At 38.3% G+C, this 72,089-nt stretch overlaps 1 protein-coding gene across 2 annotated transcripts; it reads right to left on the minus strand.

Annotated features, from left to right (window-relative positions):
- Window positions 1–17,381: 17,381 nt before the first annotated feature.
- Window positions 17,382–48,793, minus strand: FRZB (frizzled-related protein). Of its 2 annotated transcripts, none has more exons than XM_012000061.1 (6): window positions 47,343–48,793; window positions 39,820–39,867; window positions 25,856–25,921; window positions 21,785–21,982; window positions 21,323–21,386; window positions 17,382–18,337 (listed from the first exon to the last, which is right to left on the minus strand). In XM_012000061.1, the coding sequence occupies exons 1-5, from the start codon at window positions 47,818–47,820 to the stop codon at window positions 21,361–21,363; spliced, it is 816 nt and encodes a 271-aa protein (XP_011855451.1). In that variant the 5' UTR covers window positions 47,821–48,793; the 3' UTR covers window positions 17,382–18,337; window positions 21,323–21,360. The 2 variants fall into 2 exon arrangements, with proteins under 2 accessions (XP_011855451.1, XP_011855450.1); XM_012000060.1 differs by having other exon boundaries at window positions 21,778–21,982.
- Between the last annotated feature and the right edge of the window lie 23,296 nt (window positions 48,794–72,089).

Genomic DNA, 72,089 nt, shown 5'->3' on the forward strand with positions numbered 1-72,089 from the left:
AGTTCTCCTTTATTCTACTGTAGGCATTTTTTACATCTTTAAACACTCTTCACAAAAATACTTGCTAGTTGATGCTATTTTATCAAGTGGCTAAATCACTTAACCAATCCTGTCATGTGATATGAAGCTAAATTTAACTATAAAAGTTAACCTTACTTTAGCCCTTGAGGTCTAGAAACTAATCAGCAGATACCACTCTCAGAGTTGGTACCTAAAAGGCTATTGCAATCAGTAAATTACATAGCATGTCACACTTGATCAATTTTTTACCATATTAACAGTGATTACACGTTTCTCAAGTTTCACAAGGAAATCAAATAATTGACCACAGCTGGCAGTATTTTATTTTACATGGAACACCGCAGCTGGAGGAATTCCAGCCTAACCTTGAACAGGGCTTTAACTGACTGCAAGCATTTAAGGGCGATGTCTTGTGCTGACTGATTTTCTCTTCTTTGCTAACCTTTCATTTTGTATCTGAATATTTTCAGGAGTACTCACAGGAGTTACATAGCTTTCATTGAGGCCCAGGGAAAACCCAGGAGCCCAGCAAGCTTTGTTCCAAGAATGAAAAAAAAAAAAAAAAATAATAACCTCCTAAACATGTAGGATCTAACATAGACATTTCTACTCAGCAATGTTTTGAAACTCACTTGATCCCCTCAATTTCACAGCTGTTTCAAATCGATAAGCAGTAACAGTAACTTTAGAGAACATGTTCTGAATACCAGTCATTCTTGCCACAGGATTTTTATAAGCGAGGATGAAATAAAGAGAAGAGCCAAAGAGAAATAAGAACTTTTCCTGCCACTTAGGTTTATAACCTCTGACTGACAATCACCACATTTTACCCGAATCAATTGATTAAACACAGAAGTGCTCTATGAGTATGTGATCACGTGATATGCAGCTTTATCAGTATCTTGTTTATCCATTCTGCAGGAATATCACTATGTAGTTGCAACAGTTTCGACATTTGAAAGAGATGTAAAATCCGTTCACAAAATTTGAATCAATATGTGTGATTTAGACTTTAATTTTCCTAAAGATGTTTCGTTTTCATTGAGTACTGTTAGAAAAAGGGGGAAAAAATGGCCAGAGAAGCATTTTCTAGGATTGTCCTTGACTAAAAATAGAAACACAGAAGCAAAGAATCAAATCTTATTACAGCTGCATTTTACTTGACAGGACAAAGAATGCTGCTGTCTACAGTGAAAGCACTTTAAGGTTGACACTTGAAATAACAAAAATAATCCTTAAAAATTTAAATAGCTACAATATGTCATATCCCAATCTTAAAAATACAATTAAGGATCAATTGGAATCACCTGGAAGAAAATGTTTTCCCTTCTAATAAATAGCTGTGTATATATAATGTACACTTCCTGTAAGCTCTGTGTTCTACAGTACAATGTTAATTTTAAAACTTTGGTCAACATTTTAAAGTTTGCATACATTTTAACAACATCATAAGAATGACTATAAATTATTTTGAATTTTAAGATGTAGACTTAAAAGGTCTTTTCTTGGGGAACAATTTTTTAAATTATTCTATTTTTAGTAACATTCAAGTTTTTACTTTCAGTATTTTCAAAATCTTACTTTTAAGAAAACATTGACCAGAAACTTTAAATACATCTCCAGTTTCTATGGGCCATTTTCCATGGCCTTTCCTGGGTTAACACAGCCATTACTGTTGCACACACTATGCCACCAGAGATCAGCTTTGGGGTATAAGATGTCCCATAGGTATATTATCCCACAAATTATTTCAATAACATCTAGAACCAAGATGTCATTTGGAGCTTAGAAGAGTTTATAAATTTTTTTAGTGGCAAAGCACATGTCAAAATCATAGGCTGTTAGTAACAAGAGAATAACTCTACACAATTTTAAAAGCAAGTGACTTAAGTTTATGTTAGCACGGCACATCTAACTGTCAACAAATGCAGCCTTTATTTTATTTTTTTTAACTTGGCCTAAATGCTTCCAGTCCTTTCCTTCCACGGGTGTCAAATGGAGCTGTTGTGTAGGCAAAGTGTCTTTTGTCCCATCACGTGTGGGAATTTAGTAACCTTTTCACCATGACAATTAGATATAACAAAGAGGTATCTATTCATTCTGTATAAATTCTTAGCATTAATAGTTGGCCCAGGACTGGTAAAATTATTAGACTGGTTCATATCTGGTTTATTGTGTTTCTGCCTTGGTAAAATAAGCATTCAGCTAGGGTTCTCATGCTTAAGGCTAGACACCAATTAATAGGGCAAAAGGTAACAGGGCAATTTAACTTTTAGTTAAGTGTTTTTCCATTAATTGGGCCACACATTCTTACAAGCACAAGTGCACACAGTTTGGTCCTGAGAAGATTTGCAAGCATTTTGTGTGTCTTTTGTTAGTTCCAATATACAGCTTATCCTTGATTTAGCAGACTACAGTTATACAAGAGTTTTCTTAATTGCTTTTCAAGCATAGTTGGGAGAAACAGCAGGCAGCCTTTAAGCAAAGGTTTTGTGGCCCAAAATGGTAGCTTCAAGTGCCTCCTTCCCAGTGTTTATTGTTGACAATTCAATTAGCATGCCAAAGCAGCTGTGTGCTGTAGCAGGCAGGGTCAACCAGACTGCACAGAAACTAATTTTACTAACAGAGGGGCAAAATTAGCTGTGCTGCATTTATCTTATGCATTTACTAAAGAGCACAACAGATAGGAGAAATCTAGCCAGTTCTCCCTAATTTAAATTAATCTTGTGGAAAGTCACACATGTAAGGCATTTTTGTTCCGTTAGTGGCCGATGAAAAGCTATTCGTTTTCTCACTCTTCAAGCTTTAATAAAAGCCACACTTGGCAACAGTGAGATAAAGACCTCATATTCATGAGAAGTTTTATTTTAGTGAAAAGTGACTTGTTTTTGACATGGAGTCTCACTCTGTCACCCAGGCTGAGTGCAGTGGCACAATCTCGGCTCACTGCAACCTCCGCCTCCCGGGTCAAGTAATTCTCCTGTCCTAGCCTTCCCAGTAGCTGGGACTACAGGTGCGTGCTACCAGGCCCAGTTAATTTGTGTATTTTTTGGTAGAGACAGGGTTTCATAATGTTGGCCAGGCTGGTTTCGAACTCCTGGCCTCAAGCCATCCGCCCGCCTTGGCCTCCCAAAATGCTGGGATTACAGGCGTGAACCACTGCGCCCAGCCTAAAAGTGTATTTCTTAACCAAAGAAAGCCAAACAGAATAAGGCTCATATAAGGGTATTTTATGGATAATGCAGTCAACAAAGATATTTTGGGGAACCACAAGCATACTGAATGATTTAGTCTCTCCTGGTAGTTCAGAGGTAATTGGTGAGAGACAACCCATGGTACAGTGACATGTAGGTAAGCTGAAGGGACTCAAGGGTCAGATGGGAGAAGCTCCTTAGGGTCAGATTTGACTCTGTGGGTGATTTGGGGGCAGCTCTCAAGCAGGCGCTCCATGTTCTGCTGGTGCAGCTGTGCTCACTCTGGAGTCACGTGCCACTGGTTCCTGGGGTACGTGTTAGAGCTCTGAGGTGACTACTGGTTCTCCAGGTGTTCAGCCATGAGACTGACCACAGCAGCGTGCATGACGACCGGACCCTTATGTGTCCCAGCCAGAAGTGGGGAGGGAAGTCACTCCTGATTCCCTTTTCAACACTGTTGACTTCTCAGGTGCTAACATTTAATATATATATATTTTTGAGACAGGGTCTCACTCTGTCACCCAGGCTGGAGTGCAATGATGCAATCAATAGTACACTGTAGCCCTGACCTCCCAGGTTCAAGCCATCCTTGCACCTCAGCCTCCTGAGTAGCTGGGACTACAGTTATGCACCATCATGCCTGTTTGTTTTGTTTTGTTTTGTTTTGATTTTTGTAGAAATGGGATCTCACTATGTTGCCCAGGCTGTTCTTGAACCCCTGGCCTCAAGTAATCCTCTCATCTCCGCCTCCAAAAATGCTGAGATTACAGGCATGAGCCACCATACCAGGTCTAACACTTACTTTTTAATAACTTAGGTTAGATTTTGGACATCATCTTTGGCTGATGGCTACAGAAATTCTGAGTTGGAGGCAGAGATGATAAAGGATGTAACCTCACAAGGAAATAGCTTGAGGTGGCTATCTACCTGACCTATTCAATTTTCATGCCTAAAATTCTATAAACAGGCAGAATTTGAAAATTGCTTTATTTTTCTATTGTAGCACTACTGGCAAGGTTTCCTGAATCATTTTAACAGGTTCACTTTGCCTGCTGCCTAGACAGAGCCAATTTATTAAAACAGGGGAATTGCAGCTGGGCACGGTGGCTCCCACCTATAATCCCAGCACTTTGGGAGGCCAAGGCGGGAGGATCACAAGGTCAAGAGATAGAGACCATCCTGGTCAACATAGTGAAACCCTATCTATACTAAAAATACAAAAATTATCTGGGCGTGGTGGTGTACGCCTGTAATCCCAGCTACTCAGGAGGCAGGAGAATCGCTTGAACCTGGAAGGCAGAGGTTGCAGTGAGCTGAGATCGTGCCACTGCACTCCAGCCTGCGGACAGAGCGAGACTGTCTCCAGAAAAAAAAAAAAACCCAGGGGAATTGCAATAGAGAAAGAGTTTAAATCATGCAGAGCTGGCTGTATGGGAGATGGAGTTTTATTATTACTCAAATCAATCTCCCCGAAATATTGGGGATTGGGGTTTTAAAGAATAATTTGGTGGGTAGGGGGTTGGAAAGTGCGAAGTGCTGATTGGTCAGGTCAGAGATGAAATCATAGGGAGTTGAAGCTGTCCTCTTGTGATGCGTCAATTCCTGGGTGGGGACCATAAGGTCAGATGAGCCAGTTTATCCCTCTAAGTGGTGTCAGTTGATCCATCAAGTACAGGGTCTCCAAAATATCTCAAGCACTGATCTTAATATTTACAATAGTGATATTATCCTCAGGAGCAATTTGGGGAAGTTTAGACGCTTGCAGCCTCTAGCTGCATGACTCCTAAACCATAATTTCTAATCTTGTGGCTAATTTGTTAGTCCTTCCAAGGCAATCTAGTCCCCAGGCAGAAAGGGGGGTTGTTTTGGAAAAGGGCTGTTATAATCTTTGTTTCAAAGTTAAACTATAAACTAAGTTCCTCCTAAAGTTAGTTTGGCCTAGGCCCAGGAGTGAACAAGGACAGCTTGGAGGTTAGAAGCAAAATGGAGTTGGTTAGGTCAGATCTCTTTCACTGTCATAATTTTCTCAGTTACAATTTTTGCAAAGGCAGTTTCATCATCATCCTTGCCCCTTTTCCAACCTTTCTTTAAAATGTTTTTATCTTACCATTAATTCGTACTTCTTTAGGGTTTAGCATTCTAGTGCTAAGCAACCCAAAATTGTTATTTTCACCCCTAAATTTCTTAAGTTGGCTTGCCTGTTGGGCTTATATTTTTATTATTTTCTGTACATTTCTCACTCCTACCTTTTTTTTCCTTTTTTTCTGGATTAGACTTCTAGTCAAATGCTACCAGACTTCAAAATAAACATTTCAGGAATTTTGCATGTGAGGGGGTAGAGGACAGAAGTCCCACGCAAAGACAAGATCCCCAAACTTTTAGATTAGCAGCTCTCATAAAGAAAAGAGAATTAGAAGAAATTAGTTCTGAAATAAGATGGAAACTCATTTATACAACATCCACTCATGGAAAACTTCATATAGAGTTGAATGTTGAGATGACTGGCCTTCTTCATGTTGCAAAGTGACAGATGACATCTCCTAAGAAGCTTTGCAGCCTCATGATCTCCTTCTTAATTCCAAATTATTTAAATACCATGTATTCTCTAAAAGCCTAATGAAAACTTTGTTTTACAATAATACAATTTTTACTGTGTTTTTCTCTACTTATTATGTATAGTGATCGGTATATTCCCTAGGAAAAGGCAAGAATTTTTTTGGAATATTAGCATAACAAATGACTTCTTTCTTATGGTATGTTATCTCTATTTCACAGCTTTTCAAAATGGTCTCTAATGCTTACACCATACACACATAAGCATTTGTCAGGTTCCCATATCCCCAGATCACGCTTAATTATAGCTGACACTTAGAAATTTGGTATACTTGAAAGAAATGAAAACACCAGATTAGCCAAGACTTCTCTTACTTGCTTATTTGCAAAAATATATTTTTAACTCTGGGAAAACATCTCCTAACTGAAACCTCTTAAAGTCAAGGTCTGAATCCACAGGCAAACATAATGTTGGCCATATTTCATATACGCTTTAAAAGTCTGGTGTCTTCATCAATTTGAATGATTCAGTGGTGGTCATTTAATTATTTCTCCCAGGCCACTGAGAAATGTAAACTAACTCAGATAACAAAGTTAAAGTCTGATTTATTAAGATGGTATACATATTTCACATACCTAACTCATTCCAGCACACTTGAGCAGGATTAAGTGATGCAGAATCATGGCTAAATCCATAATCTTGCTTTTATATCACCTTCAAGCAGAGGTCAACACTGACATATTTACACATATATAAAGCCATATCCATTATATTATTAAATGCCCTCCTAAATATTCCTAATAGAACTTTTATGGTGATTGCAACCCCCTGGAGACACTTCTACTCAGCCCTCAACATATTTTTACTAAGAATCCTATAGTTCCACATGGAAGTAACTTTTCAATTTAGCACTTCTACTTAATCCAATTTAAAGGCTTTGCCTTGTCTCAATTAACTTACGGAATGGGAGACCAGTAATAAGAACAGAAATAGGAACTTTATATCGTTTCAAAATATGTTACATTTACCAAATACATGTTGGTGACTCTCAAATTTTTGCATATAGCTCTCCCCTAAGTTACAGACTCATATCTACTCAGCATTTTCCTGCTGAGTAACTAACAAGTATCTCAAACGTATCACAACTGAACTGGAATTCCTTATCCACTCCTGACCCAACTTTTCCCTTTTTCTAGGCTTTCCTCCCCCTAGATGATAGTAGCACTACCATCAACCCAGTGGCTCAAGTCTGAAAAGTTGCTCAAGTCATCTTTGAATCTTTTCCCAGTTCCCTACATCCAACTCATCAGCTAGTCCAATGATTTCAAAGTCTAATAGGTATCTTCAATCTGTCCACTTTGCTCTATAACACGCTGCCACCAGCCTGATCCAAACCACCATCTTCTCTCACCTTTACTGCAAGAGCCTCCTTTCTCTAATCATGCCTTAACCCCAGATCAATTCTTCCTACGGAGCCTGAGTAATCTTTTAATAACATAAATCTGAGCATGTCATTCTCTTGCTTAGAACACTCCAATGGTTTTATATATCCCTTTGCTACAACCCAACTCCCTAATATGGCTACATGGCCCTCCACTTTTGTTCCCGCTAATTTCTACAACTTTACCTCCTCTCTCTCTCTCCATTCCCCAACTACTCCATGCTCAATCCTCTGATTGGCAAGGCAATTTCCAGCTTCAGAATTTTCAAATGGTCCTTCAACCCACCTGAACTGCTGCCCCCACATCAAGCATGGCAGGCTCCTTCTTATCCTGTGAAAATCCGCTGAAATCTCCCTCCTCCTGGAAGTCTTCCCCAGCTACTAAGTGTGAATCCAGATTTTGTGAACCCTGAAGCCTGTACAACTTGGTAGAAACATTTTTATAGAAAAATAATGTATAAAGGCCTTAAATGTGCACACTTTGCAAAAACACATGATCATGGAAATACTCAGGGCCTTACAAGAGACCGGTACAAGTGAAGGACCCTTAAGCTTTGCCTCATGAACTTTACAATGATTCTTACTCTGCAACTACCCTTATTAAGCAGGTTTTCTCCTCCTCCCACCTCTATCTCTGATATTCTTTATTGCATCTTATTAAAAATAATGTCAAAAACCACAATTGCTGTTGCACCAACCTAATATTTATCTTTCTTAGCACTTCTCACAGTTTGTCACCTGTGTGCCATCTGCCTCTTGCATTTGTCACCTGTGTGCTGTTTGGCTCTGCCTTTGTGTACATTGCAGCAGGGTAGATACTGCCAGTCCACCCACCACCATAGCTGGCATTTGACACAGTAGCATTCAGTTAAGACTTGTCATTGAATGAATAACAACGTGTCCTTTGAGATTAATTGTGCTAGATAAATGCAATTAACTAACATTTTAAAGTTGTCGTGTCATTCAAAGCAGCTTTTTGTCTTTCCCTTTCTATGTTAAGAAGCTGACAGGGTGACACAATTTCTGGTGCAGGGGAAACTATTGTTATACCTGACCTACTCCAAGCCTCAGGAAATTTTAAAGCCACAACCTAATTTCAGAGACAAATAAGCAGTTGTTCATGAGGGTTCAGCCTAGTTACCTGGTCAAAATCACCATGCGCGGTGTTTAGAGGAAGAGCTCTGCTTCAACCTGGCTTCTGGCCGTGGTGACGCTAGACTGGGGCTAGGGTGCCAGCATCCGCCCCCGGAGCCCAAGACGCTTCCTGGGCTCAGGCCTACCCTCTCCGGATACATTAGTGCACCTGTTCCCTCTTATCTGATTTTTTTTAGTCAGCCTTTTCTCATCACTGCAAGATGTTTCCCCACTTTCTGGGCTGTGGCTCTGAAAAGCGGATCAGGCAAGGGGTCTGTAGTTTGTCTAACCTCCCAAGGAGAGCTAACACCTGCACACAGACAGATAGAGGTGTCATTTGAAGCTAATTCCTTTCTTCCCGAACCTGAAGGAGAAAACCAGGATGATATTTTACTAAGGCTTGCTAGGATGACATTCAATCTAAATGTGAAGTACTTTCAAACTTGGCTTTTTAAGTTAAAGGGCTGAACAAATACTTGGGGAAAATTATAACATCTATAATTGTAGCTAAATATTTCACATAATTTGACATCTTGTGCTAAAATCTGCACTGTGAATGGCCAATAGTAGAAATTATTAAATTCTAGAACTATCTACAAATGGAGATTATTAAATATCTTCCAGTGCACTTTATAAAAATGGGATAGTTGGGGGGCCAAGGTGGGCGGACCACTTGAGGCCAGGAGTTCAAGATCAGTCTGGCAAACATAGCAGAACCCTGCCTCTACTAAAAATACAAAAATTAACCAGGTATGGTGGCACGCACCTGTAGTCCCAGCTACTCAGGAAGCTGAGGCAGGAGAATCACTTGAACCTGGGAGGTAGAGGTTGCAGTGAGCTGAGACCAGGCTACAGAACTCCAGCCTGGGCAACAGAGCAAGACTCTACCTCAAAAAAAAAAAAAAAAAAAAAAAGGAGGCGGAGTGGAATAAATAAGCCACTATCTTACATGGTTTGTATTTGTTTTTACTTGGACTAGATAAGACTTAGTCAGGTATCAGGTCGCGAATGCTGCAAAAATCCTGTTTGCCTTCCACTGAAAACCCCTTAAAATCCTCAAAAAAAAAAAAAAAAACAGAAAGAAAGCTTTAGAAATGAACAAATTTGTAAATGAACTCAAGTTTCTTTTGTATTTATATGAAAAATCGCATTTCATTTATTGAGTGGCTCAGGATCTATACTGTTCATTTATTTGGGACAGGTTAAACAGTCAGTCAGAGTGTATAGTTTATGGCTAAATGAACCTAAGCTAGGTTAATTATGGTAGCAACTGACTCTCGATCCTATTCTTTGCATATTGACCTTAGTATGGTAATATTTAACTCCAACCTACAGTATATCAAACACAAACTTCTGATTGGAAGCAGTTTCAGAATCAATTTGCATTCAAATAAAAAGCCACTTCAGTGAGAGGCACATTAAGATGTTTAAATTATGAGGCATGTGGGATTCATCAAGCAAAGAAAGCAGTTGTAAATCAAGCTTATGGTGACTAGGTTAAACATACAAGAGGGTTTTAGTGCTACAGCAACACTTCCTAAGACCTTTTTTAGTTTTAGCAACTAAAATGAAAATTTTTAAGAAAACAGCGAAGGGTAAATAGGTTTTCAAAAAATGACATCTACCAACCATATTTATAATTTTTCACTGTCTCTGGCACGCCAGGCTTAAAAATGCGATAATTAGCGCTAGGACTACATTTCAATACATCATACTAGAATGAATGGGAGGGTGGGCAAGACAGAAATGAGACCAGCAGTTTGAGGAATTTTTAAAAAAATAATGGCCCTTTGTTCTTCTTTCTTTTGTAGATTCCACCATCCTGTATTACAAGCGGATTTTTCCCTGCTGGATTATCTTGTTTTATTTCTTACTTTCAATTCCTAGCACTGAGTCTTGCAGCAAAATAGGTGTTTGTTGAATGGGTGTGCGAGAACCAAGTGGATACTCTCTGCCTGGATGTGAGCGCTCATTCACGCAGGACTTTATTCCTAAAGAATGAGCCTTTGCAGAAACAAAATAACATTACTGGGAGCCCATTGGGTCCTATGAATAATTGTTTCAGTTGGGAGGGTCAGGGGAAGGCTAAAGTCTCTCTCGTATGCGTCTTTCTCCCCTTTCAGTCCCCATTTCCCTGCTCTGGGCACTCTGTTCTCTCGGGCAGCTTCTAGAGCCCCTTTCAGCCCCAGTTACTTAATAAGCTAATTGTTACTAAGGAATAGGGACTGATATATTTCATATGCCCTTGCATTTTAAGTGGATTCATGAAGACAACAATGATTGATCCAAAAGACTGAATCTTTAATAGTAAGATTTCAGGTAACCTTTGTTAGTAGTTAAGTTTCTATTGCTACCAAACCACCAATTTCATTAAGTTCCAAGAATGATAAAATAATTCAAGCTAGTTAGGAAGCATTTTATCAGGCACACACAAGAGTAGGCAAACCACAACCCAACAGCCAAATTCAGCCCTCTGCCTGCTTTTATGAATAAAGTTTTATTGGAACATAGCCATGCCCATTCACATATATAATATGGTCTATGTCTGTTTTTGAGCCTCAGTGGCAGAGCTGAGTAGCTGCAACAGAAACTACATGGCCTGGAAAATCTTAAATATTTACTATGGGACCGTTTAGAGAAAAGTTGGTCAATCCCTGGATTAGTTTCTTCCTTTTGAAGCTGGGTTTTTGGTTATCGTCTGTTTTTCTAATATGGACTAGTCCAAGGCCTTTATGAGTTGTCCTTACTTTCCAGTTTCAGTAAAAGCTGCCTCTGTTTTGAGAACCCTCAGTGTGTAGCCTGGAATGCAGAGCCTGCACTTTTGAAACATAAACACTTTGTCTCGATATAATTTTAGTACTTCTGGAACTCCCTAGGAAATGAAAAACACCAAGAAGATCCTCTGACAAAAATTCAGCTTTTATTGAGAACACATATCTTTCCAAGGGGTCTCTCCTTGCTGACCTAAACTATGAATAATAACCTTTTTGGGGAGCCAAACTTTTATAAATAACATTCAGAGAAAATTTTTTTCTTTACTTTGCTCTTTTATATAAAGTAACCTATTACTTACAATGAATAGTAAAGTATAAAAACGTGATTCCACTTGAAAGTTCAAGGAATAAATGAATTAATCTGGAAGTTAACATCTCCATAGAAATAACCAGCATGAAGACATTAAAATTCCTATAGGCTGACCATTCTCTATATTTAAAAATGGTTGGAGGCTGGTCCTAGTGCCTTGGTGTTTTCAGATCATTGATCACAACCAGTTACAGACTTTTTTCTTCCTTCTTCACCCCCATTGCTTGACTAGCCTTAAAAAATAATTATTATTAAAAAAACATGGTTGCAGAAGTCTTTTGGCTCTTTGATTGCCAAAATAAATCATAATATTTGGAATGAAACATAAATTTGTATTGGTGATATATTTGTAGATTTGAGTACTTATATGGTTTTTCCAGAATCTTTTGTCCAGTCTCTTGATCATGCTGCATTTTAAGCAAACCTGCCTCACTGGAGGGAAAGGAAAAGAACTTGAATCTTCAATCTGAGGAAAACTTGAGAATTTTTGAGTCCGGCATCTTAAAGATGGAGAAGAGAGAACAGGCAGGAAGTGTGATCTCTTGAAAGCCATTTTTCTTCTGGGCTTAGTGAGCACTCACTAGAACCCTGCTAGAGAAGTGTGTACTTCATAGAGAGGATCCGGGAGTAAAAGGTGGAATGACTCTGATTCCTGTTAAGCACCTATCATGCTCCAGGCACTGCCCAAGAGAATCAGTCCAGCTCGTCTCTCCTAATCTTGAGGAAGTAAGGCTAAACAGCCAATGAATTGCAAAGTGAGAATTTGAATCCAAGTGCCCTAACTCCAAAGCTCTTTTCGAGGTAAGGTGAGGGGGCCATTTTGAATGATTGAATGTCTCCAAATGTTGTCCCTAAGGAAGAAGGAGGGTGGGCAGCTGTGGTTCCAGGTATCATGTAGGCAAGAAAACCTCAGGACAAGACGGCCTGAGCTGATGACCTGAAAGAAATCGAAATGAGCTTCATGGATATTGATCAATGAATTTAAAGAATATCAGATAGTTCTATTTGCATCATGCCTGATCTTCTAGCAATTCTGAAAATATTCCTGTGGGTATGTGTTTGATTTAATTAGCCAAGCAATATGAGGAAAAGCAGAATAGGTGAGAATGGCCAGGAGGGAAAGAGATGAATGTAAGCAGACAGGACAATTCAGTATTTGTGGGTATAATATTTTCATGGTTATTTTTTGTTTTCGTTTTTTTGTTTTTGGTTTGTTTTGTTTTTCTTCTCTTAGGCCACATTTTATTAGAAAGAGCTGGCTGGTTAGATCACTTACAAAACACCATATCTTGACTTTTCAAAGAAAGAGAAACCTTCACAGAGCAAAGGACTCATGGCAATTCCAGTAATTAATGAGAAGGAAAGAAAAAGGCAAATTTAAACATGTTTGTTGTTTTTTTAGCAGAAGACTTCACCTGGAGCGTCATGCATCTTTTAAAGCTTTGACTTATTACTTGAGTTTTAGGTCCTAGAGAAAGTTTTCCAACGGGAATTCCGTTCATACTGATCTTTCCTTTTGCCAAGTTTTCCCAGAGTTCAACTCAAATTCTGCTTTTCAGTGCTAGGACAGGGATACCATCTCTGGGAAGCCATGATTCCCTCAGAATCACCAAAACAATGTAGAAATAAAGACATTAGAGTGAACCGGATTTGCTTTATTTATTGGATTTACCACCCAGTATAAACAAGAAATCCTTTGTTCCCTGTTTCGTTGACTTCTTAACATCTCAGAGCTAATCTATATTTCAGACATCACCCGACCCACCCTTGCTGAGGTCCCAGACTATCCTAAGTCCAACCCTGCAATCATAACATTAATCCCACATCATGATGCTAAGGGTGTGGGGAGGGAGGTGGTGGCTGTTTGCCAGAGTGGCCGCAGTACCACTGTGTAATGAGTGGAATCATTCCCCTCCACATCCCTGTGGTTAGTAGGAAATTCTTTTCTGCATTTTCTTTCATTTCTGTGTCAGTTTCCTCAACAGTCCAGAAATCCTTTTTTTTGGACAAACTTCCCTGAGCACAACCTTTCCTTCTTCATGGGACAACTCCTCAAGTTCTCAACAACCACCTAAGTAAAAACATGACAAATGTTTGCATTTCATCCAAAGAAAAACATGTTTAGTTGTCTTGCGTTAACATGTTGAATTCCTGTCATAGTGAAAATACTTATGAATGAAAAGCAGGGGGAATTAGTCAGGTAGAATAGTTTTTCTAGATTATGGAGGACTCTGGTGGTGGGAAAAATAGGGGGCATAATCTAAAAAGGAGAAATGAGAGTTCCCAATGGAAGTAGTCATTCTGGTTTTATTTGTAATAATTATCAACTTTTAATTTCAACTTTCTTCCAGGTGTTGTTAAATAAGATTAACTGTTTACTTTTTTCCAAATTCAAGGGAAAATAGAAACTTTGAAGAATGCTTTTTAAACTGAGAGTCACATATTTTTAAACAATTAATGCCCCCAAAATTACTTAATTCACCTACCCATCCTGTATGGAAATAATTCTACTGAAATTGTGATTTAATAGGGAGGAAACCTGAAGAGGTGAAGTGACAGTATCTTGCATTAGAGTTGGGACTCTTATAAAGGTTTTCTGACATAGTTGGTAGACCTCAGTTTAAGAAATATTAGCTACCACTATATGCCTGACACTATGCTTTTTCTTTTTTTTACAATGCTAGGATGCATTTACCTTTTTATCAGAAATTGCAATGGTGGAAAACACATAATTTGGGAAATAAGATTATGAGGATCTAAAGCCCAGCTCTGCTACTTACAGAACTCTGAAGTTCTAAATCCTCATTTTAAAAAAAAATCTCTTATATGGGAATAAAACATCTACTTCAACAACTTTCAAGGATTAAGTGAGGTAACATATGCACAAGTGTTTCGTATAGAGTTATCGCCACTGTTAGATGTTATTACCCCAAACAGATAATTATGAAAGGTTTGGCTATACTGTTTTTGTTAATATTAATACATCTGGGAACCATACTTTTAAATTTTATAGGCTAGATTTCAGTAACACCATATTAGAAGTCTCTGCTTTATTTTTACCACCTTCTTGAATTTTTGTGTATTAAAATATGTTAAAACTCCATGCTAAATATCAATCTTGAAATACTTTTAGTCATTTTACTTGTTGAAATGTAATAGCAAATAATTTTTTGCAGAAGGTAATAGGGAGTGCGATTTGCACACAGTGATTATAACTTTTGTATTTGCCTTCTTAATGTATGACAGATGTGGAAAGACAGTTTGTCTCACCCCACCCCTGAACACTGGGTGCAACATATGGCACTGAATCAGATTACATTGTATGTGACACAGTAAAATACGTATCCATGAAAAGAGAATCCATGTTTGCTGCTATTTAAATATTTGCTACTTTATTCAGCATGCATCTGACTTTTATTTGGCTAAGAAAATTAAAATCCCAAAGGTGAATACAATTTTCTAAAGAAATATAAATTTTATCAATCTCAAGATTCCTGACAAGGATGCATGTATATTAAATTTTTACTGGCTTTAAAAGTTAGTATCTGCACGAAAACCCTGTAGAGAGGCATTAACAAGATGTCTTTGTACTATGGCAACTAGAGTAGAAATGGTTTTGCAGTCTGATGAGAAACATGACCATCATGATAAATCATGCCATCCTCCCAAAAGAGGTCTGCACAGTTTATTAATGAAGATATTGTAGCTATCAAACTGAAAAACCAAATGTACTTTATTCATGGACTTTATACCATTAGAAATGTTTAAACAGCTGACAGAAGCCTCATACAGATGAGCAAAATCAAACATTACCACTATAGATGGTAGTGGTAAAACAGTAGGTTGTAAAATGGCACCAAATGGAAGGTGGTTTAAAAAAAAAACAAAACTGCTAAATCTAAGAATCTGGCCATCTTTTGTTTATATTAAGCATAAAGTGTGTCAAATTCCTACACAGAAACTGATCATACCCCCTCTACCCAACCCTCACCCCCACAAAAAAACTGCAGACGCTGGAAACATCTGCAGCTTTTATACATCAAAAGAGTTCCTTACTTAACATTGCTTACTGTGCTTTGAGAGAGTTGACGTTATGGATTTGAGATAACAGTTTCTTTAAACCTCTCCTGTAGTCAATTCTTGTCCTTCTTTTCAGAGTTAACGTGAGAAGGCCTGAGGAAAACAGGTTGAGGCACCAGCACTGCTTTCTACCCCTCTGTCCTCAGGCTCAAGTTGAGGTTTACATACCAGGAAGAGAGATTCTCAGGGGCAGTCCCTCCACGGTGGTGCTTCATTACGCCCCAGTGACACCCAACTCACCTTTTAAGGCTATGACATCAGCACCTCAAAAGAGATGTCCTTGCCATCTGAGAATACAGCAACAACGAGCAGATGGCAAGCCCTTTGGAACTGGTCTTTTGGAAGCTCAAAAAACTATGCAGTCCTATAGGCAAAGGTGGGAATGTTTTCTTCTGGGGCTGGGGAAATTGTTGGCGTAAGAGAGTCAATCAGAAGGGAGGAATGTTCCCTTATTCTGTCACCTTTAAATGTAGAGAGATCAATCTCCAAGTAAAGGGTTTATTTGGGAATATAAGAATTACAATTGTAATTCTGGGCACACAAACCAGTGTAGCCTCTAGGTGTGTTCAAAGAACGAAGAGAAAGGCTGGGGTTTTATTGGGGAAGAGAGGAAGGTGATCTAAATGGTTTTGAATGAAAGTTCACTGGAGCCAGGAGTGTCTTGTAGGATTTAGCAAGTTCTGATTGGTGAGTGGCAGCAGCTACTAGGTAACTTTATCTTAAGGTTCGAGTGAAGTCTTCGTGGATTTTCTGTTGTACTGAAAAATCAGTTTTCTGAACAGGACCTGGGTGCCTTTCCCCACGGCCTCCCGACTCCATTTTAGTTGGGTATGACACGAATGACTTATTTGTAGAATGAACTTTCACATTTTTGTTGTTACAGAGACAGGGTCGTGCTCTATCACCTACGCTGGAGTGCAGTGGCCACAATTGTTGCTTACTGCAGCTTCAACTTCATGGGCTCTCTCCATCTTCCTTCCTCAGCCTCCCAAGTGGGGGGATTACAGGTCCACCCACCACACCCAGCTCACACTTTTAAAAGAGAACATTTGGAGAGATGATTATTTACCATTTTAGGAAACTTTTGTTCACTAATGAATTTCATCCTTGCTCGATTATCCTTGTCGAAGGAAACATAGCACTATTTTTGCCTCATAAGCATTTTAATTTCAGCACACCACAGCTTAGAAATTTGGTTCTACTAATAACACACATGTAAATGGCAGAGAATGAGACTTTCAAGTAATTGGCCCAGGCTCTAAGGAACTCTGCTGGAGGGAGGAAGTACAGATGCTCCTCCATTTACGATGGGGTTACATCTGGATAAACCCATTCTAAATTGAAAATATCGTAAGTTGAAATTGGGTTACATCCTGATAAACCCACTGTAAGTCAAAAAATTGTTAAATTGAAGCATTGTAAATTGAATCATTGTAAGCTAGGGACCATGTATAAAAGCATCATTTGGTCACCACGGCCCCTGGGATCTCACTGCAGCTTGGGTAATGGGAAATGTGCAATTGGTTCAAAAGTCAAATAACCTCTCTCCTGACAACCATAATTCATTTTACTAGACATTCTTCACTGAGCATTAAGCAGCATAAATCCAAATGATAACGTGCAGGCCAGTTTGCAGGCCTGTATTTTAATCCACCTTGGGTGTGAGTGCACGGACACACATGTACACAAATACAGATACACACACACCAGAAAAAAACAAAACCAAACCCTGCACATTTCATCATCTAAATCTACAGCATTTTATAGAGCTATGTACTTTTAAAAACTAACACCCTGGTGCATATGCGTATGTAATCTTTTCCCGGTCAATACGGCAATTCTGATTTCTTTTAAAAGACGAGAAAAAATTAAAGACTTTCACCAATGGGTTTATTTAAAAGGAAGCAAATTAAACAAAACTATGGTGATAACAGCAGATGTCTAGTTATAATTCGTTTCCCTAATGCTGATTAATATATTCATGAACAAGTCAAATGTATTGCCAAAAGAAGAATGCTACCATTAACACCCCAGCGGCTACTGGTTTCAGTTGTGCTTCTCAATCAGGCAAAATGTTCTTTCTTAAGCTCCTATTTATTTTGCTTCCTGCCAATCTCAAAAATAATTCATCTTGTGTGTTGTTTCCTCATAAACGCTTCCTGGTGCTTGATTGCTTTGCCTGTGTCACATTTGATTTCAAACTGCCATTTTACCTTTATAAACATTTGGAAGTCTAAGCAGGAGGAGAATGGCCAAAAGGCATACAAAAATAAGGCTGTAATTAGATCGGCAGAGTATGTTTTACGGCATATCTAGCTTTCTGGGTATACCAGAAACCTCTCTTTGCATCCAATATTGCATTCCCAAGTGGGGTGCAGAAAGTAAATGTAACATCTGGGGACTCCAGCAAAGAGCCTCTGGTATCAGCATGTTTAATTTATTATTATTGCAAAAGAACAGGTTTTCTTATGATTAGTGAAATAGAAAACTCACAATATATTTAAGAGTCTGCCCCCAAACCATTACAAAGGGGTTGGGGGAAGGGAAAAGCAGAAACCAAAAGAGAAATAGAAGTAATAATCAGTTATCACATGATTTTTGTAGTAAACAATAGAATATGATGTGCAATAGTGCAATTTTCCTTTGCTAGTCCAGCAATGCAAGTAAGTCTTAATAGGAAGTCCACTGATGTTACTTTTTGTATTTCGGGATTTAGTTGCGTGCTTGCCGGGGGTTCGAGTTCCTGCCAGACTTCTGACTCTGAGTGGAATCACTATTGCTAGAATCACTTTTACTGAGTCCAAGATGACGAAGCTTCATATCCCAGCGCTGTGAAATGTAAAATAGAAAATAGTCACCAGCACATATCACCAGGGTCATCATTGCCACGATTCTAACAACTGGGTCAGACTGAAGGTCAGATCTCTGAAACATTTTGCTACTTTTCCAAAAGTATAAATCTATCTCCCAGGGTAACAAGAAAACTGATGCAATATGAACATTATTCTCTTATTTTAACGAGCGCAAAGTTGCCCATCTATAATATATTTAGTAATGCTTTCTTATCAAACCTTAAACTTAAAATGTCCATGTCTGTAAATGATGACAGAAATATCTCCCTATATCTCTGGGTATTTCCTGAGGTAACAGCCAGGAGGCTGATGCTTCACAGGTACTCAACAAATGGAAGATTTACACATAGAATTTGAAGGGAAGGCTATTTTTCAACATCCTCTCTTAATACATGTAAGAACATAGCCTTTTAAAATCTATGTGATTTGAGCACTGAAAAACAATGGAAATTTTTTTGAGGGATGGGGAGGTCTCAAAAATATTTTTCTAAGTAATATCCACCAAGTACAACGAATAAAACAGACAAGGTCTTGCCCTCATTCTAAGTGTTACAAAGCAGGCATTAACAATGGTTTTAATAAACGCAATCAAGTTTAGTAACATTTCATATTAATGTCAATAATGTTTTTATGTAATTTAAGTAAAATGGAAGTTATATTACATGAGGATAGGTAGGGAATACAAACTATAGCTGTACTTCCCAAACTTCAGACACAGATATCATATGGGGAATTTGTTAAAATTGCAATTTCATTCAGTAGGTCTGAGACAGGGCCCAAGATTTTCATTGCTAACAAGCTCCCAGGTGATACCTACGTTGCTGGTCCTGGGACTACACTTTAAACAGCAAGGACCATCAGATCCTTGGGTCAGATGGCCCAAGTTCAAATTCTAACTCCACCACTTACTGTGTGAAGTTCTTGAACTTACTAGACCTTATTTTCATCATGTATATATTGGAACTGATAATAGAATCTACTTATAAGTAGAAGATACATCTGAAGATTGATAAAAATATAAAGTTCTTAGCACATAGTAAATTTGTTATTGTTTTTTCATTATTGAAAGTAATTCTTCATTTTAGTATACTTTACTCCACAATCTTGTCTTCATTTTTTAAAAACAGCCTGATTCTCACCTTCCTAAGGAAGTCCAAACATCTTGAATAGTCTGCTATAAGAGACTTAGGTAAACAACCATTTGCATGAAAAAAACATAATAATAAGGTTTCTCATAAACCTTCTTGATTTATCCACTGAGAGCAAAACTCAGCAAAGAGCAGATTTGATTGAAAAAATAACACCCTCCATAAAGCTCTTTTTACACATCTTCAAATCGACTGGAAAACTAAAATAGGAATCTCAATAATTCTGGCCAAAGGAGATTTTCTACCCAAACTCTTTAGCCCTCAATATCTGCATATGAATTTAAAATTGTTCAAATCATTGGTTTCTTTCCTTTAGAATATTTAAATCCAGACTAAGAATATAAATGACTTTACAATAATAACTCTGCAAGTCCCCTGCAGAAAACAATGGGAAATATTGCAGAAAGCAATGGGAAACAGGACAAACAAGCCATGTATCCTGTCAACAACCCAATGATATTGTTTTGGTACCAAAAGAGGAGCAGTAAGCCTTGTTACATGCTTTGCAGCAGGGATATTGAAAGCTCTTCCAACTGGTACAGGAATTTAGGACAAATTCCTGTTCTGCATTAGCAAGCAGAAAACCAAATTAAAAAGACAGTAAGAGATTCCAACATACTGAACAAGAGCCACTTTTTTCTTTAATAAACACCAAACTAATTGAAGAGAGATGCAGAGAGAATGCCCACAAGTCTGAACTTGAAATGCATCTCACTTTTGACAAATCTACTGAAGGGGGGAAGAACTTACTGGAGGGTAGCTTCTCCTTACAGAATAATGCCCTCTGCATTTTCGTAGGTCACTTAAACCCAAACGTGTCTGCCGTGTCAAGTGCCAGATGTAGAAGATAAACCGCCCAGGGGTGTTTAACTTACCATGTAAATGTTTCCCAAGCCTTCAGACTTGCAGAAGGAAGAGGATGTATTACGTGTGCTACAGTTCCCACTCCCCCCACCCACCCACACAGCCTTTGAGATTTTTTTGTCCCCCTATGCATTCCCCCACCCTATTCTTTTCTTTAAAACAGATTTGCTTAGTGCAGTAAGAAGAAACAAAACCTTCTATAATACAGTAATGTACTATGTGATTTTTAAAAATGTATCAACTCCACAATCTAAGAGTTATTGGCTTAAAAATAAGGCTACATTACTGCTCTAAGGACCTAACTTGTTCAGATCTTTTATACAGAGATGAATGTAGCTACACTTTGTACATAGGAATTGGTGTTTATTCATTGGACATCATTGTTTATTTTCCTTCCCATCATTTATTCTCCCCTTCTCACAAACTGCAGTGTGTTCAAAGAAGCAATATCCCCAGGTTTAAAAAGGACTACATTTCCTAGCCTGTTTTGCAGCTAAGTAAAAGTTGCTTGATGAGGCTCTTGGAAATCCCTTTTACCTCCTCTTTTTCCTGCCTGAAATGTAGACATGAGATTAGAGGCAGAGCAGCCATCTTGTGACCTCCGGGTGAACATGAGTATGAAAGCGATGCCTTTAAAAATGGTAGAGCTATAAGCTGAAAGGAGCCAGACACCATGGAACCACCTGACCAGGACTGGACTACAGCTAGACTCCTTGTGAAGAGACATTAGGGCAACTGTAGCTAGATCTCTGATACACATACAGGGAATTCATTCCTTAAATAAAATAGACATGAAAGACAAATTCAGCTCTTGGAGTATATAAATATATGCATACTAAATTTTAATATTTCTCCTATGGTTGAAGGCAGCTATTTCACTTCAATGACAGATGGCTGGTTTTCTACTTTTGTTTTCTGTGTATTACTTCAAATATAAAATACAGGCTTACCTTAACTTTTTTACCAAGTCGATCCTTCCATTTCTCAGCTATAGAGCCTTCCACCAAGAGTAATCTGATTTTTAAAAGAAGCAACCATTTTTGAAAAATTAAAACCTGTTACTGAAAAGTACAAGAAAACAGTGCCAAGAAAGACTTATATGTTTATTCTTGAATAGGACAGCTAAGATTTAGAACAGTAATTATTAACCATTTGTGAGTCACAGACCCCTTTAAGAAACAAAGGAAGTCATGGTCCCTCTCCCAAGAAAAATGTAAACCTATAAACTACACACATACACCCATTCCATATATGAAATCAAGAAACCCAAGTAAAACTTATCTGTAATCCCCAAGAAGGTAGACAGATCCCAGTGTAAAAATGCGAGGGTAAGATCTCTAGAGAGAAATGCAATGAGGGTGGGATGAGCAAAGTAGTTATTCTGTATCCTTAAAGAGTGAATTACCTGGAACGTTCCTCATCTTCATAGCCCATGATGATATATTCCTCATTAACATTAAGTGGAGGGCAGAGGCAGCCAGAGCTGGTATAGAGGTTAACAGTATCCCGTGGAATGTTTACCAGAGAAGACTTCAGAATCTCCTTCACTTCCACTACTGCAGTCACATCATGGCACTTAGTCTTTATCTCTTTAACTTTAGCCCGAATGACTGGGATAAAAGACAAGAAAAACTGATAATAATATGACACATAATAGGTGCCCCATTCAAAAAAAGCCAAAGTAGACTTCTCTTTGGTTAATTCTTATCCACTTGATATTCAATGAATGGAACAGAAAAGTCAGCCAGATATTTTTGCCTTAGATTGTAGTGTGTGACATAAAACAACACACCTGACCTCCTAATGCCCAGCCCTTCTCCCTTTCCAATTTGTGGCTATGTATATATTCACATGTATTTATGCATGTGTGTGCATGTGCTTTTGAGAAATTCATTTAGAGAATCAAAAATTGAGTCAATGATCTGATATAATTTTTCTCTAAAATTCCATTTTGGATGTGTATATATGCATGTGCTGTTCCAATTCCTGCCAACAGGAATTTAAACTATGTTAATTTTACTGTATGAAAAGACCTAGTACTTAAATACGCTTTATTCCTTGTTGACATTCTTTTATCAGGTTTATTAACAGGTTTTCTCAAGTGGTGGCCTCTTTAGTGTTATAAAATTGTCCTGCTCAATAGTGTTCCCAAACTGGTTCTCCAATCTTTTCACCTTCCTCATCTCGGCTCGCTGCTCAGATATTAGCTCCTTTCTTTCTTTGTGGTCAGTACAGATTATCTTTTATATTCTCCTCTAAGCGGGCTATATTTACTTCTTGAATGAAAATTGTCACCACTAGATCTTATTTCCTCCATCTGCTTTGAAGTCAGACACTCCAACGTTCCTTTCCCTCACGTGCTATGGAATATATTCTCAAATGTCAATAGCACTATTCTACCTCTCCTGATGGATATATTGGCACCCAATTTATCTCACAAGAGTTGTTTTACTTATCAATAGCACTATTCTACCTCTCTTGATGGATATATTGGCACCCAATTTATCTCACAAGAGTTGTTTTACTTATCAATGTAACAACAAATTGCCTTCAGTTGCAAAGTTAAAGTATATGACTCAGAATCTAGAAAGTACAGATCTGCTTCTTTTCTGTATCTCTCCCTTTTAAAAGAGTCAAGTTGTTGAGATTCCTGCTTCTAGTAAATGAGCTTTTAAAAAGAGAAGTTTTAAAACACGAAGAAAGAAGTAAAAATGTCAATTAGTGAAAAGCCAATGGCATTTCTCCCAGTGCCCTTATTGCTCCAGTTCACTATCCATGGACATTATATAGAGGAAAACACGGTTTATCCAAATGAGTCAATGTTTCAAAAACTTCTTAGGCACATAATTGCAAACCACTTTAATCTGAGTACCTTCCCACATATTTTAGAGGTTTTGGACTATAAAGGATTAGAAGAAAGTAATCTGTGAAAAATATAAAACCAGCTGATCAACCATTCCCCCCATTAATGCTTCAATTTCATCACACAAACTTATTCTACCAGTACAACACACACTACAGAAATTAAATTACTAATGAATTCTAAAAGCTGCACATTTCAGTCTTCAGAGAATTGGTTGCCTCAAATATGAGAACGTGTAGCAAACAAACTGTAACTACCCAACTGTCCTCACTTGGTTTGACTGGCAAGTGGAGCCCCTTTCTATTCATGTTCTCCCTATTCTGTATTTAACAAAAGATAAGACTGCCCTTTTTGAAATGCCATTTGGGAGAATCAGATGAGACATTCTCAACCCCAGCTAGCAGGCATTTTTGTGTGTCCTGGCTTAAGTGAACGTGCTTCATAGCATCCATCAGCTATTAGAGATTAGTGAACTGTGCAAATGTTCTCAAACTAATGATTTATTTACCCAGTGTCTACTATTTTCATTAGAAATTTTTAGTACATGTACCCATTCCAAAATAAATATCTTTCTACAAGACCTACTTTTTCACTCAAGTAATTTTGTTAACACTTAAGGAGTTTTTCCCAGAATTAATCTAAATGAAATAGAGGTTTTGTCTGAATTTCCAACTGCTCCCACCTTGACTTGTTTTCTCAATGGACGCATGCAGAAGACAAAAATATTTTGGAAGTAAAATACACTTCCTTTTCAGAATTCTTCCTTCTATTTAATCATTTGAGTACCTCCCTTTCCCAAAGAAACTGTAAGTAAAGCCCAGACAAATGACAATCCTGAAACTATGATCAACTTAGCTATTACTTGGCTACAAAAAAGAAATTATCTGCTCCTTTCCATTAATTATAATCCATATCCCATTTTATTTTATGATATTCATTCAGCTACCTTCTCTACGATCTTCATTTTCCATGACTTGTCATTCCACTTTTAACAAAAATAACAGCAACAACCATTGCAGCACTAAAGAAGCTAGATAAAATAAAACTTGATAATAGGATACACAAAATAAATATAAATAATTACATTTCCCTGATATAAAATGTATATGTTTTTATTCTTAGTGTTACAGTATATAAAAGTTCATATAGCATTTTTCAATTTTAACAAGCTAATCTCCTAGAAATTAAGGCCTCCCTTTTCCCTAGGGTTCTTCACATCAATCTGTAAAGAAGCAGGTTCTTAGATAAGCAGCCAGGCATTTGACTTCTTACATAAACATAACCTTACAAACTTAGAAAGAGCATCCATCATTGACTAAGAAAAGCTACATTCCTCTTAAGAGTAGTAGCAAACAAAACATAAAAATTAATTCCATTGAAGAAAAACTTGGGAAACAAGGTGGATTTGTTTTAAAGAGATTTAACTAAACCAAAAATTTTCAACTTTATATTTTTTAATACACTGCATTTTGAAAGATATTGAAGGGAACTCTTACAGTGTTATTCATTTCTCTCCTTTCAATTCCCAAAAGTATAGAAAAAATAAATCTGCTCTATATATCCTATATACTTAAAAATAGTGTACATAAATGCAATAATAAAACCCTTATTTTAATAAGATTCATTGTAAAATTCTGTTTAATCTCCATGTTTACTCATTGATTCAACATCAATAGTCTTATGCAGAGATAGTAACATACCTTTTATTAATACCATAGATATTAGAAAAAATCAAAATGCCTATGGAATACAGTAAATATCAGTCCCTTATGTATCAACCGGAAAGCTCTGTTAATAGCTCTTTCTAAATATAATGACTGTATAAATGGATTTATGACTCTAAAATATACACCAGCATCCAAAAGTACATTGTGAACAATCAAAGAAGGGACAACTTAGGTTCAATAATCATTGATAAAATCGGGACGGTAATATAGCTCATGGGGCAGCTGAGAAAATTAAAGATAATGTATGGAAATCACTTAGCACAGTCCCTGGCACAAAAATGGCAGGCTTTTTAATCCTTCAGTTACGTTTGTCAGCTACATTTGGATTGGTGGCTCTTCAATTAATATTTAGTTTATTAGAATGTCGGATTTTAAGTCAAGCTAGATAACAACACATTTCCTTAGCTGAATACCAACAACTTCTACAAGTGTTACTTTCCAAATTTGTCAGTGTTTTTCATGGGATAGGCTGACTGAAGAAATCAAGTTTGAGTCTTTTAACAGTTCCTTATACATCAAAGTGCTCTGCTGTTCACCCAGTGAAGCACAACTGATGGCCTATGCAACCCAACTTGAGCTCAAATCCTCCTTCAGCCTCCAGGTAGGGAAGAGTCCGGTCTATCTTGATCTCTGTGTACTTAAGTGTATGGCTGTAGGATGACAATACTGCCTGATATGCTTCAGCATCAACCAAGTGTTAAGCATTTTGCCCATGTGAGACATTTTAATTGGTTGGGGCAGAGGGAGGGACTATGCTCCTAAAAGTTGTCCTTCTGTTTTTAAGCCTTACTCTTAAATGGCTCCACTCATTTACGTGTGCACATACTCATGGATGCACCCACACACCTTTCTTAACACAGCAGTTTATACATTAACCATGAAGTTTTCCTTACCATAGTTGTAATTGTTCCGGAAATAAGTCTTCTGTGTAGCTCTAATAGGCTTACATTTACAGCGCTCTGAAAAACACATTTTAGTTATAAGCACATTTCCAATATTAGCTTTCTTTTGTTTACTCACATTTTTTGCTGAGACTAGATCTCAATTTGGTGGTGAGAAAGTTCTTGTCAGTTCTGTGTGTCTGGCCTTTTTCTCCTGAAACTACATTCATGTTTATTCTATCTACACGTCCTCTTATTCAATGTCAGTATGCTCATGAGAATGAGTTTCCATTCTCAACAAACCACCCAAATCCTGAGGAAATGCTATTCACCCCCATGCATGAGAAGAGCATGACCCCTTAATCCTGAAAGAGGTATGCTTCGTGCTTATGGAAATGTTAATATTATGAATGCCAACTGGCAGGCAATTTTCTGCCTATGCTCAGGTAGCTGGTTTACCCTGTGGACTACCACCTAATGTTCGTATATTTTTAACAGGCAACACAGCACTCCTCCTACTATTAGTTCCTAGATCTGAAAGCAATTCAAAGAGATAAGTAAGTGTTATTACAACCCAGTGAACTTGGTGAAGTTCTTAAGAGGGTCAGTGAGCCTCTTCTATAGGTAAAATAGCTACCATTCAACTCAATGGTGTTTTGGGGCTTGTTGGAGGAAACTATGCATGTATTTTGAGAAGAGAAATTTCATGTTTTAAAAATATTTGGTGAGTAGTGACCAGAATGCATATTTTATGTATATATTAGGTTGGTACAAAAGTAGTTGTGGTTTTGGCCATCATAATAATAACAATTCTAATTATCTCAAAATGTTTCATCTATAGGGGGGATTCATTTGACATCTTGGAGAGTAGATTGTTACGCCTTTTATAGAAGAGCAACACAGTTAAGATTACTTAGCTAAGAAATATACGTCATAACCATGGCAAATTGTCAGGAATTAATGTCAATATAAAAGTAGAAAATAATACACAATTATCTTAAAATATTTAATTAAATATGAAGATTTCTTTAAATAATGCCCCTGAGAAAGCTTTATTAAAAATTAAATGGTATGTGCTTCTCTTTTGACACAGAAAGGAAATAAGAACACATAAATTTGAGAAAGGACATCAACAAAAAAAAGTTTCGCTTAAAAGGCATTTTATGGCTGGGCACGAGGGCTCACTCCTGTAATCCCAGCACTCACTTTGGGAGACCAGCAGGGTGGGGCGGTAGCTGGGGGAAAGAAAAATCGCTTGAGCCCAGGAGTTCAAGACCAGTCTGGACAATGTGGCAAAACCCCATCTCTACAAAAAAAAATGCAAAAATCAGTGGGTGTGGTGGTGCGTGCCTGTAGTTTCAGCTATTCAGGAGACTGAGCTGGGAGGATCACTTGAGCCCTGGAAGTCAAAGCTGCAGTGAGCCAAGATCACGCCATTGCACTCCAGACTGGATGACAGAGTGAGACCCTGTCTCAAAAAAAAAAAGTTGTTTTATGTTAACATGGGGAACAATAAAAGGTAGGAGCTTCTGTTGACCACTGGTATTTTCTAAAGAAAATTAATTTTATTTCCAGTTGAACTTGTTGATAATACACTTTAAAGTAGCAGTCCCGAAAAGAGTATCACCTTTCCTGCCAGAGAAATAAGTATCTTTACTGGGGAGAGGTAGCAGCAGCAACTGTTGCTCTTGCCCATGACAGAAATGAGAATTCCTCAATACCGCACACAGCTCCTTCCCTTGTTCTCCTGATAATTTTTAGCACACAATTTCTGTGAACATCTCAGCCAATAAACAATGAGTAACATTAGTGCTTGTTGCTATTCTGACAAAAACTATTCCAAAAATAACTTTATTAGCAAAATCGTTGTATTCTCATTTAGAAGAGAACAAAAAGTTACCCAGTTTTTAACTTTCTGTACAGTATTTTATTCTGTACTAAAATGTTATATGTATTTTTAAAGAGATATTCTTTAGATGAGAATATTTCTGAAGACATAAATTCTATGGTATTAGTTTATAAATTATCTTCATCCATATTATATATAGACTTGTGATGTTTCTATTAAAAATAAATATCCACCAAAAATAATGCATGTCAATAAATTACACATTTGTAATTCTTCAGAAATTTGCATAGGTTAAAATAAAAATTATTGGCAAAAACTATAGCAACTGTGACTGAATTGAGTCTAATTTGATGCTGTTACTTACATATCTTTGCTTGGAGCATAAACAAATGGATTCCATAAAACTTTCCAGGCAGGGATTTTTAAAAATTGTATTATAAAATGATTTAGTAATATTTCAAGTAGGCATTTACAAAGCTATGCATACAACTACATATACATAGTTAGACTATTACCTAATAGCTAATGAGCTAAGCAAATATTCTCAGGACTAAATTTTGCTCATCTGCAATATGCTTCTTATTTCTGCTGGTCTCCAAGGTGACAATGCCATACTAAATATATATTTTAAGTATTTAGATGGGATAATATGTCCCAATCCCTAGGTCTTGACATAGGCAAATTATCTGTCTAGTTCAAGTAGCTTGAAAAAATAACAGTAATAAGGAGAAGCTGAGTTTCTATCCACAAAGCTCAAATATGAAAGAACCTCCTCTCATTTATGCTTGTTCAACCCAAACATTCATATCTTAGGTTATTCATGAAAAGTGTACCTTAGATCAATAGACCTGAAACATAATCCTCATCTAAATTATGTTTACACACATCAACATATACATCCCCATAAGCCCAAGAGCTGTGAAATTGTGAAGAATCATAGAGGTATGTTGCACCCATTAGCTGTCACCTTTCTTGCACCTGCTACTGTAAATCAGATGTAACCGTTTATTTTAATTATCAATAGTTGATTTCTTGATACTCTTTTTGGGGGGCCTGTAGCATTACCATCATTTCTAGTTTAATTGCTAGTAATCTTTGGCAAAACCTAATGGCACAAGCTTTTTAAGTTTTGGCTTTTAGAATGAAAAAATGAAATCTATTATTTACTGAGCTTTGCACAAAAACCATTAGATACTGATTTTTCTGTATTTCACTGTTGAGAAGAAAAGCTTATAAATGAAGTAGAATCTGCCTTGGTGCTTTATCTAAGGAAAGAAATTTTTTAAAAGTTAAAGGAGTTGATTTTGACAAAACAGGCTAAGAAGTGACAAAGAGATCTTCAAACACAGGCAGTTTTAACATTAGCAATTCATTTACCTCAAAGCCTGGAATTAATACAATACCTTCAATTGTGGGACAGAGTGCAGTGCTACATCTTAGGAGCAGCCATGGAAAGGACAGAAAACTGTTTTCAGCTTAGTTCTTCCTCACATTCCCTCCACTCCTCTTGCTTCATGTTTCTAGTGACTCTCCTAATATTAATGATCTCCTACATATCTGCTAATGAACCTGGAGACTGTTTATTACCTAGTAGAAACGTAAGTTCATCACTCTCATAGAAATCTGAGTTTGCAAAGTTAACATTCCCAGTACTTTGCAGAACTTGGTCTGCAACGCAAGGGAAATGCCCCATGATACACACGGTGTCCAAGCAGTGAACAGCCTCGCGGCCTCACTGTGGCTTCTTATAAAAAACAAAATAGTTCAGAGGAGACAAGAATCTTAGCCTTCTTTATTCCGTTTTGCTTATACAAATATGCTCATTTATTTTTTAAAAAAACATAAGGATACTAGTATTTTTGATATGATCTTAGAAGAGCTAAAGAAGTCTAAGTACCTGATACAGCTATGAAATATAATACTCACTGGACCGTCACTGTTCAATGCAACCTTGTTTGAGTTCAAGCTTAAGTGTGATCAAACTTTCTAACTATCCCTGACCTTTGTTTGAAATTGAATGCTTCTGGGTCTTATCCAGAGCTGTAAGACTATAATTAACTTCATCAGATCCCCAAACTCTCATAACCTTTCACGTACCATGACTTTGGAGGACTACTATGTTTGAGTGGATATTTTTCTGTTTTTTCTAGGCAAAAAAACCCTTAGATCTGTGCTCAGGATTTATTGTCAAAAAGTATGGGGAAGGAGAGAAGAAAATACAATCGTATTTGTGTTACAATTTCCTTTATAACTTTTTCAAGACTGACCCTTTCTAATCAGATCAGACTTTAAATCATTTTAATTTTTACCAGATGCACTCTATGTCTCATATCCTGGCATTTGACCCCTGAAACCCAGTTGTCCTCTTTTCCTCCATTTTGAAACACATAGGGGCAAAACACAACACATTTTAAAAGATATAAAACATAAAATTTTATAATTTGAAGATCCAGGTCCTTAGCTATGACTTTTTTGCTGAGTTCTAGATCTATATTCCCAACTGCCTGTACAAGGTGTCTATGAGCAGTTCTAAAATTTTTAACAGTTCCATAATTTTTAAAATCTGGTAACATCCATAATACCATGAATTTGTCTGTCTTCTATAGAAATGATAGTAGTATCCTCTGACTCCACAACTCTGGTATATCCATGCTTCTGTAAATATGAGATGAGAAAGGGAAAGAGAACTAACATTTGTTGAACCCTTTCAGTCACTTACATATGAATTCATTCATTCTGCAAATATTGGGCATCTGCTACATTCCAGGCTCTATAGTAGGCACATAGGAGACATGATGGACACTACAGACAATCCAGAAGAGGATAAAGACATTGAACAAAGAAATTATACACAAAATAATTTTTCATATGTGATACATGATATGAAACTAAAACACAATGTGTATGTGTAACAAGAACATATAACTTAATGACCTAAACTAGTCTGGTCTCCAATATACTGTTAGAAAATGATATTTAAAGCTTAAAACCTGAAAGGTGCATTGTAGTTCTCTAGGCAGGAACTACATCTTTATATATAAGATAGAGAACATGAAGTCCATAAGGGAGACTGAGAAGGAGCGTCCAGTGATGTGGACGGAAATATAGGAGAGTGTGGAATTGAAAAAGGGTCTTCCAAAATAAAAGCAGGGTAGTCCTCTGTGTCAAATGACCCTCAGAGCTAAAATGAGTTCAGAGAGAAAAGGTTCCACTAAATTCAACTGGCAAGGTGATGACTGAACCCTGAGCAAAAGAGAGAATAGGATTTTGAAAGCCAGAAGACTTTATCCATTACACAAGAAGGAAAAGGAGAGAAAGGTACTGATATTGACAAGTTTATAAATTGGTTGGTGGAATAATGAGGGAGTTCTTTCCAATGGCTTTTACCTTCTCATTGAAGAATGAAGCGAAGTCATCAGCTATGGGGAATGAGGGGCTAGGAACAGCAGGATGTGGGCATGTAAGTATAGAAAGTATAAAGCAGTTATTTCATCAAGTAGAAAGGCAAACTTTTATAGTGGGTAAGAATGCGTGGCAATCTTGATTGCCTATTTGAATTTTCTATCTTGAACTTAAAGTGAAACCAATCACCTCAGTTGAGTAATTTTCTCAAATAACTGGAGCTGGGATTTGCCAGATGAGTATGGAAGAGGAAGAGAAAGCAAAGAAGTTGAGGGTATTTTCAAGGGTATCAGTATTGCAGTAGACCATGACATCTGACATAGACAAGAAGGCCAGAGACTTAGCAGATAGTAAGTGGCAGCTGATGGATAGGTAATCTCAACATGGTAGGGGGCGGAGGGAAAGGCAGCAGTGATGATACTGCAACAAATCATCTGGAATGAAAAGAGACAGCAGGCAAAGAGTGGGATTTTTAGAATTAATATTACAATGCTAGCACCTCTGCAGCATTAGAATTAATATTACAATACTAGCACCGCTGCTAGCAGCACTGCAAGGCCCAGAACTGCTCATGGAAGTGAGTGGCTGGGGTAGAACAGACAAGCAGGTTAGTAAAGTGAAGAAATCAATGCACTAGATGGATCATCTGCCTTATCATGGCAGCTATCAAAACAGCAGCAGGAATGGATGCCATTGTGGAACTTGTTCAGATAGCCCTTAAACAGAAGATGGGCAATATACCAGTTGGCCATTCAGAAGGTCAATTCCACTATCCTTCTAGAAACAAGGCGATGGTAAAACATCCCTAGATTCCACCCCATAAAACACATTCCCTCTTCTCAAAATTGCAAGTCATCAAATGGACACTTAATGGAAAATCGACTGGGTCTCATTGTTCCTAGGACATTAACAAACAAACAAAACACCAGAACCCTAGAGTCCTGATGTCAATGATGAAAGGGAAAAAAATGAACAACAACAACAACAACACAACTCCTGCAGATTCAGAAATCAACTATATTAAACTAGGAACCATATTAAGGAGGTTTGAATTTAGAAGTCATATGGGTATTATGCTCATACAAGGGTGTACTTTTACACAATTAGAAATAAAATAAAATAACGCACAGAACTCAAAGTCTCAGAAATGCCATGGTATGCCAAAGCGGCCAGTCCCGAGTGTGTACAGTAAGCTTCCATTCACATGAAGCTGAATAACGACACCCATCTATGGCAATGAAAATCAGAACTGTGCTTGCCTCAGGACAGAATGGATGATTGGACACCAGGCAATTTAAAGAAATGTTCTTTATCTTGATCTGGATGATGATTACATAAGTATATACATTTGTCAAAATTTAAATGCAGCATACACTGAAGATTTGTAGTATTTTACTGTAATTATTCCTTAATAAAGTCCTATTTACATACAAATAAGACATTTCTTTCTTTTTTATTAAAAAAAATGTGTCTTGACTTAGCAACCATTCATTACGTATTTAAAACAATATTTATTTCCTAAACCTATACACAGGGCAAAGAATCTCATATTAAATTTTATTTTGGATTACACCAGTATATGGAAAATGTGATGGAGTTGACTGGTGAACCTAGGTGATATAATAAGGCTCTAAAAAGTAAAAGTAACATTTGCTCAACTTAGCTGTAAAAACAAACCTCAAATATTATAATAAAGGACTCAATTCACAGTAATTTCAGTTTGTAAAAGAAATTGCTTAAGACTAACAGAACTAACACTGTATTAATAAGAAAAGGAAATTCAGTTTACTCTTTTTTGTCTTCGGAAAATTTCAAATAAACTGCCTTTCACAAGTTTTCTGGATCCAAGAGTTATTCAGAATATCCAAAATATAGAAAGAGTCAATACAATTATGCTTGTTTTCCCTCATGACTTCTGAAGTGTTGTTTTGTGATAGACTCTAAGGAAGTCAATTAACAGAAAGAAAAGGGGGCTTCACAGCCTTTAGAAGATCATGTGTCCACTCAATGCCAAGTACATTGAAAAGAGGTGAAAGACAAGGGTGTGCCAGTCACCTATTTGCTCTTTCATTCCATGTCCTTGGCACATATTGTGCCTGATACAAGTAAGTGTCCCTTACATTTTTTATTATAACATAATAGATGGACATATTTTCAAGGTGCATTGATATTTTCGTACATTCACATAATGTGCAAAGATCAAGTTAGGGTAATATCCACCACATTAAACATTCCTTTTTATGTTATGAACATGTGAATTATTGTACATATTGAAATGTACAAATAGATTATTGTTAACTATAGTCTCCACACTGATCTATCAAACACTAGGTCTTCCTCCTAACTAACTGTATATTTGTCCTCATTAATCATCCTCTCTTCATTCCCTCCTCCACGTTACCCTTCCCAGCCTCTGGTAACCACAAATCTACTCTCTAGCTCCATGAGATTCACTTTTCTTTTTTAGCTCCCACATATGAGTGAGAATGTGTGATATTTGTCTTTCTGGGCTTAGCTTATTTCACTTAACATAATGACCTCCAGTTCCATTTTCCTTCGAATGACAGGATTTCACTTTTTTTATACCTGAATAATATGTCATTGTGTATATATATATCGCATTTTCTTTATTCATTCATCCACTAATAAGCACTTAGGTTGATCCCACATTTTGGCTATTGTGAATAGCGTGGCAGTAAACATTGGAGTACAGATATTCTTCAATGTATTAATTCCCTTTCTTTTGGATATATACCCAGTAATGAAACTGCTAGATCATATGGTAGTTCTATTTTTAGATTTTGAAAAACTCCCTATTGTTTTCCATAGTGGCTGTACTAATTTACATTCCCACCAACAGTGTACTAGAGTTCCCCTTTTTCCACATCCTCGCTAGCATCCATTATTCCATCTTTTTGACAAAAGCCATTCAAACTGGGGTGAGCTATCTCATTGTGGTTTTGATTTGCATTTATCTAATTAGTGATGTTGAAAAATTTTTCATATACCTGTTGGTCATTTGTATGTCTTCTTTTGAGAAATGTCTACTCAGATCTTTTGCCCATTTTTAGATTATTTGTTGTTTTTTGTTTTGTTTTTGCTATTGAATTGTCTGAGTTGCTTATATATTCTGGTTATTAAGCTCTTGCCAGATAGTTTGCAAATATTTTCCCTCATTCTATGGATTGTGTCTTCACTTTGTTGATTGTTCTGTTTGATGTGCAGAAGCTTTTCAGCTGGACTGGTCATTACATTTCTAATGAATGGTGAGATCGATGGACTAAAACCAAATAAAGTTTCAGTACTAGGGACTTAGAAAAGCAATGATGTCACATACTTAAATGAGAAAGTTACAAAAGAGAAAGTTTTAATTAAAAGATTACTTCAGGCCTAGGCGCAGTGGCTCCTGTCTGTAATCCCTGGGAGCACTCTGGGAGGCTGAGGCAGGTGGATCACCTGAGATCAGGAGTTAGAGACCAGCCTGGCCAACATGGTGAAACCCTGTCTCCACTAAAAATACAAAAATTAGCCAGGTGTGGTGGCAGGTGCCTATAATCACAGCTACTCGGGAGGCTAAGACAGGAGAATTGCTTGAACCCAGGAGGCAGAGGTTGCAGTGAGCTGAGATCGTGTTATTGCACTCCAGCCTGAACAACAGAGCGAGACTCCATCTCAAAAAAAAAAAAAAAAATTACTTCAGTAATTAAATACATTATTTTTGAAGTACCCAAAGAGTACCCAGGTAGAAGTGTTACTGGAGGGAAATGTGGTTCTAGAGAGTAATCACAACTGGAGTCATAAAAGTGACAATTCAGCCTAGGTAGCTTGATGAACTCCAACAGATGAGTCCCTATGAGGAGAGAAGAACAGAAGCCAAGCACAGAGCCTCAGTGACTGTCTACAGCTGAGGGACAGGCGGAGAACTAGGACAATTGGGATAACAGCTCAAGGAGAGGAATACTTAGGAAAGAGAACTGGTCAAAAGTGTCACTTGTTGCAAAAGTAATGGGGAAAAAATCCTATAGTTTTAAGCTACTGTATAATCACAAAAATACTATTTGTCTATCATATTTTTTTTTCCAATAAGGTGTAGAAGTTGGCTCTATAGTCAGTAAACATTTGTACCAAAGAAAAAAACTGAATTCCTTCCCAAAATTGATAGTAAGCCAAAAGGGAGGAAAGAAGTTTAAGAGAAAGAAAGAGAGGGAATGGGTCTATACCACCCAAGCTAAGCATAAATCATGTCAGCAAAAGAGGGAGTGGCTGGGGAGGCCTGGCAGCTGCAGTCACCAGGAATCTCCAGTTGCTCAGTGGCCACCAGGCAGCTACCCAGAGGAGCTTCTCCAGAGCACCTTTGGAACACGGCCAAGAAGAGGTTAGTGAAAACTCTGGGAGAGCATCTGACTTACACTAATTTTTCCCTAATTTAAGATAAATCAGAAGGGAACTCAGAGATCAATACAATCTGAATTTATATTAGGAAACAGGCCCCAAGATATAATTTGGTCACACTTGTATATTTAGTGTCAGAATTTACCAACTCTATCTCCACTCTGGAGAAATTTGTGTTTTTCAAACGTAAACGTTCATAAATTGGTCACATCACAAAGCAGAAAATCGGAAGAATTACTTTTTGGAATTATTTTAATTTTTTTAAAAAAAACCCTTTACATTGGACCACTTGAATATCTGCCTTAATTTTCCGTGTGCTGATTTGATAAATCAAGTGACTAGGTGAAATAGAACAAAAATTGTTTTCCTCCATATTCCATGCTATGGAAATAAAGAGCATCTATTCCTTATTACAATAGTGGATATGCAACAGTAAAACTACAATTGCATGGTGTTCAGAGTCATTATCTCAAAAAAAAGAAAAAGAAAAAATTGTTAAGCTTTGAGGCAAAGAATAAATTAACTAGAGTGAAAGAATTTCTTTTCCAAATTCCAGACAGAAACAGCTTGACACTTTGGAAAGAGGTCCTTATGTGGGTTACAGTGTTTTCCTGCCTTCCTCATTTCCTGTTTTATCATGATCAACCTCAGCTGTTATATTTCTCCAAAGCATACATTTTTTAGTGTGAACAAATTATGTTTTCTTTTCAGAACATGTGAATATGTTAGTGTTTTTTTCACAAACAGAATGAGCTTTGGTTTTGCCTATTTGTTTTCATCACTCTCATTATACAGAGAACTGGAAAATATTTTTGAAAGAGGAACAGTAAACAGTGACTCTGAGAAGACCACATTGGTTCTAGGTAGTTTTACATGTTGAACTGTTTTTTTGTATATTGTTGATAGTGTTGTTGACGTATTTCCTTTCTTTCACACATTGAAGTGCTATATTACTCTAACCATAACTTTGGAACAAATTGGAAACATATACACGTCCTTGACCAGAAATTTTGACTCACCAATTGCATTTTTATACAAATGAGCTTTTCAGTTTGGGTTGAGAAAACACAATAGAAGGAGTGACCCTTCAAATAGCAACATTACTGGACACCAATGATTTCCAACTGATTTGATGATAGTGAAAAACATTACCAATTACATAAAGCAACAAAACAATTCTAAAATAATTTAAATTTACTTATGTTTTTAATGGGATAATTATTTGTTGGGACACTTTTGATAGACATTCCCTCAGATCAAACACGCAGATCAAACACGCCATCCTGGTAAAATTCAGTGGAAGTCAACAGAGAAAACTGTCCCAATGTAATGAAAGTTGATATTTCAAACATATTTACAACTTAATAAACTAAATGTTTCATTTCCACAGATAAGACACCTTATAAGGCCGGACTTACTGACCAAAATCAGTGGGAAATACTAGAGGAAAGTGGAATGGAATATATGGTACTCATTGCAGCTATCATATTGTAGAACCAAATGCAGCATTAGTCATAGTAACAAAAACTGAAAACAACTCAAATATCCAGGAACATTAGAATGAATAAAGTGTACCACATTCAATGATAGAATTCAATATAGCAATTAAAGTGAAAAACTACTGCTATACATAGCCTAATGAAAAGCAAAGGAAGTCACATGCATATACAAAAATACATAGTGTAGAATTCCATTTATATAAAGTTCAAGATCAGGCAAAATGAATCTATAGTACTAGAATTCCTGGTAGTAGTTACCTTTGAAAAGAAGGGTGGGGGTAGTGACTTGGAGGCTTCTGGAGTGCTGGTAATGTTATATATCTTGGTTGCAGAGATATTTTACTTTGTGAAAATGCACATTTATGATTTGTGCACTTTTCTGCATGCACATTATACTTTAATGGTTTATTTTATGGTAAGATGGAATAAGTAGATTCCATCTTGTTTCTCCCACTGAAAGCAGATCTGAAACCTGAACAGAGTGCATGAAGCAGCAACATAAGAACTCTAAAAGGAAATACAAGCATAATAGGAAGACTAGGGGGAAAAATAACACCATAAAACTAATAGTGGGCTCATCATTTTTTCCCTCCAGTATCCACCAGTCTGGTGTCAACACAGCCTGTATCCTAGAGGTGAGCATTGTGCAGACAGAGTACACTCCAGGAGAAGCCCTCTAGTTCTAGCTCAAGAAGTGGAAAGGATCTCTAACATATTGGCCTCTTGCATTCCATTCCTCAAGGCATCCTGGGACTGTGGTAACAGCAACAATTGCAACAAGGGAGACCCTCAGGAGCCCAAAACTCTGATGAAGGAGAGAACCTTACTATCTGATTGGAGGACTTGTAGTTCCAAAAGACTGGGGCAAAGCCCCATTACTTTCTCTCTTTCTCTCTCTCTCTCTCTCTCTCTCTCTCTCTCTCTCTGTCCTCCCACCACTTGGCCCCATACGAAGGAGCAGTCACAAGAAGCAAATCACAGAGCGGGATAAAGCTCCAGCTTTCTAGCCAAAGGACCAAAACAGGGGAATTCCAAGGAACTGAAAAGTGCCAGGGAGATCAGAGAGAGAAAGGAGCCTGGGAAAGGATTTTGTAAAGCTGTTTATGAACTACTGAACTCACCCCTGGGCATGTGTGACTCTGACATAAAACAGTATATCACAGAATTCAAAAACTGCACTGCGGGATAAAGTATTGCTCTGACCTCATACTGGCCACTGAGTGGTGTACACATGGGATAGATATGGAAGGTACTTCAAAGGCTTTGGAAATGGAACTGACATTGAAATCATAATCCACAGAAGACTAGTCAGAATTTGCAGCCTAATCATAACTAGGTTACCTGTTGCTAAAATTGAAAAAAGCAACAAAATCAACATTTTCCATATAACTTTAAGTAAACAAGACCCAAAGCTCTATTGCATGATATTCAAAATGTCCAGGATTCAATCCAAAATTATTCTACACATGAAGAATTAGGGGGGAAAAAAAAAGTTGACTTGAGTGGGACAAGACAATTAGTTGACACAGATGACTTTACGGTAGCTATCATTAAAATCCCTGACAAATTAAGTGTGAATACCCTTGAAATAAATGGAAAGATAGAAAATCTTACCAAAGAAATACAAAGCATAATGAAGAATCAAATGGAACTTTTAACTTTGAAAAAGCTACTAACAAATAAAAAACTAACTGGATGTGCTTCAGATAGTAGGAGATTGAACATGACCAACGAAAGAGTCAATGAACTTGTAGCTAGGCCGATAGAAATTACCTAACCTAAACAAGAGAGAAAAAAGATTAGAAGAAAAAGTTAACAGAGCCTCTAGAGTCTGTGGAACAATATCAGAAGATCTAACATTCATATCATCATAGGAGAGACTATTGTGTAAAAAGCAAGTATTTGAAGAAATAATTCCTAAGCACTTCTCAAATTTGGCTAACATTATAAATTTATAGATTCAAGAAGCTCAGTTAACCCTAAATAGGGTAAACTCAAGGAATCAATGCTCAGACATGTAATAATTAAAGTGCTAAAAACTAAAGACACAGAAAAAAATATCAAATGCAACCAAAGAAAACTGATGTATTACTTACAGGGAAACAATTATTTGCAAGATGGCCAATTTTCCATGAAAAACATTGAAGACAGAAGGAAGTGGAATATTTTTTATGTGCTAAATGTACTGTAAACCTAGAATTCTGTATGCAGTGAAAATATCCTTTAGGAATGAAGGTGAAATGAGGATATTTACAGGTAAAGGAAAAAAGAAGTTTTTGCCAGCAGAACTGCTTTAAAACAAGTACAAAAAATACTTAAGAAAAGTTCTTCAGACAAAAGTTCTGTCTGAACAACAGAAGAGAAAGAATGAAGGAAGCATGGAATGTTGGAAAAGAAGGAAGAATAATAGAAATTAAAACATCCGTATAAATACAGTAGGCTACTGTTCTCAAGTTGTTTAAAAGATAAGTAAGGGTTGAAAGAAAAAATACAAAATTATCTCATGAGGATATATATGTATCTGTCATACATGCGTGTGTGTGTGTGTGTGTAAGAGAGAGAGAGAGACTCAATTCAAAAGAAAGAAGGGAATGTCAATAAAAAGGAGAGGGCACAAACAGAAAATGAAACAGTAGAAAAGGTCAACTTTACTACATGCTAATTTTAAAAATAAAATTAATATAAATAAGGAAATTTTAAAAAGTGTATATTTACAAAAAGTTTACTTGTAAAATATAGGGCACAAGCTTCCCCAAGAATGACTTGAGTATCTAGATTACATCAATGACTAATCTGACCACAAATGAAAACCAGGAAGATAATGATATACTCACCACTGCTTGCCCCTCTACAGTTTCCGTTACTAGAATCCATAGGAAAATCTGAAAGGAAGTGACAGGACAAAGAACCATAACATATTTGTTTTATTTCAAGAATTCCTAAAGATAAAAATCTAACTCAGCCCCAAGTTTGATTTGGGTAAGAATCCAATTGTCTGAAGGAAGTAGACTCTTATTAATGTCATGAGGTTGGCATTCTTATCGTTTGTGGGCTTTGGGTATGGGTGAGATCTATTTTTTCATGTGGTTATAAGGAAATACTCTTCTGAATACTCATCAACTGTGCATAAAATTTTAGAATAATTTATTTGAATTTCACAAAATTTATAAATGATAAGCATCCTATCACAATCAAACCTATGCAAATATTAGGCACTCATCCAACACTTATGACTTGATGACAAAAAGAACCAAACACATCTTCAATAAATAGACATATCACACTGAACTGGTATATATTTAAATCCTTAGTTCCTAAACGAACACTCAGAAATCACTCTCATGTCCTTTAACTGCAGGCTAAATAGTTCTTCAGTCGAAAAGAAACCTACTATTTAGGGACTATTCAAGCCAGTGCAATTTATAGATGCGACAACAATTAGAAATTGCTATTGATTCTTTCTATGATGCCGTAATCCCAGAAAATGGTAATGATAAAGGTTTTCTGTGTTCTAATTAAGAAAGCAGCCTCTAATGAATAATACTTAGTGCATCAGCAGAGCTCCATGCTGAGAGATGCTGGACCTAGCAATATATCTTTATCGACACTCCAATTCAGTACTTTTATGAGTTTTACATTTGTAGTAACACTTTATGCTAAACTAGTTTAATGCCTCTATTTATTCTCAGAGAAAATAGTATTCTTCCTTTGTCCTTTTTGTTTATAAGTCCTATCAGGAATAAATTAAACAAGGGGTTAATACTATTTTAGGACAATAACTCCCACAATTACAATTAATGAATTACTTTCCCAGGTTTAGTAATCATCCGCAAGTATTTAAAAAGCAACATCCAAGAAAAGATAGCAGTCAGCAAACAAACAGATAAGCAGGTAACAAACACTAATTCTAAAACATTTGCCTCAACTTGGGCATAAACTATTAATTACTAATACTTTCATTATATTCAAACATTCATTCATGATAAATGTACCCAAGTATTACAGTAACGTGCTAGTGGTTTTTCTATTTCTGAATAATCATGTGATAAAATGCATACAAAAATAATGTCTTTATAAAGGAAGAAATTATGTTGGCCCACATTTGAAATGTTTATTATTCAAAGGTAGAAATAAGAGTGAAAAATGAAACTTTGCTTGGTAAAAGGGAATCACTTCAAAATAGCTAAGCCAAGGAGACTGTTTTACATCTTTCACTCTTCAAAAGAAAATGTTTCTACACTTTTACAAATGCTTAGAAGTCAACTGTTAGAACTGAAAGACAGAAAACAAAAAGTTTCTAATAATTGATCAAAAAAATATTATCAGAAAGTTAAACTCAGGAATTCTAACAACAAATTACCTTAAATGAAAATAGATATTATTAGTAAGTTTTATGCCCCAGGATTTCTAGTGGAGGTCACAGAGGTTTCCAGAGGAGTCCTAAGGAGTTAGGAAACGTAGGGAGAGCTTTCCAGATAGAGAATAGCATTGCAAATGTACTGGGGTGAGATGCCTGCAAACGTGGCTGAAACGAGACCAGTCTAAACAGAGAGAAACAAGCTAGAGGAGTCAGAAGGGTGAAATCACGCAGGCCAGAGGAAGACACCCAAGGATTTTAAGCAAGAGATTTGCATTTCAGAAAAAATATCTATTGGAATATGGAGGGGAAACACTGGAGATAAGAGAGACCATTATTATCCTATGGCCATAATCCCAGTGAGAAACGGTGAGGTCCAAACTAAGAAAGTAGCATTAGAGAGGGAGGGAAGGGAATTTGAGTCAGAGTAGACCCAACAGCATGTGGTATCTATTGAGTGAGGGGAATGAGGAAAAAGGTAGAATCAAGACTGCTTCCCACAGCCAGGTGCAGTGGTTTACACCTGTAATCTCAGCACTGTGAGGCCAAGGTGGGCAGATCACCTGAGGTCAGGAGTTTGAGACCAGCCTGGTCAACATGGCGAAAACCCATCTCTAACAGAAATACAAAAATTAGCTGGGTGTGGTGGCATGCCCCTGGAGTCCCAGCTATTCAGGAGGCTGAGGCAGGAGAATTGCTTGAACCTGGGAGGCAGAGGTTGCAGTGAGCCAAGATCATGCCACTGCACTCGAGCCTGGGTGACAGAGTGAGATTCTGTCTCAAAAAAAAAAAAAAAAAGACTGCCTCCCAGGCCTGGACTACTGAAGTATGGTGGTACCTTTCAACAATATAGAAAATGCTAGAAAGAAACAAGTGTATGATGATGGGGAAATGATGAGTTCACTCTGGGGCATGCTAAGACAGAGAGAATAGGGACATGAGAATCTGGAATGTATAATCTCTACTATCTCAAAATTGCAGTGAAGTCAGAATCTCTTATCTCTTTGAATCCATTGTCTAGAAACCACCTTTTATTCTCTTAAGCCATATATAAGCTGACTTCAAAATACAATGAGAAAACCTTTGTTCCTTTAACTGCAACCTGCTAGGCAAAGAATAACAGATTCTCTAGAAAGTTAGGAATTACATTTCTTAAGGGAGGAAGTGTAGTGTAGAACAGGCTCTGCTTTGAATTCTCTTTTTCTTACTAGCTCTGCTAACTCGGACAGTCACTTCGCTTCTCTACATGCCTTGGTTTCCTTTTCTCCAAAATGGGAATAATAGCCCCTACCATGTGGTCATGAGAATTAAGTGAATGTGCAAAATGCACTCATGACAGCACCTAGAACATAAGTGTTGGTTGCTTTTATTGTTATGCTAATGGTTCCTGTCCTCAGGATGACACGTCCTCTCCCCAATGATGTTGTTAAACATTTATATTGTGCTTTACCGTTTATCAGTAATTTCATGTTAATATTTCTTTTGTTCTTCACAGTCCTCAATCAATGTCAATGTCAAGTGACTAGTTCAATGTACAAAATTAATGGCAAATTTAGAATTCCAACTAAGGGCCTGTAACTCTAAAAGTGTGGTTTTTCCTAAATTGAGGAGATGTAGCCAATTCTTAATTATTCAAAACTATATCTATCTGTTGACTCTTGGTCTCCTCATTCCAGACTCAAAGTAGAACCAGAAGAGCCAAATATAACCTAATCAGTTTCACAGTTTGTAGCAACAACTATCTGAAGGTTTAGTGGGAATGAGATAAAAAGTAAATTATTAAAATAAGATTTGGAGATGACATAAGATTACTCCTGATAATGGGGGTTGCTCTAAGTAAATTAAACACTATTAGTATAACACTGAGATACCCTTCCCTAATCCATCCAGAGTGCCTTTCAGAATTTTACACAATGAAGGATCCTGAGAAGCATGTTTTCCCTTCCATTCTAATCTAAAATTTCCATTTCTCCTTTCCATTTTCCTCCTCATATCACACTAAATAATTCTTCCTTCTTGGTACTTGGCCCCTCAAATATTTGTAGACCAGGGCTAAAGAAAAGACTGCCTGTTTCTCTGGGAGTGGAGAAATGATTAAATGGCAGCTCCTGCATATGAAAGTTGGCACGGCTCTGCCAGGAGAGAGAAGGCCTGCAGAAACGCGTTGAGCAAGAGCTGGGGAGAAAAGTTAGCACTGCCACAGAAGCCAGCACTGACTGAGGAATGATTATGAAGCCCTTGGCACGGCAAACTGTAGGTGTTGTGGAAATAGCTGTGAAATATCATACCATAAATTTTCTTAACTGCTTGATTCCTGGGTTTCTGAGATAAATTATTTGTAATTAACTCATCCATCAGACTCATTCTTTTTTCTGTCGCTCCCAAAGGGATCTGCTCTTGAGCCTGAGGTCTAGGTCAATTTGTGTAAAATGAAATACTACCTTTATATTTTTAGAAGAAATAAGATTTGTTTTTTCCAGTTAGGTCCCAGTGTAAAGCTTTTTTGTTTTGTTCTTCCCCAGAGATGAACTAATAAAAGTTCTAGGCTGCATCTGCATTTACCAACATAACCATTTCAAAAACAAAATAGAAAATGTTAGTCAATTTGTTTTAACAGTGATAATAGTAAAACAGCAGCAGCAATTTTTTCAGTGCTTACTAGGTACTAAAGCAATGCTTTATATGCTGTTTAATTTCTTTTCTTTTCTTTTCTTTGAAACAGGGTCTGGCTCTGTCACTCAATCTGGAGTACAGTGGCGCCATCTCAGGTCACTGCAACCTCCGCCTCCCGAGTTCAAGTGAGTCTCCTGCCTCAGCTTCCTGCAGTAGCTGGGACTATAGTCGTGTACCACCATCCCAGGCTAATTTTTGTATTTTCAGTAGAGACAGGGTTTCACCATGTTGGCCAGGCTGGTCTCTACTCCTGACCTCAAGTGATCCACACGCCTTGGCCTCCCAAAGTGCTGAGATTACAGGAGTGAGCCACTGCACCAGCTTTAATTTCATCTTTACCATGCCCTTGGGATATAGATAGTTTTGTCCTGATTTTACAGATAAGAAAACTTTGAATTACAGAGGTCATATAAATTTCCTAAAACAATAGTTGATGTGGGGGCAGAGTCATTCAACACCTGGTTTGCCCCACTCCAAGCCTATCCTCTTTACTCACCATACAATATTAAAGATTTGACTGAATGTCATCACTAACTTGCTGAATGACTAAATTGAGCTGAGTTTTCAGATAATCAGTTGTACATGTAGTCACACTATAGCAAATATAAAATGTGTAAGATGAATAATAATGGCCAGGATGGAACACGTTCTTTTCAAAACTATGTTTACCCTTAGTATTTTGAAAGGAAAAAAGTAGTTTCAAGCATTACTCCATTTCAATAAGACTGCTTTGGAAAAGGTCCTAAGCTTTATTGTTTGTGGAGTCTTGATATACTGTGAGAGAACAGATCCCCATGGATGGGTAGGATTTGAAAATCCTGTTGGCATAGAAAGAATTTGAAATATTGTCCTATTTTATTCAGGGAGACCTCATTTTTGTATCTAGTTGGACAGATACTAGTCAAAAGACACAGGGATTCTGTTTATACCCAAATGAACAAGAAAAAAACCTTGCTTTGTGAACTATCACTTCCCACTGAATCAAAGAGTATATTGGATATTGCATCGTAAATTACACTGGCCACATGTGGTAGTTCCTAAGTAATTCCAGGTGTCTGACAGTTTGACCCAGCATAGGGAATGTAATTTTCAACAAGCTGGCCCTGGAAGCCAGGAGACCCTTCAGGCTACAATCTACCCACTTCATTCTCAATTCCCACCTCCCCACACCTTTCAGCTCCCCTTGCCACCACAGCCTCTGGTTCACACTGAAGCTTATGGAAAGGAGCAGGAACGCCATCACTAACTATGATTCCAACTACCACCTATTTTTCTAGCAAGGATGCTGTCAGTAAAGCAAATATTCTGGCATTTTAAAGAAGCTTAGAAATCAGGTCCCATGAACTGACAAATTGTTTCCATGCATGTCCTATTTGAGTGCTTCAGTGAGGCAACTGTTTCTATGTTTGTTCCACAATGATGGGTAACTCAGGGACACTTAATGAAACTGCTTCCCATCCATATTGACTATGGCTTTTTGAGAGCCATTAACCTTGCCAAACCTCACTCACTCTAGGTCCACCTCTAAGGGAGGTTTAAGAGCAAGTTTTGTGCTTTATGTGGAGGAATGCATTTCAGCCTGAACCACTGCCACCTCATTCCTAGCCCTTGGCCTGAGAGGAGCACTTGCATTTAACTGATTCTAAGTGCCTGGCAAACCAGAGCGGCAACTGCACTGGGCACTTACAGACTTTGCAGTCTGTGACTTCAATGAGTACGAAGCCTCAAGCATGCTCTTTTAGCAAAGATTAATAAGGAATACATTTCTGTGATGATTTTACACAACCAGCTTTTGGTTCTTGATTAAAATCAAGAAGACAATAGGTATATTCAAAAAGTGATAAACTAAGTAAGGTCACCATTTAAAAAGTTCTTGAAATTTTTCTGTTTGCTTTTTTTCCTTTGGCTATTTTTACAATTACTTCTCTCTCACTTTGTTAAATGAGTCAATGTGCACAGAAAGTACTTTTTCCAAATCAATACCCTGATAACTAAGAATTACTACCTGGAAATGGACTGGGGACATGTGCCTAGACTGTGCAAGTTGAAAGAGGAAGGAAGTTGATGCCCAAGAAATAAACAGATGGAGGCAACCAAGTAACCAAGTCAACACATCTAAGAACAGAGTTGTTGGGGCGGGGTATGAAAGAGGACCGCTAGTGAAAAAAATTGCCTTCTTTGTAAAATATATGAAGGGTAAAAATTTGAGGTTTGGGTTAGTTGGTAGAAGTAATACTGAGTTAGAATTAAATGGACCATAATGAAGTAGGTTTAGTTGCAGTCTTAAAGTTACAAATGTCATAATTAGACTAAACACTAGTGAGAAAACAACTTGTGATTGACTCCATTAAATTTAGAGCTGCAATAAAGTTTTATGGTAGAGAAAGACTGAAATGACTGTGGTTGGTGCACACATGGAAAAGGAGCATGAAATAAGGTATTAAAGACAATTTTTTTCCCAAATATGACAGTGGAATAAGGGGTGAGATTTAAAATAACATTACGTGAGTGTATGATAACACACCTTAAATATAATTCCTTTCATCTGTGTGCCACTTATAAAATGACTTGAAGGTGTGTGGGCATATGAAAAGAGCCCAGTAATTTCAGTCTGCCAGCTCTATGGCAAGCACAGGAGCTAATTAACAGTGCATAGCAATGTTTCACAGTTGTTTCATTCTGGAATGGAAGAACAATTTATCTCATTGAAAGGAGGGGGAAATTTAAGGTGAAGGTAATTGCTCAAATTGAATCTTGAGTAAACACATACCCCTAACATCTGTCGGTTAGAGTAAGGTTATTGAAATTATCTTGGCATTTTTAATTAGAAGAAAATGGGGCTTCAGTTTTCTGTTTCCTCCATACAATCTTAACAAGCATGTAAGACACTAAAGATACAGAAACCTGATGACTGAGATTGCCTGAGAATCAGCAAAGAAAACCCAATGATTATAAACAAATTTTAAAAGAAAAAGAGCATCACTTTACAAAATGTGGCTACTTCCACATGTAAAGAGTTGAAGTGAAGGATTCCTGTGGAGTATAAGTGTGATGGGTTTGGAATGCATGGATTGTTTTAAAAAGATCACCTATTGGAACAGAGTGCAAGAATGCATCAGTGTGGAAGGTGGTAAGGTGAGGGCTTTTTTTTGTTTTTGTAAAAAGAAAGAAGAAAGAAGAAGAAGGGTGTTTGATAGAGGAGCAGTTAAGGGAGAGATTAAGATAAGTGATCCGAAGAGAAAAGAATTAGAGTAAAGGTTAGTAACAAGGACTCCAAGAAGTGAGGAGGTGTAGGGTAAGGGAACGGTGGGCCGTGTCAAAACTCACCAGTTCCGTCCGCAGTAACGATGGCCTCGGGAGAGATGCACACGCCCCGGTCGTACACCGGCAGCTCCTCGCAGGCCAGGCTCTCCGGCCACGAGTGGCGGTACTTGATGAGGATGGGCTCGCAGCCCTGCCGGGCCCGCTCGCACACAGACTTACAGGGCTTGATGGGCTCGTGCTGGAAGTCAATGGTGCAGATGGGCGCGTACATGGCACAGAGGAAGAAGAGCAGATCGGGGCTGCAGTGGGTGCCCAGCAGACCTTCGAACTGCTCGATGGCCAGGATGGCGTTGGCCTGAGTGCTGTGGTGCAGGTGGTTGGGCATCTTGGTCATGTTCCAGGGCAAGGACTTGCACAGGGGGATGCGGACGGGCTCACAGGCTGCAGCCCGAGCCCCGGGCACCCGGAGTAGGCAGAGAGCAGCCAGGGCAAGCAGCCCGGCCCTCAGCAGCAGCATCCCTCCCGGGCTGCCGCAGACCATGATCCCGGCAGGATGGGGCAGGGTGCAGCCGCGCAGTGGACGCCGAGAGGCCCGCTCCGCCGTCTCCGCCTCCCCCCCTGCAAGTGGACACAAGGATCTGGGAGTTTCTCCTCCCCCGGCAATCACCGCTTCCTTGGATCAAATTCCCCCAATGAGGTCCCACGAGCTTTACCGAGCTCCAGCCGCCGCCCCTGCCGCCCAGGCTGCTCTTTCCCAACTTCTAAGCCTTCGGAGGCAGCAGCATCTATTTATTCCTCTCCCTCTGGCAGAAGCATCAGACTTCGCAGATCAGTCAGATAAGAGGGACACGAGAGGAGGCGAGGAAGACATAAAAACAAAAGTAGAATTCAGCTGAGAGATAGTTGGAACTCTGGGGTGTCACGTCCCCTAGATCAAGCACACAAAAAGATGCTAAAGAAAGCATTAAATTCCCCAAAGTGAGGAGGACAGAGGGGTTGGGGAGAAAGAGAGAGGAAAAGCTCCTAATGGGAGAGAAGGGTGCAGTAAGAGTTTGCAAATCCTGTGGGCTAAGAGCTGCGGCCGCCGCTGCGACTGCGACCCTGGCTGGCAAGAGGGACGCTCGGGAGGAGCCTCGCCTGGAGGTCTGTGCCTCGGCCCCGGCAGCTCTGCACTTTCCTACCTCCGGCCCGAGAGGGAGCTCCGCCCCTGGGGCAGTCTCTGCCCTCCAGCACCGGCTGCTCTTCCCAAGAAAGGAGTGGGCGCCCGGGGGAGAGAAGGCCTGGGGGTCGCAGGCGGTGGGGCGCGAAGCCGTGCGAAGCTGTGAGAGTGCAAGACCCCAAGACAGCGCCCAGTCGATCCGCGCCCTCACACGAGGGAACCCGTCTTTGACCCCAGAGACGAGCCCCTAGCCCCTCACTCAAGAGCCCACCCCAACTCCCTACGGAAAAGTCCCCCTAGTTCCCCACTTGGGATCCCACCCGAGACCCTCCTTCCTGGAGGTATTTCCCTTAAGCAAACTGCAGCTTTTCCTTGCAATCACTGGCTCTGCAGAGAGTCATACCTGGTGGCCGAAAGGCTTAAGCAATGTCACGTTGTCCAAGTAGCGGAAAAGACAGACCCCTGCGAGCAGCGGTGGAGCCTTATCAACCCAGAGCTAGTGACTACAGAGCTCTCCATTTTCAATAACTGCAGGGGAGGAGGTGGGGGGGCGGGGGGAGGATTGCCTTTCAAAAAAGAAAGAAGGAAAGAAATGCTGCGCATGATTACAAATAGGCCACCAGAAGCAAGGAACAGGGGTTTTTTTCCTTCTATTTGTTTCCCCCAGTGGAATTAGAACTTCTGAGTTTTGCTCCTTAAGCATTAATACGGAAACTAACAGCTCTAATGCACTTGGACTTTTTTTTTCTTCTGATTTTGCTCACGAATAATATGGCAGATATTATCTGTTAATAACTCTTCTCAGCAACAATTTTGCCCGACACTTAAAAAAAAAATGTGTAGGAAAACGACATCACGCAGGTAATGATGATTATAACAACAATCAAACCCTTTCCATCCAGATGAGTTCAATCTGGAGGAGAAAATGGAAAACAGATCCCCTCCTGGTCTGCTCCTTCCACTAATGAGCCCCCCTTCCCCCACCTCCGCCCCACCCTCCCCTTTCAGCTTATATTGTAAATGGAATGACCTGCAGAGGCCTTCACACTATGCCCTCTCAATGGGAAATCACTGAGCAAAAGGATTGCCGAATGTCAGAAAACACAGCCTTCATTGAGAGGAGAAGGAAACAAAACCTGAAGCAAAACAGGAAGTCACCTTTGCTCTGCATCACTGAAATATTTCTCTGCTTTAATTTAGCCATCTCTCACCGTCCATAACAAGCAGAGAAAATATGTCCCCACTTCAGAGCACGTAGTGAGATGCTCGTTTCCATTCCCTTGAGTGACCTGACAGCACCTATAAAATGTCAACGCTAACTTGAGTTATGGAATTTTATCTCTAAAATAACCATAAACAGCAGTTTGTGACTGCAGTAAATTTTTTTGGAAAGAAGTTTGTTCCACTTATGGTGGCGGGGGCGGGAAACACCAGATGGTAGACAGGGAGTCAGTTAGTATACAAACTTTGCCTGGTCTGCAATTACCTAGTGTCATGTAAGAGAACAAATTCAAAAATTGTACACACGAATTTAAAATGATTTACCAAGTAAAATTTAGAGGAAAAACAACTTTAGAAGACAGTCAACATTAGAACATTTGGGGGCTATTCTGTGTCATAAAAATAGAGCTGAGATTTTCTTAAATTAGAAGAAAAAACATCAGGAGTAGATGTAGTAAATTGTTTGCTAAATACATTTTTCTGTTCATCTTAAAAGTCTTACAGTGTAAGAAGAAAGGTGCCAGTAGTTTGAAAGGTTCTGCAACTATTTGAAACAAAGTCTGTTTCCCTTCCCCTGCACAAAAGTCAGCTATCCTCTTCATCTAATAGGTCTCCTTACAACTTTAATCCAAATTTGTTTTTTAAAAAGCCCAAAATAAATGTCACTGTCTTGAGGAAGCCCTTTTGAGTACCTTGTCTAGTTGTGTTCATTTTTCTGGTTAGCTATCCTTGAACAGTGTTTGTTTTTACAAATTATTCTTTTTTTTTTTTTTTTTTTTTTTTTTTTTTTTTTTGAGATGGAGTTTTGCTCTTGTTGCCCAGGCTGGAGCGCAGTGGCGCTATATTGGCTCACTGCAACCTCCACCTCCCGGCTTCAAGAGATTCTCCTGCCTCAGTCTCCCTAGTAGACTCATAAGCTCTCCACTTGTGAGTCTCCAAAGTCTATTATACCACTCAAAGGTATGCCTTCGTGTACCCATAGCTTTGTTCTCATTTATAAGTGAGAACATACAGTATTTCGTTTTCCATTCCTGAGTTACATCACCTAGTATAATGGCCTCCAGCTCCATCCAAACTGCTGCAAAATACGTTATTTCATTCTTTTTTATGGGCTCCACACAAGTCATATCCAGGTGAGGACACCTGGCTGTCTGAGAGCTGCAGCATAGCACCCCCTAGCACCTAGTTGGGACTGTGGGTTAATTCTAGGCTCAACCACTGCTTAGGAAGTGCACCCAGACCCAGTGATGGCCAGTCAAGCTTCTCAGGATGAGTGATGATAGTATGATCACTGGCATTTGGTTTAACTTCCTGACAGGTAGGTGTTCCTGTGGCAATGTCAAGAAAAACATCATGCTAGAGTATATTACTTTGATATGGCCATATTACCAAAATTCAAAGTTGGCCAATTTCCCCCTCCCTGCCCCAATTTTGCAATGTCTTTTTTTGTCAGTAATTTAAATATTCACATTATTTTTTCATCTGTTTGAATAAACTGTAAACCTACCCTAGGTTTGTGTTAATAAGTCTACCCACATTTTTGCTATAAGAAAATGTGTTTGCAAAAAATACAAAAGAAAATATTCTTACATTTTCACAAGCAGAGCTAATGTGTAAAATAGTTAACAACTGGTACAGTTGAACACCAGCGAGTCAGAATGGCTGTGGCCAGGCCCATTCTATACTATCAGGGTATCAAGGAGCAAGGAATTAGTGTTTATTGAGTACTTGTGAGTATTTTATGTGAGGTACATAAACCACTTTTTAAGCACATAAACTGCACAAGGTATTAGTTCCAAAGATGAAGAAAATAAGGCTCCATAAGATGAAGTTTCCCAAAGTTATCACAGATAGATAAGGGCCTGGCAGAGTGAGATTTGAATCCAGGCTCTTTTAACAATTCAAATTATCTGCTTCATACGCAGAAAAGAGCCAGGAAAAGGGAAAAACCAGGGATCTCTGTGAGCCTGGGTCTCAGCCTGCACCCTGACCACACCAACTGTCAGATATTGGCTCTATCTTCTTAAGAATAGAAAGATGTTGGCCGGGTGCGCTGACTCACGCCTGTAATCCCAGCACTTTGGGAGGCCAACACAGGTGTATCACGAGGTCAGGAGTTCAAGACCAGCCTGACCAAAAACATGCTGAAACCCCGTCTCTACTAAAAAAAAAAAAAAAATTAGCCGGGCATGGTGGCGCGCGCCTGTAATCCCAGCTACTCAGGAGGCTGAGGCAGGAGAATTGCTTGAACCCGAGAGGTGGAGGTTTTAGGGAGCAGAGATCAAGCCACTGTACTCCAGTCTGGGTGACAGAAAGAGACCCCATCTCAAAAAAAAAAAAAAAAAAAGAATAGAAAGATGTCAAGATGTCAAACCCAATGAGAAGCTTTGGATTTCAGATGGGGAGACCTCCTTGCTCATAGCCTGTACCTGAAGTATTCTGCAGACCTAGTAATTCCTTGAGTTCTGTCTTAGGAAGAAGATCTTACCCTTTCCCATCTCCACGCAAACCAATAAAATCTTCCCAGCTGTTCGATGCAGCAACCTTAGGGCAATGATTCTCAAACTGAATCATGCAGCAGAATCCCCTGGAAGGCTTCTGAAAACATAGGTTGCTGGGCTTCATCCAGAATTTCTGATAAGGTGAGAATTTGCATTTCAAATAAGTTATCAGGTGATCCTAATACTGCTGTCCAGGAACAACACTGTAAAATCACTCTTTTGAACTAGATAGTAAGCTTTGATTTACCCCGAGTAAATGCTTTTCATGCTATAAAGATTTCATGATTTGATCTCTTTTTATCTTTTCTCATAGGAAAATTGGAAACAAAATGTTAATAAAGCAGCCTAATAGCTAAATGACTCTCTAAAGTTTGTCTAGATACCTCTACCACTCAAAGGTCATAATAATAGCCCCAGTGAGACTTGGCCTTACAATCAACTGGCCCTCTGGCCTTCATGTACTGTCCTAAGGGTCACAGCATCACTCCACCCCCATTGCAGAAGAAGAATGATAGATCCAGCTTCAAAGAAGTTGCAGAAGGAACCTTAATATCTTAGTGGTGGAATGAATCTCAGCAATCTAATCCACCCACCTCTTTCACCTCTGCAACCTCCTAGCCCTCCCCACCATACCTTAATTTGAAGAGAAGACTCGAGATAAAATCACTTACCCAAAATCATGAAGTTAATGGCACGTATGGCAGACGTACCTACCAGCAGCAATAACTTAAGCATGCCCTGAGAATGACCCTATGGTCTAAAAACAAGGTGTGTTCGGAGTTGTGAGCTAAGGAATTCAAAAGTGACCAATCCAGAGATTAATTCATTATTTATGAGGAACCTATGAACCCCCAGCCCATCCCATGGAACTCAGGCCATACCGGGGATTGAGGCTGTTTGTTTCGGGTTAAATGAAGGTTGTCAGGTAGGGGTTTCTAAGGAGAGGGTGCCAAGTGAAAATTCTATATAAACAGCGTGCTTTCTACAAATGGTAGTGGTTCTCCTGTCCAGCCCGCTGCCACTGGACTACCCTGTATGCAAGTTCCCTCAATAAACTCCATGTCTCGTTTGCTGCCTCTGAGTCCCTTTTTCAGCTTCTTGAACATGGCACCATTCTTACTGAAGTTAATAGGGTTCTGGCGTGACACAGCAACTCATATGGTTTGGCTGTGTCCCCTCTGTCCCCAGTAAATCTCACCATGAATTGTAATCTTCATAACCCGTACGTGTCAAGAGCAGAGAGGAAGTCAAATTGTCCCTGTTTGCAGATGATATGATTGTATATTTAGAATACCCCATCGTTTCAGCCCCAAATCTCCTTAAGCTGTAAGCAATGTCAACAAAATCTCAGGATACAAAATTAATGTGCCAAAATCACAAACATTCCTATACACCAATAATAGACAGAGAGCCAAATCATGAGTGAACTCCCATTCACAATTGCTACCGAGAGAATAAAATACCTAGGAATTCAACTTATAAGGGATGTGAAGGACCTCTTCAAGGAGAACTACAAACCACTGCTCAAGGAAGTAAGAGAGGACAGAAACAAATGGAAAAACATTCCATGCTTATGAATAGGAAGAATCAATATCGTGAAAATGGCCATACTGCCCAAAGTTATTTATAGATTCAATGCTATCCCCATCAAGCTACCATTGACTTTCTTCACAGAATTAGAAAAACTACTCTAAATTTCATATGGAACCAAAGAGAGCCCATATAGCTAAGACAATCCTAAGGAAAAAGAACAAAGCTGGAGGCATGACGCTACCTCACTTCAAACTACACTATAAGGCTCCGGTAACCAAAACAACATGGTACTGGTACCAAAACAGAGATATAGACCAATGGAACAGAACACAGGCCTCAGAAATAATGCCACACATCTACAACCATCTGATCTTTGACAAACCTGACAAAAACAAGGAATGCGTAAAGGATTCCCTATTTAATAAATGGTGTTGGGAAAACTGGCTAGCCATATGCAGAAAACTGGAACTGGATCCCTTCCTTACACCTTATACAAAAATTAACTCAAGATGTATTAAAGAGTTAAACCTAAGACCTAAACTCATAAAAACCCTAGAAGAAAACCTAGGCAGTACCATCCAGGACATAGGCATGGGCAAAGACTTCATGACTAAAACACCAAAAGCAATGGCAACAGAAGCCAAAATGCACAGCCAAAGAAACTATTATCAGAGTGAACAAGCAACCTACAGAATGGGAGAAAATTTTTGCAATCTATCCATCTGACAAAGGGCTAATATGCAAATCTACAAGGAACTTAAACAAATTTACAAGAAAAAAACAACTCCATCAAAAAGTGGGTGAAGAATATGAACAGACACATCTCAAAAGAAGACATTTATGTGGCCAAAAAACATATGAAGAAAAGTTCATCATCACTGGTCATCAGAGAAATGCAAATCAAAACCACCATGAGGTACCATCTCACACCAGATAGAATGGCGATTATTAAAAAGTCAGGAAACAACAGATGCTGGAGAGGATGTGGAGAAATAGGAACGCTTTTACACTGTTGGTGGGAGTGTAAACTAGTTCAACCATTGTTGAAGACAGTGTGGCAATTCCTCAAGGATCTAGAACCAGAAATACCATGTGACACAGTAGTCCCATTACTGGGTATATACTCAAAGGATTATAAATCATTCTACTATGAACACACAAGCACACATATGTTTATTGAGGCACTATTTACAATAGCAAAGACTTGGAACCAACACAAACGCCCATCAATGATAGACTGGATAAAGAAAATGTGGCACATATACGCCATGGAATACTATGCAGCCATAAAAAAGTATGACTTCATGTCCTTTGCAGGAACGTAGATAAAGCTGGAAACCATTATTCTCAGCAAACTAACACAGGATCAGAAAACCAAATACCACATGTTCTCACTCATAAGTGGGAGTTGAACAATGGGAACACATGGACACGGAGGGGAATATCATACACTGGGGCCTTTTGAGGGAGGTGGAGGGCTAGGGGAGGGATAGCATTAGGAGAAATACCTAATGTAGATGACGGGTTGATGGGTGCAGCAAACCACTATGACACATGTATATCTACGTAACAAACCTGCACATTCTGCACATGTATCCCAGAATTTAAAGTATAATAAAAAAAACTTACATTTTATTTAATGTTTACTAAAAAATGAAGTTCATATAAAACAAAAAGAAAAAGAAAATAAAAATTACCCAGCTTTGGGTATTTTTTCATAGCATGTGAGAACGGACTAAAACAGTTAAGAGTGTTTGCTAGTTTGATCTACTTACACCTTTCTCCTTCTCTATTGGTAGTGTGTGTTTTCCTTATACACCTGGAAACAGAAAATGACTATAGAAATATATCTGATAATTAACATAATGGTATTCAGTTTATGTAATACCTTAAAATAATCTAGACTTTCCAAGCAGTCCAAAAGGTTTTCAGGGTCTGGAAGGGTAAGTGTGGGGCACATCCAAGAGCCCACACTGTAGGCTCTCCCCATGTCAGTTGAAACCCAGATGATTCTGAATTTCTTTCTAAGCTCCCTTTAACAAAATATAATTGCAGATAATTTCTAAAACACCCTTTCTACCATCTTACTCTAGAATAGACCTACATGTTTTGCCACATCTTTTGTCTTATTATATCTTTTAAAGCCTTATTTTATTGCTCATTTCTCCTTATGGTAACAGAGGAGCAACCAAGTAGCATACAGGTCATTCCAACATGAGTTTTATGCTTTAGTTATAATGTAGACACCTAAATAATTCATTGTGACCAAGGCCAAATTAGAAACTGGCCTTAAAATGATCCCTAACAAGACTATAAATCCAACAGAACACTCAAAAGGGCTGGGCACAGTGGCTCACGCCGGTAATCCCAACACTTTGGGAGACCAAGGCAGGCGGATTACTTGAGATCAGGAGTTCACGACCAGCCTGGCCAACATGGTGAAGCCCCGTCTCCATAAAAATACAAAAATTAGCTGGGCGTGATGGCATGCACCTGTTATCCCAGCTTCTTGGGAGACTGAGGCAGGAGAATCACTTGAACCCAGGAGGCAGAGGTTGCAGTGAGCTGAGATTGCACCGCTGCACTCCAGCTGGGGCAACAGACCAAGCCTTCATCTAAAAAAAAAAAGCAATAACCAGGTTAATCCTCATTCATCTCTGATTTGTTAAATGTGAGTCATACACCTTATGTTTAATATGGAAGGCAAATCGGTCTCTTTCATTGATATACAAATAATGAGAAAACTAACCTGCCAACTTGGTAACCACATAAAGCATTACATCCAATGCACTTTTTCAAATCTAAACTTTTGTCCTCAGTTTTGAAGCACAAATGCTAATCAGAATGTCAGAAGTGCCTATTGAAAGTTTTTTAGGGGTAAAGTGAGATGTTTCAAAATAAATTTGCCAATGTAAAGGACCTACATCTTAAGATGGATCCTCCTAGTGCTCATAGAACCTTCCCTGGGAATAGGTTTAGTACCACTGTATCACCAGTCAACAGATTGGCCCCACCTGGGAATCCTGACCTGCTGCTCTTCTTGCTAACCCAAGAACATGAACCATCCTGTGAAATTTTTCCTCCAAGATCTTTTCTAATTGAGGCCCTGATCCTCAAGGTGGCTCTCAGCTATCTATCTCACTCTTCCCATCACTGGGTAATAACTCTACCTCTGGCTAATACTCATTCAATATTTCTGTCCATTCTTCCATCACAAGAAACTGAACTATTGTAATGTAACTCAGGCCAGAAGAGTGGGATTCACGCAATGCTAACAACCTTAGTAACTCAATAGTTAATTTAGTAGCTAGAGAATTTCCTAATTATAAGTCCCAAAAGGTGAATGCAGACTGCTTGCTTTTTTCTTGGGGTATATTTAATCACATTTCACAGATACAAGATACTATTCTTAAAATGTAGCTGTATGAGAGGACAAATACAAATATTTTATTATTCCTCTGTATTTGATTATCTCTTTCAAATCTACTCCTTAGAAATCCATTTTTCCTTATTAAAATTTTGGCTCCGTTTTTCATGTGATTACTCACTCATTTGGAAACAGAGTTGAAATTTAGTCAGCTCCAGAAGGTTATGCTTTGAATTTAGTAGCCTGTATAATAATAGCAAATACTTATATATTTAGGTGGTGCAAAAGTAATTGCAGTAAAAGTAATGAGAAAAAAAAAAAAAAAACGCAACTACTTTTGCCCCAACCTAATAGCATTTACTATGATTTTTTATGTACCAGGCCCTGTTAAAGCTTATATTTAACCACCACAGCTCTAAAACATAGTACCATTATTATTATTCCCACTTTGTGAATGAGGACACTAGGTCACAGAATAATTTTCCCAAGATCCCATGACTTAGTAAGAGGTCATGTCAGGATTAAAATCCAGACAATCTGGCTGCAGATTCTGTGCTTCCCGTCACAGCACTGCATTCCCTCTGCATGGAAATTTACTCCTTCAGTCTTAACCCAGTGCCCACTAGAAAAAGTCTGGCATGTTTTAGTTTAAATGCCTCACCTACTAAATTGCTGCCAATCCCTCAGATATCTTTTTTTATAACAGCTTCATTGAGACACAATTTGATTTCCATAAAGTTTACCCTTTTAAAGTATATGATTCAGTGGTTCTTTTTTTATTCACATTGTTGTGTAATCAACACCACAAACAATTTCAGAACATTTTTATCACCCCCCAAAATGAAACCTCATACCCATTAGCAGTCACTCCAATTTCTCCGCCATACCTCCAGCCCTAGACAGCCATTAATCTATCTCTATGGACTTGCCTTTCTGGACATATATATGCCTATTTATATAAAGAGACTCATACAATTTGTTGTCTTTGTAAATAGCTTCTTTCACTTTACATAGTGCTTTTAGGTTGATCTATGTTGTAGCGTGTATCAGAACTTAATTTCTTTCTACTGCTGAATAGATTCTACTGAATGGATATGTCTCATTTTGCTTATCCATTTATCAGTTGATACACATTTGTATTGTTTTTACCTTTATGGCTATTATGAATAATGCTGGCATGAACACTTGTGTACAAGTTTTTGCATTCATACACACTTTCATTTGTCTTGGGTATATACCTAGGAGTGAAATTGCTGGATCACATGGTGACTCTATTTTAACATTTTTAGGAACTCTCAAACTGTTTTCAAGGTGACTGTGCCATTTTGTAGTCCTACTAGCAAATATAAAAGTTCCAATTTCTCCACATCCTTGTCAACACTTACAGATACAACATTTATATAGTCTTTTTTATTATAGTCATCCTAGGGGGTATAAAGTGGCATTTCATTGTGCTTTTGATTTGCAGTTTCTTAATGACTGATGATGCTGAATATCTTTTCAAATGCTCATTGGCTATTTGTACAACTTCCTTGGGGAAATCGCTATTCAAATTCTTTGCCACTTTTTTTTTCTTTTTGGTCTGTGTTACTGTTAATACATTTGCCACTTTTTAATTGAGTTACTTGTCTTGTTTTTGAGTTTTAAGAGTTCTTTATATATTCCACATATAAGTCCCTTATTAGATATGTGATTAGAAAATATATTTTATCATTTTATAGATTGTCTTTTCATTTTATTAATGGTATCTTTTGAAGCACAAAAGTTTTTAATATTGATGAAGTTCAATTTATCTTTTTTTATTTTGTCTCTTGTACTTTTAGTGTCATATCTAAGAAGCCAAGGTCACAAAGATTGGCTCCTTTGTTTTCTTCTAAGAATTTTTAATAGTTTCATCTCTTATCTTTAGGTCTATAATCCATTTTGGGTGAGTTTTTATGCATGATGTAAGGAAGTGGTTGCACTTCATTCTTTTACATGCTACTATCTAGTTGTCTCAGCAATTACTTGTTCAAATATTGTTTGTTTCCCTCATTTCATTGTCTTGGCCCCCTTGTCAAAAATCAGTTTACAAGCCAGGAATGGTGGCTCACACCTGTAATCTATGCACTTTGGGAGGCTGAAGCAGGCCGATCAATTGAGTCCAGGAGTTCAAGACCAGCCTAGGCAACATGGTGAAACCCTGTCTCTACAAAAATTACATAGAAATTAGCCAGGCATGGTGATGCATGCCTGAGGTCCCAGATACTTAGGGGTCTGAGGTTGGAGGATTGCTTGAGCCCAGGAGGTGCAGGTTGCAATGAGCCAATATCATGCCACTGCACTCCAGCCTGGGTGACAGAGAGGGACCCTGTCTCAAAAAAAAAAAAAAAAAAAAAAAAAAAAAATCAGTTGAACGTATTTTTGGACTTTCGATTTCATTCCATTAATTCCCTAGATATCTTAATTCAATCTGAAGATATTTCGTAGAGACCTTAACAATAAGATTGGTTTGATCTTAGTAAATGTGTCTTGCAAAGCCTGTCACCCTTGAGCAATCTCTCAGGAAAGGAAAGACAGGAAGGTTGTAGTTTCCAAATTCTACCTTGAACATATGACTGATATGAGATCAGTACAACATTATTAACTGAATGGAACAATAAATAATTTCTTGAGCCTAAAGGAAAAACATCTGGTCCAACTGCTTAATTACTACATTATGATGTTATGGAATACATCTAGGGGAGGATTATATCTTCTATCTTTAAATAAAAATCTGCTTTTACTTATTTCCTTCGTAAGAGATAGTTTCCAAGGCTCTCTAGAAAATTATATCCATGACTATAATTTATAATAAATATTTGTTTTGATCCTCAATCTTGGCTGTCAGTCTGATTATTACAATGTTGAGTTTGACAGAATAAAGACAGTAAGAAAAAGTGAGAGTCTCAACAATTCTTTAATTGACTTGATGAGGCTTAGAATTTGATAGGACTTTGCACATAGGCCTTCTGAGAAACTTCCCCCTTCCCCTACAGTAACATGTCATGTAAAAGGCGGCATAATGGGAGAGATTCTCAGAGAGAGGATCAGGAAAGAATGTTACCTGGAGTGACATCACTCAATTATTCTCTCTGAGGTGGAAAGAGAGATGGGGACAGAATATCAGCCATCCTTTCTCTTGGCCTGATAAAGATAGAACCTGGCAAAGCTTTGAAAATAACACCCACATGAAGATAAGTTAAGGCTACACAGATTTTTTCAAAGTGACTGTGCCATTTTGTAGTCCTACTAGCAACTTATAAAAGTTCCAACTTCTCCACATCCTTGTCAACACTTAAAGATACAACATTTAGATAGTCTTTTTTATTATAGCCATCCTAGTGGGTATAAAGTGGGATTTAATTGTGTTTTTGATTTGCATTTCTTTTGCACTTTGAAGGCCACAATTTCTTTCCTTCCTTCCTTCCTTCCTCCCTCTCTTCCTTCCTTTCCTCTTTTTCTTTTTTTGAGATGGAGTCTCACTTTGTCGCCCAGGCTGCAATGCAGTGGTACAATCTTGGCTCACTGCAACCTCCACCTCCCAGGTTCAAGTGATTCTCCTGCCCTAGCCTCCCGAGTAACTGGGATTACAGGTGCATGCCACCATGTCTAGCTGATTTTGTATTTTTAGAAGAGATGGGGTTTCACCATGTTGGCCAGGCTGATCTCAAAATCCTGACCTCAAGTGATCCACTCTCTCCACTTCCCAAAGTGCTGGGATTACAGGCATGAGCCACCGCGCCCGGCCTGCAGTACACAATTTCTATAAATTCTTCATATCTCTTGATAGAAGTTCCGATGTTGACAAATCATTAGTAATTGCCAAACAAAACCAATTTGAATTCTTTAAATATTTTGCAAGAGTAAGAAATCACATCTCTTTTTTAGATTTCCTTTATTCCAGATTTGAAACTAGAACAAATTTAATTTGTAAGTAAAATATAATCTGCTTTGAATGAAAACATTCAAAGGTCTCCCAAGAGGGCATTGGAGTGGAACGTCCACTGGAGTCCATTTATACTGTTTTATTTTAATGTTTCTGATGATGATAATCATGGTGATTAACACAATGAAAATACAGCTATTAAGGTGTAGAATACTGTGTCTAGTAGGACCAAACTGGACAGGATACAGAAGAAACTATGAAGCCTCTTTGGGGAAGGAAGTGGAATATAATCTCTGAGGAAGGTTTAAAATAATATTGTTATTCTGAAAAAGATAATTCACCCAATTCATTCATTGAACATTTATTGCTCACCTTCTAATTACCAGACAATTTTAGGTTGCTGAGATAACTCAATAAACAAAGCAGGGTCTGGGCCATCATAAAACTTAAACTCTAATAAGTTTACTTTACAAGATGGAAAGAACTATAAACAGGTCGGTCCTATATCTTAACTGAGGGAAAACTAAGTTACGACGTTGTTTATGTTATAGTGGAGAAGATTTACACCAGATTTGAAGAATGTTCTAGTGTAGAGGTTGGTAAATTCCTGAACTTGATTTTTCAAAAATTAAGTTATGTAGAATGACAGAATACTTTTCTCTTCAAAGGGTTTAGACGACACCACCCTGCGAGCGAAGCGAGGCCATGTACATCAGTTTTCTTCCGAAAGGCCATAAACCTAATGTGGAAGGAGGGAGGTTGGGAGACAGGGCTTTAAAAGAACTGGCAGGTGGAATACGATTAATTGGGCATTTTTGATAGTGCCTATAAACTGCTTTTGAAAAACTGCTTACCTCTCACCAACGTATGTCAAGGTTGGCATATATTTATTTCATCATTTTTCATTTAGTAAGAGCCCAAATGTGTATATTTAAAATAACTATTTGTCCTGCAGGTGACAAATTTGATGTTTCATTTCACCAAGTTATAGGTCCATATTTTCATTTTATTTGTATTTCTCATCTCACATTACCCATGAACACGCATTTTGCAGAAAATTGCATTTTCCTCTTCTAGGTATAAACAATTTTTAACTACAAGTAACTGTAAAACCACTATTGCCAGGTTTGTATAGGCTTCAAGGAACTCTCTGTTACTTGGTGCCACATCAACAATTGGTGCTGCCTAGTGTTAAAAACATCATTTCTGGTGGAAGGTTCAGTGGGGAACTCTACAGTGCTTTACATCTGCTGTGCATTTTGTTTTCGAGCTTGTTTTTCTCTGAAAAATGGGGTAAAGCCAACAACAGGCTAAAATTTTCCCTCAAGTATTTAAGAAGAACCAAACAGAAGGCTGTAAAATTATAACACTTAATTCACAGTAAGACTATGACAAAGGAACTAAAAGCAGTCAAGAAATGGCTTTACACAGAAAAGAGTTCGATCACATGTAGAAAGGAAAAAATTATGCAAATAGACTACAAATCAATTGCTTCTATCTAGCTCTGACTAGCTCTAGGTTCTGTTTATAAATGAATTTATTCTATCTTTTTAATAAATGTAATGTTCCTTAGGTATTCACACATTCAATGTTTCAACCTAAATGCAAATTTACTTTTTCTTTCCTGAATACGGAGAATGAAGATTTGTTTCATTTCACATATAGATCTAAAAATATATAAATTACATATTTTCTTTGCTCTGGTAGGTGGTTGTAACCAATATTACTATTTTTTTTTTTTTTTTTTGAGACGGAGTCTCGCTCTGTCGCCCAAGCTGGAGTGCAGTGGCCGGATCTCAGCTCACTGCAAGCTCCTCCGCCCGAGTTTACGCCGTTCTCCTGCCTCAGCCTCCCGAGTAGCTGGGACTACAGGCGCCCGCCACCTCGCCCGGCTAGTTTTTTGTATTTTTTAGTAGAGACGGGGTTTCACCGTGTTAGCCAGGATGGTCTTGATCTCCTGACCTCGTGATCCGCCCGTCTCGGCCTCCCAAAGTGCTGGGATTATAGGCTTGAGCCATCGCGCCCGGCCTCAATATTACTATTATATCACTGTGATTACTATATATGATTGAAATAAATTAAGACAAAGGGCAGAGAAAAATGTGTGATGGCTTCCCATGATCAATACAGTATGAACCCCCAAAACAGAGAAAAACAGATGTGGAAAGAACAAAGGAAATGAAAAGAAGTGTAGCAAAACAAGATTGCAGGATGCTAGGGATGAGTTTAACTTTAATGAGGAAACAAGAATGTATTTCCACAGAGAGGAGGAAACATCCACTCTTCTCCCCAGGACTAAAAACAACATGGGAGGAACCTGAATGGAGGTGTTTTCAGACCTGTAAATCTGAGCGAAGGAAGACATCTGGGCTTTCCTCTCTCCTTTGGAACTCTTCATCACTTTTCAGGTGCCCTGTGTGGTCACTTCTAGGGGTAGCTCAGCCTGCAGAGGAGCCCTGCAGTGGTCCAGCACACCCATGACTGGGTACTTAATTCTTACGAATCCTGGAATCAAAAATTAGCAAAACCTGTTAGTCACATATCTAAAGTCACATTCTCCAACCAACTTTATATTAGTAATAACATCAGTCAGTTAATCTGCTGTGACTTTTGGTTCAATTAGTTTTAAATTTGGATTGGTAAAAGAGGTGTTTGCTTACTGGGCCCCTTCAAGATTTACCAGAAGTCTAATTTCATCCTGTAGCCCTCAGGGATCGCGCATACCCCTAGAGTCTAGTTCCTCTATAGTGTGGATGGTAATGAGACCTCTGTGCAGACCCTCTCAGGGAGACAGCACCAAAACGGATACAATTCCAAAGAGATGCTTTGATCCTAAAATACTATTCTTTTCTTTACAGTAATATTGGTTACTTTTCCTGAATTTTATTTTTAATTGACAAATAATAATTTTATATATTTAGGGTAAAATGTGATGTTTTGATATGGATATACATTGTGGAATGATCAAATCAGGCTAATTAATATATCCATCACCTCAAATACTTATCATTTCTTTGTGGTGAAAACATTTCAAATGCATTCTTTCGGCAATTTTTAAATATACAACGCATTATTATTGACAATAGTCACATGTTGTGTAACAGACGAAATAGTCACATGCTGTGAAATAGATGAAAACCTATTTCTCTTGTCTCACTAAACTTTGTACCCTTAGACCAAGTGCTCCCCTTTCCCATCTACGCCCGCCTCCCCAGTCTCTGGTAACCACCATTGGGCTCTCTACTATGATGAGATCGACATTTTTAGGTTCCACATATAAGTGAGATCATGTGGCATTCGTCTCTCTCTACCTGTCTTATTTCACTCAACATAATGTCCTGTAGGCCCATACATGTTGTTGCCAATGACAGAATTTCCAGTTTTTTTAAAAGGCTGAATAGTATTTCATTGTGTATATATATATATATCACACTTTTAATCCATTCATCTGTTGATGAGCACTTCCGTTGTTTCCATATCTCGGCTGTTCTGAATAATGCTGCAATGAACATGGTAGTTCAGACTTGTCTATGACATACTGATTTCAGTTCCTTTGGATATATGGCCAGAAGTGGAATGGCTGGATCCCTAATGGTTATTTTTATAAGTAGTATCACAAAGAACAAGTAAGTCACACAATAATAGAATATAAAATACCGTTTACTAGGGCTTCAACTCTCACAATTTTTTTTTTTCTCTCATGTATGCCATGACCCCTCCCCAACCAATTTTCCTCTCCTATTACCTGTTCTTTGCTTTTCTATAAATAAAAATGCCCTCGAGATTAAGTACTACATACATATAAGATAGAACAGATGGTGCGCTGAACAACCCCCATTCCCTACATCCCTCAGAAAATCCAGGACTAAAGTTGCTTTTGACATACTGTATGTTTTTATAAGGCCAAAGGTGTATTACACATTTTTATAATATGAGTATTGTCGGGAACCCGATATGTACTGTGGTTAATGCCATAAAATATTCTAAGATCCTGAGGCAAGGTCCATGAAAACGGCTGAGCGTTTCAGTGAATCTGCTTGTAATTCAACATGTGTCCTTCCAGGTTTGTAATACTGTCACCAAGACTCTCCTGCTTGTTTTATTTGCAACTCCCCACTGATAAAAGTAATGAATTCCAAGAGCGTTCACATGAGCCTATGAACCAAGACTTAAGTCATAAATATGTTCCCTGGTGATATGAAATGGTTACAAAATCGTTATGTTTTGGGGTAAAAATATCTATATACTTCCATTATTCATTAGTATTATACAATGTTTATGAAGATTTATATCTGGGTAATCATTAACTGATTTCTCCCAATTTCTTTTTTTTTTAAGAGCATGTCCACACATAAATATGTATTTACTAGATAACAATAATCATGTAATCCCAAAGGGAGTGGTGAGTAGCATTAAGGCATTCTAAAATCCTTCATTGTTTGAAAGGATTATCTGCTTGTCTAATTATTGACATTAGACTGTGTGAGGCGAAATATGTCCTTAAAATGTGTCTCAAGTAGCCACCACAAAAACAATAGAGCACATAACTTAAACTAATAAAGGAGAACATACCAGAAGAGCAGAGAAAAATTGAAACTAAAAACTTCAAAATGAATCTTTGTTCTTGAGAGTGGGCATGGTCTGGAAATGATTTACATTTGCAAATGTTCCAGAGGTTGCAAAAGCCCTCCACCCTTGTGACCTTCGAACCCCATTTGCTCACCAAACCCAAGGTTTCTCTCTCTCTCTCTCCTCTTTCTTCTTTTTATCTCACTATACATACATATATATACACAGATCTATATACTCAGTTCTTTCTATGGTCTCTACTTATTTTTAGATCAGTACTATATCTACATTTTAAGTTCTTAAAAGACAGAAACAATTTACCCATTTCTATGATTGAATCTATATACTAATAAAGAAATTTGACTAGTTAACAAAAAGCTAAGCTGAATATAACTGAATTTTGACCTACCTGGTTGTTTGCACATGGTGTCAGGATTTTAAAAATTTATTTTCAATGATAAACCAACTCTCGATGATATTTTTGTAGCTTAAATCACTATTTGATCAGAAGTATATATTAATTTTTTCACTGGTGATAATTTAGGGTAGAAAGAGGAAGGAGAAAAAAAGCAGGTCATGGAGACATAGAGAAACTGTCTGGGATTGGGAATTAGTTTGCAGCAGAAACAGGGAGAAGGAAAGAGCCTTCCCAGCCAGTTTCATCAGCTATTTATCAACACTACCTTCTTCCTTCTTTCTAACTCTGATTAGATGGTCCTGATTTGACAAATTAATCATCATAAGGTTAGGATTAGATTCCATGTCTCATTACTATGGCCTCTAGGAAAGGCAAGTCAGTCTATACTTGTGAATGATGCAATCAACCATAGCTAAGATCTGCCTGTAGCCTTTATTTATGAAGCACAGCTTGATAGGAAGAGAAGACAGGAGCCTTAAAATTGAATTAAATGACCAAAGCAACTCTTTAGACAGACATTCTATTCTAAAGAAAAAGATTTTAATGTTTAATTTATAAAACTCTTCAAACTCTGTGAATATCCAGCAACAAATTTTATACCTATTTGATTGATTTAAAGTAAATTAATAAGAAGAGCTTTAGACTTAGACTTCCCATTGCAGTATGATTAATTTACCAATCTAAATTTAAGATTCTGTAATAAATTATTTACATTAAGTATTTCCCCAAAACCCATTAAATATTATGTTGACTTGAAAATTCTCCTACACTGCCGTTTTGTTTAACATGGCATATTTTTGGAATGAATGCTCTTTGATGGATGCATCAATGCATATTATGCAGTTTTTTTTCACATAGACATAAAATATCAAATGGCTAAACTTAAGTAAAACCTGATTGCTACCAATTAAAGGTTATTTAGTGTAACGTTTTGAAAATGTTCCAGAATTTACAACCTCTGAAAAAATAAGCTTTTTGCCAAAGTCAGTATTGCTGAATTTGCCTAGTCCTAAAGGGATAATGTAGGGGTTATCTCCCTGAAGATTCAGAAAGCAAACAAACAAAAACTTAGATTAATTATACCAGAAGTTCTGGAGCTCATTCATTTCCTTTTAGTTTTGTTGGGTGGCAAAGACATGAAGTGAATGTTAAAATTTATGAAAATAGTCATAGGGTCTATCTTTTGTTTTGTGAGAGCAATTATGACACTTCAGATATGTTGTGAAGTTCAACTTAATCTTTCCACAAAAAGGCTTTTGGAAGAAAATCTAACACTGCTAATAATGAAATCAGATGCTTTGACTAGAAGAGTCTTAAAACGACCTATTCCACCAAATGCTTTATGCTCCTTTCTTGCTCAGTGGAACACATCACTTGTTATTGGAATAAAATTAAATAACTTTAACACTAGGATTTTCTGTAGATCATCCTCCTTCAGGATGAGCACATGGACAATTTAAGCCCTGTAACTGACTGCAATAAAAAGAACAATTTGGGCCGGGCATGGTGGCTCATGCCTGTAATTCCAGCACTTGGGGAGGCCGAGGTGGGTGGATCACAAGGTCAGGAGTTCAAGACCAGGCTGGCCAAGATGGTGAAACCCTGTCTCTACTAAAAATACAAAAATTAGCCTGGCACAGTGGCAGATGCCTATAATCCCAGCTACTCAGGAAGCTGAGGCAGAAGAATCACTTGAACCCAGGGGGCGGAGGTTGCAGTGAGCCGAGATCACGCCACTGCACTCCAGCCTGGGTGACACAGTAAGACTCTGTCTCGAAATAAATAAATAAATAAATAAATAAATAAATAAATGACAATTTGGCATATTTAACAAAGTGTTTGGTCATTACTTTCTCCTTTCAGGCACACAGGAGCAGAGAGTAGCTGTATAAAACTGAACCCACTCTTTGAGGTTATGAAAAATGAATGTGATGGGACACATATCCTAATGATTTTTATTTTCCTATGAGTGATAGGAAGGAGACAGGAGACAGACAAATTCTTAGGTAGGCAAGGACAGGTTCCCAGTGAAATCTAACATTCAAGTTAAAGATAGCCTGAAGCCTGAAAACTGAGCTGCCACTTTCGGGTGGCATCCACCACCAGAGTGAGAACTTCCTCCATGCCTTTTAGCCAGTGGAATGGTCTTTTTCCAGGCCTGCCCATGGACCAATCAGCACGCACTCCCCCATTCTGAACCCATAAAAACCCTAGACTCAGCCTCACAGGTGGCTACCTGCTTTCAGGTTTCCTCTCACACAGAGGGCTACCCACTTCAGGTGCCCTCTCATGTCAAGAGCTTTTCTGTTGCTCAATAAAATTCTTCTCTGCCTTGCTCACTCTCTGGTGTCCACACACTTCATTCTTCTTGTTTGTGGGACAAGAACCTGGAACTGCCAAATGGTAGGTGCAAAAAGAGCTGTAACAGGCATTCCCGTTCCCCAAGCTAGGGAGTGGAAAAACCACTGGGCACCACACGTCCCCGTTCACCAAGCAGTGGGTGGCAGGAACAAACGAGCTATAACACACCCCCATCTGCCAAGCTGTGGGCATCAGAGAGAGCTGTAACAAATCCCTGTTTGCCTAGCTGAGGCATAAAGAAGCGAAGCAGTTGGGCGCCATTCCCTCCTGGCTGGCTTGCCAAACTACCAAAACCACATTTCTTGGGGGCTCAGACCTCAGACTCCCTGAGCGAGAGGTGTGACACCCACTGGGGCTCTGCAGTTGCTGGCATCTCTGAGTTTTCAGATGCCACCACATTCCCCTCATCTAGACTCTGGCACCCAATTAGAAAGCCACACATGGCACACCTGGTCCAGCTAAGGGTTGAGGGCAGAGTCCCTGTTTGGATGTGGGATCTGGGCAGGGGCACAAGCTGAGCACAGCCTGTGGGCCAAGTGGGTGGAGTGAGCCCCAGGGGCTGAGTGAGGCCCTGAGCAGAGGTCACAGCAGCTGCAGAGATTTCTGCCTGGTGAAGTGGCACTGAAGGAATTCTGTAATACCAGGAAGTGTTCCAACCATAACATAACATGATGTGAGCACAAGTCAGGGACCTCCAGAGAAAGGAGAGACTGAGCTCCATCTATCTTGTTTCTTCAGTATGGTACCTTAAATACTATGGATGTTCAGTAAGTGTAGATTGTAATGTGAATGAGAATTAGTGAGTGAATGAAAAAATAGAACATGTGTCTTTTTTTTTTTTAAGTTTAGTAACTTTTGTTCTTTCAGAATATTTTGAGATAAAAAATATATATATATTTTAATTTCACAACACATTTTCCTTGTGAGGTTAAATCCAAGGTAAAGGGAAGAAATAAAGCAGCCTCTGGAAGTCACCCTCTGTGCCCTTCATAGCGCTTCAGAGAGGACCCAGAAGGTCAGAGGGGCTGCTCAGAACCAATCTCCAGCATTAGGAGGTACCCAGAGTCTTGGTGTCTAGCCTTCCCCAAACTCATGCTTCTTCAAAGAGGCATAAGAAATGGGACTGAGACTTATCCTTTGAAGTTTTAATCAAAGCCCTGTAGAGAGTTGACTCAGGATCCTCAGACCCCTAACATTCTCCCCTTGTTTAGCCCATGCTCCCCAACCACCACCACCACACCAAGGGTCCTTCTGCTCTTGGACTGTATGCCCCTTCCATAGAACCCATTCTATTCTTCTCTCCAAGCCAACACACAGCTGTTTCTCAATACTGCTAAATTAAACTAAATTTGGCCAAGGCCACCTCCTTACTTTTGTTTCTGCCTCCTTACTTTATTTCTCTGTAGCAAACTGCAACATAACAGCATATAAACAAAATGCAGGCCAACACTTGTGTAGCAAGTAGCTGAATCTTAGCAAATCATAGTAGCCAAACTTCAGCCAATTACAGGCTGCCAACTAATCAGTCCATGCCCAAATAAGGCAAATGCCAAGCTGTAACCAATCAAGCTGTTTCTGTACATTATTTCCCTTTTCAAGCTATAAATATTGCCTGCCACGTTGTTCCACATTGCTCGATAGAGCTCTCTGAACCTCCTGGAAATCCTCATCTCCATGATTTCTACTTTTTTTTGGGGGGGGGGATGGAGTTTTGCTCTTGCTGCCCAGGCTGGAGTGCAATAGAATGATCTCAGCTCACTGCAACCTCCACCACCCAGGTTCAAGGAATTCTCCTGCCTCAGCTTCCCAAGTAGCTGGGATTACAGGCATGTACCACCACACCCAGCTAATTTTGTATTCTTAGTAGAGACGGCGTTTCTCCATGTTGGTCAGCCTGGTCTCGAACTCCCCATCTCAGGTGATCTGCCTGCCTCAGCCTCCCAAAGTGCGGGGATTACAGGCATGAGCCACTGCTCCTGGCCCAGGATTTCTCAATGTCAAAGGGCCTCATGGTTCAGTCCTGGTTCTGAATGCTGTCCAATTCAGGAATCATTGCTCAAAAAAACTCTGCTAAATTTAATTTGTCTAAGGATTTTCTTTTAACAACACACATTCTCTGCTCTAGCCAAGCTGATAAATAAGCATGATCTTCATGAACTCTTCCCCAACCCTGGCATCTTGCAGTAACTCACTTGTCACAGCTATGTCACTTAATCATATTAACCCTTAATGTAAATGCATATATTAACTTCTGGTGCTTCAAGGTTGAGGGCCATACCCTAACTCTTATGTCCCACTATTCTTTGCAGTGTGTTGTTCTCGTAGTAGATTATTCGTATCTGTAATCGAAATGAGAATATATTCTTTTCCTCTGGAACTGCCTTCTGTATCTTTTGTATTTGAGGCATGTTAATTCAGAGCAAAGACTTTCTGAAACAATTGTGATAGTTGTAGAACAAGAGGTTGCCTCCTTGTTATGCGGAAGAGTCAGCTAAGTAATTTCTGCACCCAGAAAATTCACCACTCTCATAGATATGAAGGAGGTCAAGTATAAATTTTCTCTGCAAAACACAATTACAACAAATCCAGTTCACATAATCAACATCACATAACAGTCATGTGGTCATGGAGGTGATGATGATGGTGGTGGTGGTGATGGCAGGCCATTTGGATACCCTAGGAGATGACCCTCAAGAGCCTCATCTTCATAATTTCTTAATGTTGGAAGGCCTCAGAGTTCAGTCTTTGATACACTTCTTTTCTCTATACTCACTCCCTTGGTGATTTCATCCAATCTCACAGCTTTATATTCTATCTAAAAACTGTTAATGTCCAGATTTATGTCTCTTGCCCAGATTTTGCCCCTGAACTGTACTCCACATTTCCACTTGGATATCTAATAAACATCTTAAATTTTACATGCCCTAAATTGTGCTCCTGATCTTTCACCACCACTTCCACCCCAAAACAAAATAATTAAAAATTTAAAAACTGGCCCACTAACAATCTTTCCAATCTCAGTTACAGTAGCTCCTTCCTTTCAGTTGTTCAGGCTGAAATCCTTGGAGTCATTCTTCCTTTTAACTCTACCTTCAAAATATGTAAAATTCTGGCCATCTGGCCATCTCTCCACCTCTCATTACTCCATGTTAGCCCAGTGGTTCAAGTCTAGATTATTGCAGTAGTCTTCTAACTAGTCTCCCTGCTTCCATTTTCAGCTCCTTACAGACTAATCTGTAATTTATAGATTGATACTTTAAAAACATGAATTAGATCAATGTGACTCCTTCAATGTCCTTTACTTTCACTTAAAGCAAACATCAAAGTCTACAGTGGCCCACAAGACTCTACATGATCTACCTCTTCCCTCTGTTCTCTGACTTCGCCCCCACTACCCGTCCCCTCATTCATTCCACCTTAGCACATATGTTGCTGACTGTGTTTTGAACACATTGGGAAGGAGAATGCTCCTGAGTCATTGATTTTTCCCTTGCTGATCCCTCGGTCTGCAGTGCTCTTTCTCCAGATGTCCATGTGACTCATCCCTATACCTCTTTAATGTTTTCACTTAAATGTTAACTTCTTAATGGAACCGACCCTGACTACCCTATTTGAAAAGGTAAATGCCCAGTCCCCATGGCCCTCTTTATCCCTTCTCTTCCACTGATTTACTTTTCTCCATAACTCTCATCACCTTCTACATAATTCATGTATTTATTTTATTGTCTACTTTCTTCCCCTAGAATGTAAATTCCAATGAAGACAGTGATATAT

The sequence above is a fragment of the Mandrillus leucophaeus genome, unplaced genomic scaffold, assembly GCF_000951045.1.
Source record: "Mandrillus leucophaeus isolate KB7577 unplaced genomic scaffold, Mleu.le_1.0 Scaffold614, whole genome shotgun sequence".
Classification (NCBI taxonomy): Eukaryota; Metazoa; Chordata; class Mammalia; order Primates; family Cercopithecidae; genus Mandrillus; species Mandrillus leucophaeus.

What these genes read in the sequence shown, in the direction of transcription:
- FRZB (XM_012000060.1), bottom strand. Translation starts at nt 47,820, where the DNA reads ATGGTCTGCGGCAGCCCGGGAGGGATGCTGCTGCTGAGGGCCGGGCTG. An exon ending in CGTTACTGCGGACGGAACTG is followed by an intron (nt 39,868 to 47,342) that starts GTGAGTTTTGAC and finishes ACTTCCTTTCAG; the next exon opens with ATTTTCCTATGGATTCTAGT. An exon ending in GACTTGGTAAAAAAGTTAAG is followed by an intron (nt 18,338 to 21,322) that starts GTAAGCCTGTAT and finishes TACATTTCACAG; the next exon opens with CGCTGGGATATGAAGCTTCG.